This window comes from Lycium barbarum, chromosome 2, assembly GCF_019175385.1.
Source record: "Lycium barbarum isolate Lr01 chromosome 2, ASM1917538v2, whole genome shotgun sequence".
NCBI lineage: Eukaryota > Viridiplantae > Streptophyta > Magnoliopsida > Solanales > Solanaceae > Lycium > Lycium barbarum.
Window position 1 is genome coordinate 68,409,430 of NC_083338.1, and position 72,089 is coordinate 68,481,518.

The window sequence follows — 72,089 nt, forward strand, 5'->3', positions numbered from 1 at the left end:
TTGATGGCCCTAAATGGCCCTTATGCTTATGTTTGCACTTTCGACCGGCGATGCCTATTCCGCCGCTCAGTTTGTATTTGATATGGCATTTTGATTTGTGCGACCGCTTAAGACATATTTGATAAAGATTCAGTTTGATATGACTTTTATGAATTTTTGGAACATGCTCGGATTTGGTAAATGAATATGCGGTTTGGTCTGGGTACCTAGATAGGGTGCCAGTCGCGGCCCACGGGGCTGGGTAGTGACAAGTTCTCAGGTATCGAAGTAGACTATGTGTCTCGGATGTTGCAGGATTACACCGTCAGATTTTAGAAGAAGCTCATTACTACTGTTATTCTGTTCATCCAGGAGCAACAAAGATGTACCATGATCTCACGTTCATGTATTGGTGGGACAGAATGAAGAAGGATATAGCAGAGTTTGTAGCTCAGTATCCACATTATCAACAAGTGAAAATTGAGCATCAAAAGCCAGGAGGATTGTTGCAAGCTATGGAAATTCGAATTTGAAAATGGGAAGTGATTAATATGGATTTTATTGTAGGATTGCCTCGTTCTCGGTGTAAGTATGACTCCATATGGACAATTGTTGACAGACTTACGAAGTCAGCTCATTTTCTACTAGTCAAAACTACATACTCAGCAGAAGATTATGCAAAGTTGTATCTTCAAGAGATGGTGCGACTTCATGGTGTCCTAGTATCCATTATCACAGATAGAGGAGCACAATTTACAACAAATTTTTGGAAGTCATTTCAAGAAGGTTTGGGAACTCAAGTGAGACTCAGCACAGCATTCCATCCACAGACTGGTGGACAAGCTGAACGCATTATTCAGATCTTGGAAGATATGTTGCGGGCATGTGTATTAGACTTCGGAGGTAATTGGGATGATCATTTCCCACTTATTGAATTTGCATATAACAACAATTATCATTCCAGTATCCAGATGGCCCCTTATGAGGCTCTATACAGGAAAAAGTACAGATTTCTAATTGGATGGTTTGAGGTAGGAGAGACACACCTAATAGGCCTAAAACTAATCTAGCAAGCAGTAGAAAAAATCAACCTTATCCGAGACCCGTTGTTGACAGCCCAGAGTCGCCAGAAATCTTATGCGGACAACCATCGATGAAACTTGGAGTTCCAAGTTAACGATTGGGTATTCTTGAAAGTGTCGCCGATGAAAGGTGTGATGAGATTAGGCAAGAAAGGAAAGCTTATTCCCCGGTATATTGGACCTTACAAGATTGTGCGCAAGGTAGACCAAGTGGCTTATGAATTAGATCTACCTTCGGATTTGGAGTCAGTCCAGCCGGTTTTCCATATGTCGATGCTTCGTAAGTGTATTGGGGATCCTTCCAGAATCGTGCCTGTAGATGATGTCCAAGTTACTGAGAAATTGTCTTATGAAGAAGTACCCATTGCCATACTAGATAGGCAAGTACGGAGACTCAGAACCAAAGACATAGCCTCAGTTAAGGTACAGTAGAGAAACAATAATAGAGAAGAAATGACTTGGGATGCGTAAGAAGATATGAAGTCCAGATATCTGCATTTATTTCCACCCCCAAAAGAGGCTCGAGCAGAGATGCCATTGTTCCCAGGTATATAATGCTTTCTTTGATGTTTTCTTGGTCGTGTGTGGCCATAACTGTTGATGATGTTGTTGTAGCCCCATGAGGCGATATATTTTGGGTAGCTGTGACAAAATGGTAATGCCATATTAGAGGGGAAACTCTGGCAAATATTTTGTAGAATCCCCGAGAGCCTAACATTCGAGGATGAATGTTCCTAAGGGGGGAGAATGTTACATCTCAGAAATTTCGAGTTGTTGCGCTGTAAATAGACTAACTCAAGGTTAAGGTGAAAATGAAATCCTTATGTAGTTAGGGAGAGTATTTTATAGCTTCAAAGTGCGTATTACATGATTTTGAAGTCACAAGAATTGGTGGAACTAAGTTCGTTGAAGGAAGGGGAATGTAAGTTGTGTTTAGGAAGGTGTCGCATCAATAGAGCTAATGTTTAGTTAGAAATGTCTTAAGAAGGAGCTATAGGGCTCCTTATATGGTTAATGAAGTGTTACATAAGTGCCAAGAAGGATCCGCAAGGATTGGAAGTCAAACGAATCAGCGAGAGCAAGTTCGGAAAAATTGGGTTGTATGACCACCTATACGGTCCGTATAACCCTTCCAAAGATGGGTTATCCTATGGTTGGATTCTATGGGCCATTTATGTGCACCGTATAAGTTATACGGACCGTATAAATGGCAGTATAATCGGGTCGGGTCAGTTTTTTCTCTTTTCATATATAGATGACCCTTGTTGTTAGTTTTCATTTCCCACATTTCTCCAACTCTTGAAAGCTCTAGAACATTATCATATTAACTCAAACCCAAGAGAAATCAAGGATTAAATAGCAAGAAATAATAAAACCAAGTGTGGGGAGATTCACTAGGGTTTGTAGAATTCAAGACTTCCTTTGGTATTGAAGCTGGAGTTTCATTCAAGTGGAATACATCAATCCAAAGTTCATCCTTATGTGATAAGAGGTGAATTTTACATCTATTTCATGTTATTAAGATTATTTGGTTGTTGAGTAACTTGTATGAGGGAAGAAAGTAGAAGATAAATCTCAAATATGAATTTAATGATATTTTTAAGTGGTGAATTAACTTGAGTCATGATCCTTAGTATGCTATAAGTATAATATTGTTGTGGGTGGTACTAATGATGTTGAGGAAGTATTTTATGTGAGTGAACATGGTGTTGTGTTGTAGCTATTGTTATGAATGGCCTTAAAAAGGAGTTTTGAGGATTGAACAATGTTTAACTTGAAAGAAGTGTCACGACCCAACCTGAGGGCCATGACGGGTACCCGGAGCAAGCCTACCGAGCTCCAACTATCATGCTTTCTTCCATCTATCTCAGTGGACCACATATCTAACTCTCAATTATCACAACCTGAACGGATGTAAATTCTCCAAATGAAACTCATTTACACGATAATCATCAGCTTTATCTCATAAACATATATATATATATAAGCCGACAAGGCTACAAAAATGATATGCATCAGTAAGGTTATGAAACTTCTAACTATCCACACATGTCTACGAGCCTCTATCTAGAGTCCTGGAAATCATAAGGACGTGACATGAATATTAACGTGATCAAAGCATAATGAATAACATAAGATAAAAGAGCATATATACTTCATAATACCTCTTGATAGATCCCCCATGCTTACTTACCCATTTTCTTTCTAGAAGAAGCATTGCATAGTTCACATACGTATTTATACAACACTATACCCGGCCATATAGGCTCGGTATTATCCGTACCCGACCATAGTAAGGTTGGGTCACATCCATACCCGGCCATAGCGAGGCTCGGTGACATCCATACCCAACTGCAATGGTATGCATGTACTAGATATCGTACCCGGCCATATAAGCTCGGTATTAGTCACATCATATCCGTACCCGGCCATCACAAGGCTCAGCAATATCATACACATTATATTCGTACCTGTTACACCTCGAAAAATTCTCCGTACTTGTATGATGAGTGGAATAATGAAGAGTCTGAGTGAATGATGTTTTATTAAGTCGGGAATGGCTAATTAAGAATTTTTTGAAATAAGAAAGTCGCGAAAAAATTTTCAGCCCAGTGGTCGTATATGGCACTATACGGCCCGTAAAGTGATTTACGGACCGTATAGTGCAATCCTCCTCAAGCTTGTCAGAAATCCCAACTTTCTGTAAATGTTGAATATGGTTAAATACGACCCAGTTTACGGCCCGTAAACTGGTTTACGGACCGTAAACAAGGTCGTAAACTGCCATGTTCCTCAGCCAAAACTTTCTGTCTTTGAAATGATTAAAAACGACCATGGAGGACGGACTGTAAACCACAATACGGTCCGTAAACTGCAATTTACGACCACTGTTCATCCCGACAAGAATTCATTAAAGACCAGATTTTGAATTATTAAAAGAGAACTTAAGCCTCAATTCACGTAATTTACTTCCACACAACTCAAGAGACTTCTAGAATTCTCCAAATATTTCCTCCACAAGAATTCAAGAGAATCAAAGGAGATATCAAGATTATTGTTATGTCCCGTGTTTTCGCATAATTGGAAATCTTGTAAATAATTAAGACTTGTATGTTATAAGGAAATATTTTGATTTTAGTTAATATGTTGATGTCATTCATGGAAGTGTTGGTGCAAAGACGTCGGGGAAGTCCAAGGGCAAAATTTGGAATTTCGGAAATTAGTTTCGGGAATTACAAAACGAGATTTTTACGAATTGGGCCAAGAAAAATTGAATAAAAATTTGAAGCCCAAGTTGAGGGGCGGCCGGCCATAGGCCTTGGCCCAAGCCCCATTTTAAATGGTCATGTGATGAGCATGTGACAATAATAAGGGGGGCAATATTATATGTTCATCTATATCCTTAGATTGTTCAAGAAAAAGAAAATCAAACCTTTGAGCTCAAGAAAAGGGGTCTCGGCCGAACCCTATAGGAAGAGAGAAATGTTTTTTCCAAGCCTTGTTTCCAATCTTAAAATCTTGTTCTTCTCATATTTGTAGTGAGTTCAAGGCGCTCTCCGACGTGATAAAATTAGTTTGGTGAAAGAGCGACGCTTGCGGCAAATCGGAATTTCAAGAAAAGGTAAGGATTTTGCCATTTTTGTGCTATGAAACTTGTAGGAATGTTATAGTGATTATAGTTGCATGAAGATTATGGGATTGTGGTGTGTATGTGCATGGCGTGTGTGTGTGTGAAGGGTGTGGTTGGCCGTGAGCCATGTTGGTGTGGAAGGGAGGTGAATTTGATTTTGTTTAGTTGTTAATTGTGTCGTTGTGGCATTTATGGCGTAAATGAATGTTTAACGAGTTGAATTGACATTGGAAAATGGTTGCGGGTTCTTATGGGAATCTATATGATTTTTGTATATTCTTATATAATTGTGAAAGTAAGACTTTAAATGTGGATTATGGTTGTTGTTAATGAATTTGGAATGAAACAATGCGAGTTAGTATGTTCGTCGTAGTTGTTGACGTTTCGGATGGAATATGGAAAGTGACGAATCATTCGAACTTGTGTATATTGCTCGGAATATTATTGGGATGTGTTTGAATAACCTTCAATGAGTAAATGAATACAATAATGTGGACATTAGTTTGGTATTGTGAAGTTTGAACGAAAGTTGTCGATTTATATAGAAAGGAAGAATATTGACGTTAGAGTGATTTTGTTATGACTTATGACGTTTGTGATATTGTGGGCTGTTGTGTTGATGTATATTGAGCCGAGCTAAGTCTCGGGGGTGTTATATATATAGGGGAAGTGCTGCCAAAATTTCGGTAGACAAAAATGAAGTTAAGTGAATTCTTAAGCCTTACAATCCTTAATTGGTAACTTTGACCATTTGCAGATTCTGAGCAAAACGGGACTTGAGTTTTGGGCGAGCGTAAGACGTATATAAGGTATGTAAGGCTACCCTATTCCTTCTTTTGGCATGTCTTAAGTATCCTAGGTTGATACCGGAGCCCCGAGGGAAATTCTGTTCCTTGAAATCCGAATTTGAAATCGAGCACTATTCATTCAATTGAATTGAACCTTAAAGTCCTTCTTTTGCTTGCAAAGTAATTAAATGTCCGAAACTTATGCAAATGTAATCAAATCGCTTCGGATCTTCCATGTATGATTCCATAGACCCTAAATGTTCGTGATTCATGTTCGTCACCTCGACTTGACCCGCGGTGGCCCGCTTGCATTGAGACTTCCTTGTTGACTCTATTATTCTCATTTTTGTATAATGTCAGCAAAACACTTTTGTTTATGAATTTGGCTATCATAGAATAATGTTTTGACTGCCACAGTATTCTAGATTATATTTTGAACCATAAATACTATGTTGGAAATATTTTGTTAAACGAACCCCGTATTGACTAACTATTCGAACTAGTTGATTAATGAATTAGCATATGATATTATCAAGTTTCAAAAGATGTTTTGACTTATAAATTGCATTGTTTGCTCACGACTCCGCTCGTGCCCTTATTATGACTTCGTTCACCGGTTCCCGGGCCGGTTATGATTCATGCGCACTATGATAAATTCGGCCGTATGCTGTGTTACGGTTCCCGAGACCTCGCCATAGGGTCGGGTTCCATTTGGTGTTATGCTGTGATATGGCTGGTGATATGTTATGATGATATGTGTGCTCGGGGATGTACGGAGATTTGAACCTTCTGGTGTTATGTTGTGTGTGGCACCAGTGTCGGAGTGATGACCACGTTCCTGAGCTTTGCATGATTTTGTTTGCATTATGTATATATGATTTTGATATAGATTCTGATATACTGTTCAGTATTCCCCCTTTTGTATCCTGTTTACTTTCAGTTGTGGCTCATATTTCTGTACTCTATGCTTTACATACTCAGTACATCTTTCGTACTGACCCCCTTTCTTCGGGGGCTGCGTTTCATGCCCGCAGGTACAGACACAGGTGATCCACCACTGTAGGCTACACTTTCTGCTATTTCGGAGTACTCCCTTTTGATCCGGAGTCCACTTTTGGTACATATATCTTTTGTTATGTATATATTTCTGTATATCTGACTATTTGGGTACGGCGGGGCCCTGTCCCGTCATATGATTCTGTCGGTCTATTTAGAGGTCTGTGGCCATGTTTATGGGTTGGGTCTTTCTGTTTGGATGTGTGTATATGATGTGTTTGGGCGATCCCATTCGCCGCGGCGGTCGGTCCGCATATGTTTACATGTTGCCTTGTTGGCCGGTGTGGCCTTTGTTGGTATTTTTTGTGCGCAGGGTTATTTTGGATAGTCTGTAAAACAAAGGAAACTCTGCCGAAATTTTTCTGTAAATTATCTAAATTTGGAATATAGCCTTGTCGGCTTCTGCTATATACTTGAATGCTTTTGATAGATGGGTTTGGGTGCCCAGATCGGGCGCTAGTCACGGCCTATGGGGTTGGGTCGTGACAAAAGTGGTATCAGAGCGGTTTGTCCTCGGAATGTCTACAGGCCGTGTCTCGTAGAGTCTTGTTTATCGGTGTGTTGTGCACCACATCTATAAACAGGAGGCTACAGGGCATTTAGGGTGTTACTTTTCTTTGGAATCTTAGATCGTGCGTTAGAGCCGTGCTATTAGGATGATTTTGATCTGATTCGTTATTGTGTTTGCAGTGATGCCTCCGAAGAAGGCAACGGCGGTTTAGAAGGGCAAGGCAGGGATGGTAGGGACTAGTCAGGCACAGCGAGTTACCCGGGCTCGTGTTTATGATTTGCCCGAGGTTTTGCCCCTTTCAGAGGGATCCGCTACACCACCGGCGGAGCCTGGAGCAGGTCCATCAGCAGCTCCAGGGGCCCGAGTACCCGCACCCGAGCCTCCAGCTCCTCAGCCAGGGGCGGAGGACAGGACACTGAGAGAGGCTGTGCAGTTATTCACCACTCTGGTAGCGGGACAGGCTCGCAGACGCGGGCGAAGAGATGATGATGATGACGATAGGCGTGACAGCCTGAGAGTTCGAGAGTTCCTATCGTGTGGCCCTCCAGAGTTTTTCGGGTCTAAGCCCGACGAGGACCCCCATGACTTTATTCGGGGGATGCGGCGCTCACTAGACTTGGTCAGGGCTTCAGAGACTGAGTCTGTTGAGTTGGCTTCGCATAGACTACGGGATGTTGCTGCTCACTGGTATGAGTCCTGAGAGCTATCCAGGGGTGAAGGTGCTACCCCAGCTACTTGGGACGAGTTCGTGACTGCTTTCACTCACCACTTTTTGCCCCCAGAGTTACGGCGGGCGCGGGTTGACCGATTTTTGCATCTGCAGCAGAGGGGTCGGAGCGTCCGTGAGTATAATATGGAGTTTGATTCTTTGGCCCGGTATGCACCTGCCATAGTAGCAGATATGGCCGATCGGATGCACAGATACGTGATGGGGTTAGACCGCTATTTGATTGATGGCTGTATGGCGGTGGCATTGCAGGCAGACATGGATATTGCCCGACTACAGGCTTATGCCCTGGGTATGGAGGACCGACATAAAGCTGATTATTCTAGCAGAGATCTTGACAGGAGGCCGCCCAAGAGGGCCAGATCCGCAGGTTATTCTGGAGATTCTCGAGGCGGACAGCCTCAGCAGCAGCAGTCAGGCAGACATCCTCCTCCGTCAGGCCGGGGTACACAGCTAGCTGGTAGGAGATTTGACAGTGCAGGACAGTCTGGGGCCGGTCAGAGCTCCAGAGCATCAGGGTCACAGATAGCTAGAGGTCCCAGCCAGCCCAGACCACCCAGGCCCCGTTGTTCCCATTGCGGGAAATCGCACCCGGGAGAGTGTTATCGACTTACTGGAGCCTGTTTCATGCGGTGGTCAGGGCCATCTTATGCGAGATTGTCCGTTGGCGAGCGGTTCTGGTAGTGTAGCTCAGCCGACGGGATCAGCCGTTGGTTCATCATCTGCTCCATCAGTTGCACGCCCTGCGGGGCGAGGTATGCCTGCACCGGCAGGACGCGGTCGAGGTCGTGGCAGTGCTTCAGGTTCTAGCGGTCCCTCGAACCGCATATATGCATTAGCCAGTCGCCAGGACCAGGAGGCTTCGCCGAATGTCGTCACAGGTATATTACTGGTTTTCTCCAGATCTGTATACGCACTGATTGATCCTGGTTCTACCTTATCATATATTTCCCCGCTCGTTGCTAGTAAAATTGGGATAGTGTCTGATCCTATAGAGCCATTTGAGGTCGCTACACCGATCGGGGATTGTATTATAGCGAGGCAGGTATATAGGGATTGTTCTGTGACTATATGTGATCGCTGCACTAAAGCTGATTTGATAGAATTAGATATGCTGGAATTCGATGTCATTATGGGTATGAACTGGTTAGCTTCCTGTTATGCTAATGTTGACTGCCAGAAAAAGGTAGTCCGTTTTCAGTTTCCAGGGGAACCAGTTATAGAGTGGTTCGGGTCTACAGCATCGCCGAGGGGTAAGTTTATTTCGTATCTCAAGGCTAAGAAGATGATTCAGAAAGGTTATATTTATCATTTGGTTCGTGTGCACGACACTACAACCGAGACACCTACTCTTCAGTCTGTTCCGGTTGTTAGTGAGTTCCCAGATGTGTTTCCAGATGAGCTTCCGGGTCTTCCGCCTGAACGGGAGATAGATTTCACTATAGACTTGTTGCCGGATACGCAGCCTATATCTATTCCTCCGTACAGAATGGCACCGGCTGAATTGAAGGAGTTGAAAGAGCAGCTGAAAGACTTGTTGGATAAAGGCTTTATCAGACCCAGTACATCACCTTGGGGAGCGCCGGTATTATTTGTAAGAAAGAAAGACGGGTCACTGCGCATGTGTATCGATTACCGGCAATTAAATAAGGTGACTATAAAGAATAAATATCCCCTCCCCCGGATTGATGATTTGTTTGATCAGTTGCAGGGTGCTAAATATTTTTCAAAGGTGGATCTGCGCTCAGGTTATCATCAGGTGCGAGTGCGAGAATCTGATATCCCAAAGACTGCTTTCAGGACCCGGTACGGGCATTATGAATTCAGAGTTATGTCTTTCGGGTTGACAAATGCTCCAGCAGTATTTATGGATCTGATGAATCGGGTATTTCGGCCTTTCCTCGACATGTTCGTGATTGTGTTTATCGATGATATTTTGATTTATTCACGATCAGCAGAGGAGCATTCAGATCATTTGAGGACGGTACTTGGCACTCTCTGTCAACAGAAACTATATGCTAAATTTTCCAAATGTGAATTCTGGTTAACTTCTGTGGCTTTCTTGGGACATATTGTCGGAGCAGACGGTATTCGGGTCGATACGCAGAAAATTGAAGCTGTACAGAATTGGCCCTGGCCTACTACACCGACAGAGGTGCGCAGTTTTCTGGGGTTAGCCGGATATTATCGCAGGTTCGCGGAAAATTTTTCTTCTATTGCAGCACCACTGACGAAGCTTACTCAGAAAGCAGCGAAATTTCAGTGGACCGATGCCTGCGAGCGCAGCTTTCAGATGTTGAAAGAAAAATTAATTACAGCTCCAGTTTTAGCTCTTCCAGAAGGATCAGACGGGTATGTTGTCTATTGTGATGCCTCTGGTATTGGGATAGGTTGTGTATTGATGCAGCACGGTCGAGCCATAGCCTATGTTTCCCGGCAGCTCAGACCGCACGAGAAGAATTATCCCACTCATGATCTTGAGTTGGCCGTGGTGATTCACGCTTTGAAGATTTGGCGGCATTATTTATATGGGGTCCATGTTGATATTTATACGGACCATAAGAGTCTCCAGTATATTTTTAAACAGAAAGAACTAAATTTGCGGCAGAGAAGATGGCTTGAGTTATTGAAAGACTATGACGTTGATATTCTGTACCATCCTGGGAAAGCCAATGTGATAGCGAATGCACTTAGCCGCAAGTCCATGGGCAGTTTAGCTGATGTACCATCTGATAAGAAAGACTTGGTTCGTGAAATTCTTCAGTTGGCCAGCCTTGGAGTTCGTTTGGCGGATTCTGTAGATTCTGGGATTTCTGTTCATGCAGTTGCTGAATCATCTATTATAGCAGAGGTAAAGCAGCGTCAGTTTGAAGATCCTATCCTGGTTCAGTACAGAGATGTGGCCCTTAATAAAGACAAGACTCCGTTTGAAATTTCACCTGAAGGGGTATTATTATATGAAGGCAGATTCTGTGTTCCGGATGTTGCAGGCTTACGGCGACAAATCATGGGCGAGGCGCATAATGCACGGTATTCTGTTCATCCTGGTTCCACTAAAATGTATCATGATCTCAGAAGTTTGTATTGGTGGGACGGTATGAAGAAAGATATTGCAGAGTTTGTTAGTCAGTGCCCGAATTGTCAGCAGATTAAAATTGAACACCAGATGCCCGGTGGGTTATTACAGGAGATGGAAATTCCAGCCTGGAAATGGGAGATGATTAATATGGATTTCGTTGTTGGGTTACCGCGCACTCCACGCAGGTATGATTCTATTGGGGTTATTGTTGACAGATTGACGAAATCAGCCCATTTTCTTCCGGTCCGGACTACTTATTCGGCTGAGGACTATGCTAGATTGTACATCAGGGAGATAGTCAGACTTCACGGGGTCCCTGTATCTATTATTACTGACCGAGGTGCCCAGTTCACGGCAAATTTCTGGAGGTCATTTCAGGAGGGATTAGGGACTCAGGTGAGTCTCAGTATAGCTTTTCATCCTCAGTCCGACGGGCAGGCTGAGCGCACTATTCAGACGCTGGAAGATATGTTGCGGGCCTGCGTTATTGATTTCAGAGGCAGCTGGGATGATCATTTACCGCTTATTAAATTTGCCTATAATAACAGTTATCACTCCAACATTCAGATGGCACCATACGAAGCCCTCTATGGTAGAAAATGCAGATCTCCTATTGGTTGGTTCGACCTGGGCGAAACTAAATTAATCGGGCCAGATGTGATCCAGGAAGCAGTGGATAAGGTAAAACTTATTCGGGAGCGATTATTGGCTGCACAAAGTCGACAGAAAGCATATGCAGACAGACCACGTCGACCATTAGAGTTCCAGATTGGCGACTGGGTATTTCTGAAGGTGTCGCCTATGAAGGGTGTTATGAGATTCGGTAAAAAGGGTAAGTTAAGCCCGCGGTATATAGGGCCATATCAGATCGTTCGGAAGATAGGCGAGGTCGCCTATGAGCTGGACTTACCATCCGATTTGGAGGCAGTACACCCGGTATTTCATATGTCTATGCTGCGAAAATGTATTGGTGATCCTTCCAGGATATTCCCAGTGGATGATATTCAGGTACCGGAGCACTTGTCTTATGAAGAGCAGCCTATAACTATTTTGGACCAACAGGTACGGAGACTGCGTACTACGGAAGTGCCTTTTGGAAATTAGTTTCGGGAATTACAAAACGAGATTTTTACGAATTGGGCTAAGAAAAATTGAATAAAAGTTTGAAGCCCAAGTTGAGGGGTGGCCGGCCATAGGCCTTCGCCCAAGCCCCATTTTAAATGGTCATGTGATGAGCATGTGACAATAATAAGGGGGGCAATATTATATGTTCATCTATATCCTTAGATTGTTCAAGAAAAATAAAATCAAACCTTTGAGCTCAAGAAAAAGGGGTCTCGACCGAACCCTATAGGAAGAGAGAATTTTTTTTCCAAGCCTTGTTTCCAATCATAAAATCTTGTTCTTCTCATATTTGTAGTGAGTTCAAGGCGCTCTCCGACGTGATACAATTAGTTTGGTGAAAGAGCGACGCTTGTGGAAAATCGGAATTTCAAGAAAAGGTAAGGATTTTGCCATTTTTGTGCTATGAAACTTGTAGGAATGTTATAGTGATTATAGTTGCATGAAGATTATGGGATTGTGGTGTGTATGTGCATGGCGTGTGTGTTTGTGAAAGTTGTGGTTGGCCGTGAGCCATGTTTGTGTGGAAGGCAGGTGAATTTGATTTTGTTTAGTTGTTAATTGCGTCGTTGTGGCATTTATGGCGTAAATGAATGTTTAACGAGTTGAATTGACATTGGAAAATGGTTGCGGGTTCTTATGGGAATCTATATGATTTTTGTATATTCTTATATAATTGTGAAAGTAAGACTTTAAATGTGGATTATGGTTGTTGTTAATGAATTTGGAATGAAACAATGCGAGTTAGTATGTTCGTCGTAGTTGTTGACGTTTCGGATGGAATATGGAAAGTGACGAATCATTCGAACTTGTGTATATTGCTCGGAATATTATTGGGATGTGTTTGAATAACCTTCAATGAGTAAATGAATACAATAATGTGGACATTAGTTTGGTATTGTGAAGTTTGAACGAAAGTTGTCGATTTATATAGAAAGGAAGAATATTGACTTTAGAGTGATTTTGTTATGACTTATGACGTTTGTGATATTGTGGGCTGTTGTGTTGATGTATATTGAGCCGAGCTAAGTCTCGGGGGTGTTATATATATAGGGGAAGTGCTGCCGAAATTTCGGTAGACAAAAATGAAGGTAAGTGAATTCTTAAGCCTTACAATCCTTAATTGGTAACTTTGACCATTTGCAGATTCTGAGCAAAATGGGACTTGAGTTTTGGGCGAGCGTAAGACGTATATAAGGTATGTAAGGCTACCCTATTCCTACTTTTGGCATGTCTTAAGTATCCTAGGTTGATACCGGAGCCCCGGGGGCAATTCTGTTCCTTGAAATCCGAATTTGAAATCGAGCACTATTCATTCAATTGAATTGAACCTTAAAGTCCTTCTTTTGCTTGCAAAGTAATTAAATGTCCGAAACTTATGCAAATGTAATCAAATCGCTTCGGATCTTCCATGTATGATTCCATAGACCCTAAATGTTTGTGATTCATGTTCGTCACCTCGACTTGACCCGCGGTGGCCCGCTAGCATCGAGACTTCCTTGTTGACTCTATTATTCTCATTTTTGTATAATGTCAGCAAAACACTTTTGTTTATGAATTTGGCTATCATAGAATAATGTTTTGACTGCCACAGTATTCTAGATTATACTTTGAACCATAAATACTATGTTGGAAATATTTTGTTAAAGGAACCCTGTATTGACTAACTATTCGAACTAGTTGATTAATGAATTAGCATATGATATTATCAAGTTTCAAAAGATGTTTTGACTTATAAATTGCATTGTTTGCTCACGACTCCGCTCGTGCCCTTATTATGACTTCGTTCACCGGTTCCCGGGCCGGTTATGATTCGTGCGCACTATGATAAATTCGGCCGTATGCTGTATTACGGTTCCCGAGACCTCGCCATAGGGCCGGGTTCCATTTGGTGTTATGCTGTGATATGGCTGGTGATATGTTTTGATGATATGTGTGCTCGGGGATGTACGGAGATTTGAACCTTCTGGTGTTATGTTGTGTGTGGCACCAGTGTCGGAGTGGTGACCACGTTCCTGAGCTTTGCATGATTTTGTTTGCATTATGTATATATGATTTTGATATAGATTCTGATATACTGTTCAGTATTCCCCCTTTTGTATCCTGTTTACTTTCAGTTGTGGCTCATATTTCTGTACTCTATGCTTTACATACTCAGTACATCTTTCGTACTGACCCCCTTTCTTCGGGGGCTGCGATTCATGCCCGCAGGTACAGAAACAGGTGATCCACCACTGTAGGCTCCACTTTCTGCTATTTCGGAGTACTCCCTTTTGATCCGGAGTCCACTTTTGGTAGATACATCTTTTGTTATGTATATATTTCTGTATATCTGACTATTTGGGTACGGCGGGGCCCTGTCCCGTCATATGATTCTGTCGGTCTGTTTAGAGGTCTGTGGACATGTTTATGGGTTGGGTCTTTCTGTTCGAATGTATGTATATGATGTGTTTGGGCGATCCCATTCGCCGCGGCGGCCGGTCCGCATATGTTTACATGTTGCCTTGTTGTCCGGTGTGGCCTTTGTTGGTATTTTTTGTGCGCAGGGTTATTTTGGATAGTCTGTAAAACAAAGGAAACTCTGTCGAAATTTTTCTGGAAATTATCTAAATTTGGAATATAGCCTTGTCGGCTTCTGCTATATACTTGAATGATTTTGATAGATGGGTTTGGGTGCCCAGATCGGGCGCTAGTCACGGCCTACGGGGTTGGGTCGTGACAAGTATCAACACCAAATTCATAAAAATAAGTGTAAGAACACATCAAAGGATCTTCTAAGTCAAGAAATTCCCAAGAAGGTGGAACTAGGGTTTTGGCTAATTGAAGTATTTCCACTTAAGGATTGTTCAACCATCATCCAAGGTAATTTTCATGATTATTCCATGTTGTTTGAAGTATTGGAAAGTTTAGACACTTGAAATGTAGAAGAACATAGAAATGGGTCATTATTGAGTGAATAGTGACATAAATGAATGATAGTGGAATTGAACAATGAATATTGAAGTGTTGTGAGTACTAATACGTTATAAATGATGTTTATATCATGAAACAAGCATTAAATGCATGAAAACGCAAGGATGATCTAGAAGTAGAAATAAGGGAAAATTGGAGGAAAATGGTGGATTTTGCCAAATGTATGTAACTGACGATTGTCGATTATGATATTGCAAGTAATATTATGAATGTTGGGAGTTAATATAAAACATGAGAAAAGTGGTAGGAGAGAAGGAAGCGTTGTCCGACTCCTCCTAGAATTAGCGACGCGTTCTTATAGTTAGTTTACTAATGTTGATACGAATTCTCTTATGAAGGTAACGACGTGAGATCGACGGAGAACAAGTAAGCGATATCTTAGCTAAACGACCAAGGTATGTGAGGCTAGTCCTTCCTTCTAATGGCATGAATCTTTTAGCTTGAATCCCTATTCCTTTCATGAATTCTTACATTATAAGAAGTTAAAAGCTTATGCCTATGAATGCCTATATGAGATAAGTTATACGATATGATGACACTAGAATGATGATGATGAAATTACTTGCCTACACTCACCTTATGTACTAGTCCTTCCAAGGTGAAGCGGAGTGTCCATGATGGTTACATAATGTAATCGGGGGATCACGACCTTACGTCACCCCGATAGAGTAAAGTTGATCATGAGTCTTATATACGCATGATGATAAGATAAGTATTTTATGATAAGCATATTACTATGAGAATTTACATTGAGCATGTCATGAGCATTTCACACCGGGCCTAGTTGGCCGGGCAGACACCGCTTCGGCGGGCGGCGATACGGATACACCACGACCTACGGGCGTGGGCAGACACCACTAGTGGGCGGCATGAGATGGTACCCCGGACGCGGGAGGCCTGGACGCGGGCTAATATTATTGATTATCACACCGTTCCGACATGGACGGGCAGCTTGCATGTGATGCATACATGTTATGATGATGAGTATGAGTAAGACAGCATGGATTACTTCATTTATGATTATCAGTCAGATCCAGATGTCTCATGTTAATGTTATCCTCATATTATTGATGTTTCTTTCATTATGTATGCCTCTCATACTCGGTACAATATTCGTACTGACGTCCTTTCTTCGGACGCTGTGTTCATGCCCACAGGTAGACAGGGAGGAGAGCTTGGCCCAGGTCCTCAGTAGCTGTCAGCTGATAGATAGCACTCCATTGTTCGGAGGTGCTTATGGCTATTCTTTTGATGTACATTCATATATGCATATTTTGGGCATGACGGAGTCTTGTTCTGTCTATGTATTCATTATGTTAGTAGAGGCTCGTAGATGCGCAGTGTGGGTTAGATAGTCTCACAAGATGTTTTCATATGTATGTATATTATTTTGATGGCGGAGAGGCAAATGTATATAAAGTATTTATGTTTTGATTAAATATGATTTTCCTACAATTGGTATGTAAAATCGATAAAAGAGTATTAAATGAGCAAGATAAGTAATAGAGTGAGCGGTGCTTGGTAACTAGCTCCGGGTACCCGTCGCGGCCCCTAGCTAGGTCGTGACAGTACCCCGGACTCAGCCCACAGGTTCAGCAGCGGGTTCTTCGTCAGCTCGTCCGACCGCACAGACTCCTTAGACTACAGCAGGCAGAGGCAGGGGTAGAGGGGGAACATCCACTTCAGGTGTTGTTCAGCCCCGTGTGTATGCTTTAGCTAGGCGACAGGATCTTGAGTCTTCCCCAGATGTTGTCACAGGTACCTTGACTATATTTTCCCGTGACGTATATGCTCTGATTGATCTGGGTTCTACCTTCTCATATATTACTCCGTATATCGCTGATTATGTTGGGGTGAGACCCGAGCCAATTAAACCTTTTGAGGTATTCACTCCGGTTGGTGATCCCGTAATAGCGAGACAAGTATACAAGAACTGTGTAGTCATTTTATGTAATCGTCAGACAAGGGCTGATTTGATTGAACTTGAGATGATAGATTTTGACGTAATTATGGGTATGGACTGGTTGGCATCGTGCTATGCTAATGTTTTTGCCGGACAAAAGTAGTTCGATTCCAATTTCCGGGAGAGCCCGTACTTGAGTGGAAGGGTAATACAGCTTCCCCAAAGGGTAGGTTTATTTCCTACCTTAAGGCGAGAAAGATGATAGCCAAGGGTTATATTTGTCATATAGTTCGGGTTCATGACACGGAAGCGGCAGTGCCAACTTTCCAGTCTGTCCCGGTAGTGAATGAATTCCCAGATGTGTTTCCCGACGAGTTGCCAGGCCTTCCTCCAGAAAGGGAGATTGATTTCGCCATCGATGTGTTACCAGACACCAAGCCCATCTCTATTCCTCCATATCTAATGGCTCTAGCAGAACTGAAAGAGCTAAAAGCACAGCTAAAAGATTTACTTGAGAAGGGGTTTATAAGGCCTAGTTCCTCGCCATGGGGAGCACCAGTCTTGTTCGTAAGGAAGAAAGACGGATCGCTACGAATGTACATCGACAACAGGCAGTTGAAAAAAGTGACGGTGAAGAACAGATATCCCCTTCCTAGAATTGACGACTTGTTCGATCAGTTGCAAGGTGCTAAATGGTTCTCCAAGATAGATCTGAGATCAGGTTATCATCAGGTGAGAATTAGGGAAGTAGATATTCCCAGACTGCCTCCAGGACAAGATATGGTCACTACGAGTTTCGAGTAATGTCATTCGGGTTGACAAATGCCCCGGCAGTGTTCATGAATTTAATGAATAATGTGTTCAGGCCGTTCTTGGACCTTTTTGTGATAGTGTTCATCGACGATATTTTGGTATATTCTCGCATAGAATCAGAACATGCAGATCATCTAAGAATTGTTCTTGGCGTTCTTCGAGATCGGGAATTGTATGCAAAGTTTTCGAAGTGCGAGTTTTGGCTTAATTCTGTTGCATTCCTGGGTCATGTTATTTCAGATGATGGCATCCGAGTCGACACTCAGGAAATAGAAGCTGTGAAGACTTGGCCAAGGCCTACGACGCCCACGGAAGTTCGTAGTTTCCTTGGGTTAGCAGAATATTATAGAAGATTCGTAGAGGGCTTCTCATCTATTTCAGCCCCATTGACAAAGTTAACCCAAAAGTCGGCTAACTTTCAGTGGAGTGATGCCTGTGAGCGTAGCTTCCAAGAGCTGAAAAACAGGTTGACCTCAACGCCAGTGCTAACACTTCCAGAAGGATCAGATGGCTATGTCGTATATTGTGATGCTTCCGGCGTGGGAATAGGATGTGTGTTGATGCAGCATGGGAAAGTCATTGCATATGCCTCGAGACAGTTGCGGAAACATGAACAGAATTATCCCACTCATGATCTTGAGCTAGCTGCGGTCATTCATGCATTGAAAATGTGGAGACACTATTTATATGGTTTGCACGTGGACATCTATACGGATCACAAAATCCTTCAATATATTTTCAAACAGAAGGAGTTGAACCTGCGGCAAAGGAGATGGTTAGAATTACTGAAGGATTATGATGTGAACATTCTATATCATCCAGGGAAGGCGAATGTAGTAGCAGATGCACTTAGCCGCCGATCGATGGGTAGTTTATGTGGAGTTCCTTCGGAAAAGCGAGAAATGGTTCGTGAGGTCCATCGGTTAGCAAGTCTCGGCGTACGGCCAATTGATTCAGGAGATGCAAGTATTAGCATCAATGACCCCACAGTTTCATCATTGAATCTAGAAGTGAAGGGACGGCAATATGAAGATCCTCAGTTAAGCCACTATCGAGATCTATCTCAGGAAAAGGAAACGTCTCCATTCGAAGTTTCCATATAAGGGGTTCTTAGATATCGAAGCCGGCTATGTGTACCGAATGTGGCAAACTTGCGCCAACGGATTTTAGAGGAAGCACATTATTCCCGGTATTCTATTTATCCAGGTGCAACCAATATGTACCACGATCTGAAATTGATATATTGGTGGGATGGCATGAAGCGAGACATAGCAGAATTTGTAGCACAGTGCCCAAATTGCCAGCAAGTGAAGGCCGAGCATCAAAAGCCAGGAGGGTTATTGCAAGCAATGGAAATTCCTACGTGGAAATGGGAAGAAATTAACATGGATTTTGTGGTAGGATTACCCCGTACGCGAGGGAAGTATGATTATATATGGGCGATCGTGGATAGACTCACGAAAGTAGCTCATTTTCTTCCCGTTAGAACCACATATTCAGCGGAAGATTATGCTAAATTGTATCTCAAGGAGATTGTACGACTTCACGGTATTCCTTTGGCCATTATCACAGACAGAGGGGCACAGTTCACAGCCAAGTTCTTGAAGTCCTTTCAAGAAGGTCTAGGTACCAAAGTTATGCTCAGCACGGCGTTCCATCCGCAGACTGACGGACAAGCCGAGCGCACCATTCAGACCTTAGAGGATATGCTACGAGCATGTGTGCTGGACTTTGGTGGTAGTTGGGATGAGCATTTGCCTCTTATTGAATTTTCCTATAATAACAACTATCATTCCAGTATTCAAATGGCCCCGTATGAAGCCTTATATGGAAGAAAATGCAGATCTCCAATTGGATGGGTTGAAACCGGAGAAGTACAATTGATAGGCCCCGACTTGATCCAACAAGCATTTGAAAAGGTTAAAGTGATTCGAGACCGACTGTTAACAGCCCAAAGTCGCCAAAAGTCTTATGCAGATAATCGCTGACGAGACTTGGAATTTCAAGTGGGCAATTGGGTGTTCCTGAAGGTATCGCCGATGAAGGGAGTGATGAGATTTGGCAAGAAGGGAAAAGCTAAGTCCCAGATATATCGGACCCTACCAAATCATTCGCAATGTGGGTCGAGTAGCCTATAAATTGGACTTGCCTTCAGAGCTCGAATCCGTGCATCCAGTATTCCATGTTTCGATGCTCCGCAAGTGTATTGGAGACCCAACAAGAATAGTTCCGGTTGATGATGTGCAAGTAACAGAGAAGCTAACATACGAGGAAATGCCCATTGCCATTTTGGATAGACAAGTACGAAGACTTCGGAATAAAGAGGTTGCTTCAGTCAAAGTTCTATGGCGGAATAATAATCGAGAAGAAATGACTTGGGAAGCGGAGGAGAAGATGAAATCTATGTACCCCCATTTGTTCCAATCCCCAGAAGAGATTCAAGATGAGACGTCGATGGTGTAAGGTATGTATGTTTTAATTTTATGTTTTTGGTCGTGTGTGGCCATAAATGTGTTGATATTGTGATATATCCCTGTGAGGTGAAGCTATTGTGGGTTGTTGTAATGGAAAGGTAGTGTCCAAATTACAAAGGAAACTCTGGCAAAAATTTTCCAGGATCCCCGAGTGTCGAACATTTGAGGACGAATGTTACACCTCGGAAATTTCTCCGTACTTGTATGATGAGTGGAATGATGAAGAGTTTGAGTGAATGATGTTTTATTAAGTCGGGAATGGCTAATTAAGAATTTTTGGAAATAAGAAAGTCGCGAAAAAAATTTCAGCCCAGTGGTCGTATATGGCACTATACGGCCCGTAAAGTGATTTACGGACCGTATAGTGCAATCGTCCTCCAGCTTGTCAGAAATCCCAACTTTCTGTAAATGTTGAATATGGTTAAATACGACCCAGTTTACGGCCCGTAAACCAGGTCGTAAACTGTCATGCTCCTCAGCCAAAACTTTCTGTCTTTGAAATGATTAAAAACGACCATGGAGGACGGACCGTAAACTGCAATTTACGACCACTATTCATCCCGACAAGAATTCATTAAAGACCAGATTTTGAATTATTAAAAGAGAACTTAAGCCTCAATTCACGTCATTTCCTTCCACACAACTCAAGAGACTTCTAGAGTTCTCCAAATATTTCCTCCACAAGAATTCAAGAGAATCAAAGGAGATATCAAGATTATCAACACCAAATTCATAAAAATAAGTGTAAGAACACAACAAAGGATCTTCTAAGTCAAGAAATTCCCAAGAAGGTGGAACTAGGGTTTTGGCTAATTGAAGTATTTCCACTTAAGGATTGTTCAACCATCATCCAAGGTAAGTTTCATGATTATTCCATGTTGTTTGAAGTATTGGAAAGCTTAGACACTTGAAATGTAGAAGAACATAGAAATGGGTCATTATTGAGTGTGACATAAATGAATGATAGTGGAATTGAACTATGAATATTGAAGTGTTGTCAGTACTAATACGTTATAAATGATGTTTATATCATGAAACAAGCATTAAATGCATGAAAACGCAAGGATGAGCTAGAAGTAGAAATAAGGGAAAATTAGAGGAAAATGGTGGATTTTGCCAAATGTACGTAAATGACAATTGTCGATTATGATATTGCGAGTAATATTATGAATGTTGGGAGTTAATATAAAACATGAGAAAAGTGGTAGGAGCGAAGGAAGCGTTGTCCAACTCCTCCTAGAATTAGCGACGCGTTCTTATAGTTAGTTTACTAATGTTGATACGAATTCTCTTATGAAGGTAACGATGTGAGATCGACGGAGAACAAGTGAGCGATATCTTAGCTAAACGACCAAGGTATGTGAGGCTAGTCCTTCCTTCTAATGGCATGAATCTTTTAGCTTGAATCCCTATTCCTTTCATGAATTCTTACATTCTAAGAAGTTAAAAGCTTATGCCTATGAATGCCTATATGAGATAAGCTATACGATATGATGACACTAGAATGATGATGATGATATTCCTTGCCTACACTCACCTTATTTACTAGTCCTTCCAAGGTGAGGCGGAGTGTCCATGATGGTTACATAATGTAATCGGGGGATCACGACCTTACGTCATCCCGATAGAGTAAAGTTGATCATGAGTCTTATATACGCATGATGATAAGATAAGTATTTTATGATAAGCATATACTATGAGAATTTACATTGAGCATGTCATGAGCATTTCACACCGGGCCTAGTTGGCCGGGCAGACACCGCTTCGGCGGGCGGCGATACGGATACACCACGACCTACGGGCGTGGGCAGACACCACTAGTGGGCGGCATGAGATGGTACCCCGGACGCGGGAGGCCTGGACGCGGGCTAATATTATTGATTATCACACCGTTCCGACATGGACGGGCAGCTTGCATGTGGTGCATACATGTTATTATGATGAGTATGAGTAAGACAGCATGGATTACTTCATTTATGATTATCAGTCAGATCCAGATGTCTCATGTTAATGTTATCCTCATATTATTGATGTTTCTTTCATTATGTATGCCTCTCATACTCGGTACAATATTCGTATTGACGTCCTTTCTTCGGACGCTGTGTTCATGCCCACAGGTAGACAGGGAGGAGAGCTTGGCCCAGGTCCTCAGTAGCTGTCAGCTGATAGATAGCACTCCATTGTTCGGAGGTGCTTATGGCTATTCTTTTGATGTACATTCATATATGCATATTTGGGGCATGACGGAGTCTTGTTCCGTCTATGTATTCATTATGTTAGTAGAGGCTCGTAGATGCGCAGTGTGGGTTAGATGGTCTCACAAGATGTTTTCATATGTATGTATATTATTTTGATGGCCGAGAGGCAAATGTATATAAGGTATTTATGTTTTGATTAAATATGATTTTCCTACAATTGGTATGTAAAATCGATAAAAGAGTATTAAATGAGCAAGATAAGTAATAGAGTGAGTGGTGCTTGGTAACTAGCTCCGGGTACCCGTCGCGGCCCCTAGCTGGGTCGTGACAATACCCGGCCATAACAAGGCTCAGTATACTCTATTATCATCACTATCATCAATACAGAGATCTTTTACTTATCCCATCTAGGAAGTCTTGAAAGTCATACGTTTTAGCGTTTCTAGGAATAGGATATTTCAGACATCTTAAATGATTTCGCAATTAGGGAGTTATACCTTTATCTCACCTTGATGGAATAATTACATGAGATGAGACCAATTGTCATGAATGGAGTCAAGAATCATCTAGTACGCTCAATATAATCGTGAAAATATCTAGAACTTTAGACTTTGGTACCACCAAACATGAAATGATCATAAGAGTGTTGAGGATGGTGGAAACATTCTGTCTTGAAATAAGATCAATATTCATATAATAGCATCAAACCATAAACTTTGGGATCTCTAGAATGGGATCATCATCATAGGAAACATCTATCCTTAGCGTCATAAGAACGTTGAGAATCATGAACTTCTAGCTCTTTGGGGAATAAGGATGATATGGATAGCATATATGGAAACATAACATAGGAATCATGCCTTTTGGAAGAAAGGGTTAGCCTTACATACCTTAACGTCTTCTTAATGACTAAACGTTTTCCTTCAAAGCTTGCAAATTCTACATTCAAGAGGATTCGTAACAACATTAGTCTTGAAATCATGCTTAAGTTCAAACTAGAGCAACTAAAAAGCTAACGGAAAACAACTCCCAAAAACCATTACCAACATGCATAATATCATTATCAAGGAATTATATTCAATTTCATCCAAAATCCTCTTTTCAAATTCATCCATAGTCATCTTCTTCGCCTCAACATCCATGGCTTCTCTACTTTAGATTTCCTCCTCAATAAGAATTACTAAACCTTTATATCACTTAGAAATATGAGTAGGATGAAGTACATACCTTAAAATAGAGGAACTTCACTTCACTCAACTCCCTCTTCAAGACCAACTTCACCACAACTTTAAAAGGAAACAAGGATCATCACCTTCCATGGATTTACCATAAGATTTGATGTTGATTCTCTCTTTGGATGGTGTAGAGGGGTGTGGAGTGATTGATAACTTTCAAGAACTCCTTGAAAGACTCTAGAGAGGTGGTAAAATAAGTGTGGAATGTTGGGAATGAGGTTGGGCTCGTTAAGGATTTAAAAAGGTGGCAAAATCACCCCCGAACCTAATGTGCGAAGAGAATGCGGCCTTGCACACTCAGTGTGTGTCTGAAATCTCTTCCTCCGCCCACATATGATGTTGGGAAGTGAACACAGCACACTGCCCCTGCATCTCCCGGTTTCGCGAAATAGCATTCTCTTTGATTCGTTTGACCTCCAATCCTTATGGAACCTTCTTGGGACCTGTATAAAACTTCATTAACTATCCATGGGGCTCTATATATCTTCCTCAAGGTGATGCTAAGCAACACATAGCTCAAATGATACGAAATTTCCGAAAACATGACTCAACCTTAACTTTCTCCGACAAACTTACTTCCTTTGCCTCAAATGGCTTTGGAATCTTAAGGCATACTCTTATAATTTTCAAATATCCTTCTTAAACTTATAGGGACTTCATGTACACCCTATACTTACGTTAGTCTATTCATGATGCGAATAACACGAAATTTCCCAGGTGTAACATTCCTCCCCCCTTAAGAACATTCGTCCTCGAATGTTAAACTCTTAAGAATTCTGCTGAAATTTCGCCAGAGTTTCCCCTGTAACTGTACCACTATCATCCTGTCACAACAGCCCAAAATATACAATGCTTCAACACAATAACAATATTGGCCACACACGACCAAGAAATCATTAAAGAAAGCATTACATACTTGAGGACAATGGTGTCTCTGTCTGAACATCTTCTCCGGGAGTGGAATTAATTGTGGATATCTAAACTTCATCTCTTCCCCAACTTCCTAAGTCATCTCTTTTACCTTCACGTTCTTTCATAATACCTTCATCAAGCTTACATCTATAGCTCTTAATTCACCAACTTGAAGCTATTTGGGAGGTCCGTAGGAACTTCCTATACGATAACTGTTCTGTAATTCGAATTTAATCACTTGTTACAACTATGGGGAATTATCAATACAATTGCGGAGCATGAATGTGTAAAAGTCCAAATATGCGGATTTCCATTATGAGGATAAGTCTATTGAGCTTTCTAAATCATTCTGCATATATTCTTATAAAGTCTCTTAATAATTCTCATAAATCTCTTCGAAATGAAACTTTGACCTTTCCACAGTTGATATTATCCCATTCTTACAAAGCCACATACAATTAGCCAAGTATGTAAATTCCAAGCCACCCTAACAGGTCTTTCCAACTTCCGTAAAGATTTAGCATACCTTTTCGCAGTATACCTTCGGGGATTTAAAAATGGGTTCTATCCGCTTATCTATTTCAAAGTGGAGGGCTTTACTGGGATGACCTATATTCTTCCGGTCCCTTTGAATATATTGGTCTTCAGGCGCCAGTAAAGAGCTAAGTATCTTAACAGGACAATTTCAGAGATAGTTTATATGATCCCTTACAATTGTAACATCCATTTCAGTTCCAGATCCATCCTTATTCTAATTAATGCCACGAGACTGTCTCATACGAATTTACTCCTTATTATCATCCTTAACACCACCTCTAACCTTTATTCCCTCACTTAGATTCATCTTACTCTATTTACTTACCACACCGCTTTAATTCATTGGCATCTTGAATTTTCTATGTCTGAAATTCTCATATCATCCATAAGCTTTATCTCCTAGGTAATCATACAAATTCATTCTTTTTCATCGTAGGTTGCTATTGTCAAATACTCGCATGCTTCCAATTAGTTTGTTCTCATTTCGATTTTTCTCTATTGCTAACTCCGCATTCTTCCCTTAACAAAGACATTACTATATCCTAACTCTTCAAGGGCATCCCTATACAGTGCTTTCCCAACCACTAGTTGACATTGGAACTCCGCATACGTACAACTAGCTCGCGGCGGCTATTTCATTTAACCTCTCATCTTAGTCCCTTATCTACTTCGAGTGCCATCTTACTCAATCCTTCTTTACTTTTTCATTACTGGCCTTCATATTACACCCTCCTCCTATTACTCGTTTTCCCATTTCATCTCTGTAATAGTATCTAGTACAAAATTCTATTCTTCAAAAATCTATTCGATTGCTAATATTCCTTATAAACGCTCATTCTTTAAGCAGGTCTCTTTTAGACTACAACTTCGTCTCGTCAATGGAGGCCATATTCTATATCAATCTACGACTTTCTAACTCATTTTCCATCATACAATTAATTCCTCTATAACATTCTCTCATTCCCTTCATTAACTATAAGCCCTGTACTACTAACTCAATAATCTGCGATGGTAAACTTCTAAAATACCTGTGATGCACTCATGTCTCATATATTCTTATACTCGTATCTTTATAAAACATATTGACAATATAGTCTATACCATAAGAAATCCCTTATCAATAACTAACTTATTCGGTGACGTACATCATGCTCGTATTATTATTATCTTATCGGTAGTACCTTAGAAGTTATCTCATCGAAACTGCAAGTGATAGATCAATACTATCTTCGATGGCATATAAACATTATTATCACAACATATCGTTTTCTTCCCCCACCGTTCTCTGATTGTAATCCCCATTTGACCCACCGTCTAACCACAATTCCGCTCTAATAAGACTCTTTTCTTCTGCCTAACATAATTGTTGGGACTTTACAACTTATCGTCATTACATAGCATAAAACCTCTCAAAATCATACTTGCTTAATTTTAACACTTCATCAAAACGATAATATACCTGCGACAACATCGGGTGAAAACTACAAGTCATGTCGACTAGTCAATGTGTAAATACGGTTCTGAGGACTGTTCAAGATAGTCGCTCCCCTGCTACCTCTACCATGACCTGCTGATGTCTGAGTGTCTTGTCCCGGAGGGCTCACCGATGACGACAATCTAGCTGCCGATCCAGTAGGCTGCACCATACTTCATCTGCCTAGAAATAGACACTCACGCATAATATGGCCTGGCTGACGACAGGCATAGCAAACACCCGAACCCAAGTGGCATGGTCCAAAGTGTGGATTACCACATTCTTTAAGCGGTCTCATCTGACTGGATTTACTCCTATACTAGGAGTTCGAAACTCTAGAGCTTTGACCCGGTCCGGAATAATTAGGGCGATCAAATCTCTAGCCTACAAATCGGGGAGGTGCAGTGGTCTGTGAATGGCCTGTGTGTCTAGGATACCGCTGCCTCTGACTTGCTCTAAGCTCGCTAACAAGAGTCGAGGATCGGGCCCTCTTGCTATAATCCCCATCATACTGGCGCTCCTTCTCCCGCTGTTGCTGCTGCTCTTCTAAATTCTGGGCATGGGCCTGGATGCGAGAGATATCCATACCATCCTGAAGTGAAGCTGTCATGCACTTATCCATCAGGTGTGGCCCTAAACCACTCACAAACCGGTACACGCGGTCCCCCATGTCGGCTACCATGGCTGGAGCATACCTAGCCAATGAATTAAGAGGCTATACTCTCGAGTGCTCATATTTCCTTGTCTGAGATTCAAGAACTTGTCAGCTCTGGCCCATCAAACCTCTGGCGGCAAATAATGTCGGAGGAAAGCGCATACAAACTCTTGCCATACCGGGGGAGGTGCATTTACCCCTCTAGAAGATATCAAATTGTTATATCAATGACCCGCAGCATCCCGTAATCTATAGGAGGCCAGCTCTAACGATTCCACATCAGAAGCATGCATTATCCGCAATGTTCCCAGCATCTCATCTGCAAAACTCTGCAGGTCCTCCTCTGGTTTTGAGCCAAAGAATTCTGAAGGGTTCAAACTAATAAAGTCACGGGCTCTAGCACTGACAGTCCTATCAACATGATCCATACCCTGCCACTGAGCCTGAGCGGCGAATAACTGAGTCAACAAATGGATGGCCTCTCTCATCTCCTGACCTGAGGCATCTAGTGGAGGAACTGCGGGTGTTGGAGCTAGAGCTGAGGCTCCTTCCTGCTCCTCTGATGTGAGCGGTGAGAGAGAGGACCGAGATGGAACCTCATTAAGGGACTCACCCTCCTCTATATCTATATCTGTCTTACCCTTCTGGGCAGCTTTATCTTTCCTCTTCACATGCATCGCTGAAAATATAACTCACGGTTAGGAAAAGGAAATTCTTATATCATGGCTCTATCGCATGATCTATGATGAGAAAGAAAGGTCAATCTTTCCTAAATGCCCCGCAGCCTCCTGTTTATAGGTGTGTCGTGCTTCACACCTATAAACAAGACTCTACTGGACACGACTCGTAGACACACCCTAGGACAAACTGCTCTGATGCCACTTTTGTCACGACCCAACCTGAGGGCCATGACGGGTACCCGGAGCTAGCCTACCAAACACCAACTATCATGCTTTTCTCCATCTATCTTGGTGGACCACATATCTAACTCTAAATTATCACAACCTGAACGGATATAAATTCTCCAAATGAAACTCATTTACACGATAATCATCAACTTCATCTCATAAACATATATATATATATATACAAGCCTACAAGGCTACAAAAATAATATGCATTAGAAAGGTCATGAAACTTCTAACTATCCACACATGTCTACGAGCCTCTATTTGGAAAACTAAAAATCATAAGGACGGGACAAGACCCTGCCATACCCCAAAATATCCACAAAAAAAGGATTCCAACAAAATACAGCTCTGAAATAAGTGGAGTGCTTCTTAATCTCCGCTGATGAAGCTTCTAAGGATCAGACCCGTCCCCCTGTCTACTTGTGGGAATGAATGCAGCGTCCATAAAAGAAAAGACGTCAGTACGAATAATGTACTGAGTATGTAAGGCATCAATAGTAACATGATAAAAGCATAATGAATAACATAAGATAAAAGAGCATATATACTTCATAATACCTCTTGATACATCCCCCATGCTTACTTACCCATTTTCTTTCTAGAAGAAGCATTGCATAGTTCACATACGTATTTATACAACACTGTACCCGACCATATAGGCTCGGTATTATCCGTACCCGACTATAGTAAGGTTCGGTCATATCCGTACCCGGATATAGCGAGGCTCGGTGACATCCGTACCCAACTGCAGTGGTATGCGTGCACTAGATATCGTACCCGGCCATATAAGCTCGGTATTAGTCACATCATATCCGTACCCGGCCATCACAAGGCTCAGCAATATCATACACATTATAGTCGTACCCGGCCATAACAAGGATCGGTATACTCTATCATAATCACTATCATCACTACGGAGATCTTTTATTGATACCATCTTGAAAGTCATGAAAGTCATAAGTTCTAGCGTTTCTAGGAATAGGATATTTCAGACATCTTTAATGATTTCGCAATAAGGGAGTTATGCCTTTATCTCACCTTGATGGAACAATTACATGAGATGACACCAATTGTCATGAATGGAGTCAAGAATCATCTAGTACGCTCAATCCTATCGTGAAAATATCTAGAACTTTAGGCTTTGGTACCACCGAACATGAAATGATCATTAGTGTCTTGAGGATGGTGGAATCATGAATATCTTGAAATAAGCTCAATAGTCAAATAATAGCATCAAACCACAAATTTTGGGATCTCTAGAATGGGATCATCATCATAGGAAACATCTATCCTTAGCATCATAAGAATGTTGAGAATCATGAACTTCTCGCTCTTTAGGGAATAAGGATGATATGGATAGCATATATGGAAACATAACATAGGAATCATACCTTTTGGAAGAAATGGTTAGCCTTACATACCTTCACGTCTTCTTAGTGATAACCGTTTTCCTCCAAAGCTTGCAAACTCTACATTCAAGAGGATTCGTAACAACATTAGTCATGAAAGCACGCTTAAGTTCAAACTAGAGCAACTAAAAAGCTAACGGAATTTGGGCAGCACTTCCCCTATTTCATCAACTTCTACTATATGGAAAAAAAACCCCAAACACCATTAACAACATCCATAATATCATTATCAAGGAATTACATTCAATTTCATCAAAAATCCTTTTTTCAAATTCATCCATAGTCATCTTCTTCGCCTCAACATCCATGGATTCTCTACTTTAGATTTCCTCCTCAATAAGCGTTACTAACCTTTATATCACTTAGACATATGAGTAGTGTTATAGCCCGCATATTGTACGTTTGGAAATTTCAAAGTCGACGTGGGAAATAAAGGGCAAGATTATTTCTTAAGAAATCATTTTCATGTACGGGTTGTTATGAGTATTATTTATGACTATTATTAGTATGAAAATGGTGTAGAAAGTTAAGGGCAAAATGGTAATATTGAGAAAAGTCGTGGGGCAAAACGGTAATTTCACGAAAATGTCATGAAAGTTCTTGAAAGGGGGCCATTTGGCCGTGTGTCACATGTGTGTGGCATAAGTCCACATTTTTACTTAATGGGGGGGGGGGGGGGGGGCTAAAGTTGCAAAGAAGAAAAATTTAGTCTTCTTAATTTCAAGAAAACTCTAGAGAATTGAGGAAAATAAGGGCATGTGACACCATGTGCCCCTTGTAAATATAAATATAACCAAGTCTTGAAAATAAAGACCAAAATCACCACATTATAACTCTAGAAATTTCAAGAGAAAGAGAGGAAGTGAGAGAAGCAACCATTCGGCCATAGGGGCTGGCCGAATTGGTCCTTGGGGATGCAATGGAGAATATTTCTTGGGGATGCAATGGAGGACATCATCTGAGCACTTTGTACATTCTGTGATCCGTCTGATATGCGACATAAGTAAGTATGATTTGTGTCTGGAAGAAAAGGATAATAAGTGTCTGATATTCTGGATAAGGTATTTGTACGTTGTTTTATTTGTTTCAGTCATGGTTCCGTTTTCTGTACTCATGTCTTACATACTCAGTACATACTCCGTACTGACCCCCTGTTCTTCGGGGGCTGCGTTTCATGCCGCGCAGGTACCCACAGAGGAATAGATCAGGTTAGCTGAAGATGATCTAGTGGATTGGCGGCTCCATTTCCTCCAGGAGTGCTGCCGAGTCAGAGTATGTATGCTGTGATGTCTGGTAAGTATTAGAGACTTTGCAGACAGCGTTGTGGGTAATGGTTGTCAGTCTGTAAGCGGCTCCACCAGCCGATACGTCATTTTGTGTCATGTAGTAAATTCTATATGATTACAGATTTTTGTTTAATCGTGAACGGTAAGAGAAAAGAAATTATTGTTTAATATGTATTCTACTCGTATTTGATTTTCTGGATCCTAAGGAATTAGGTGTGTAATCAGAGTCTGCGGGTTCGCTCGGCTCCGTATGTGAGGTCGGGTGCCCATCACACCCTAATAAGGTTAGGGTGTGACAAAGTGGAATCAGAGCAGGTCGGTCTAAGGGTTGTCTGCAAAGTCGTGTTCGGTAGAGTCCTGTTTATGGGTGTGAAGCCGGCCACATTTATAAACAGGAGGCTGCGGGGCATCTAGGGATTGTTGACCTTCTTTCTGTCATTAGATCGTGCGATAGAGCCAAGTCATAGGAAATAAGATTTCTTATACTAATCATGAATTCCGCAAGACGCCTAGTATCGACGGAAGGAAGCGAGTGATGACATCGCAAGCCACAAAGGTAAGTCGGGATATTTGTTCTGTTACTCGGAACTGGGAGTTCAAGATGGCTGGAATATGTCATATAGCCGTATGTTCTGTGAGGTATTGTAGATATTTGCTATGCACAGACCTTATATAATAGGAATGGTAGAGGAGATTCTACTAGAATTGATACGTTTAACAGAAGAAAACATGGGAAGGAAATGTCGCAGACAGATAATAAATAGGATGTGTTGTTCTAGAGGACCTATGGGTCTGGCGTGGCGATGAAGGTGCGATCACCACTATCGGAAATCTGGAAGTCCAGGATAGGAAGTAGCCATACACACAGGCGGAAGGTGAACATTGGAAATCAAGAAGGGCAAAATAGTAATTATAAAAGAAAGGACGTGATACGAAAACGTTCTGGAATCTGTAAGACTACGACTTGCTCCAGAACACGTAATAAAAGTCATGTGAGGAAGCGGACGCGAAAATACCAGCATTAAGGCACCGGATTCCAGCAAAGTTTCGAGGTTAAGCGTGCTTAAGTGGGAGCAATTCTAGGATGGGTGACCCCCTGGGAAGTATGCAAGAATTCTATATATCCGGACAGGAGAGACAAATGAGTAGTTAGAGTAACCTAAGGAGAACTATAGTATATGGGATGGTTGAAGACCATAGGAAGTCGCGCAGGACGAGGCAGACTAGCTCGGTAAAGAGACAGGAAATGCATCATAGCTCTGGAATTAGGCTAGGCGTGAACATTGTTTGGAAGTAAGTTGTGGGCTAGTTGATAGTAAAAATATATATATGTATAAAGGTATAGCGTGTCCCATATATGATTGTATCGGTGGGCATGTGAGTTCCAGCAACCGAAGTTACGGTATAAAAGGCGTTAATAGAGTAAAAGAATCGAAGCCCGAGTGATAGCGAGAGCAAATGGTACAAGTGCGGCGAGTGAGCTGTTATTATTTTACTATAGGATGAGGTTGGAAATTCTAGTATAACGATACTCGGAAAGGAAAGAGAGTGAGTAAATGAAAGATAGAAAGCTTAAATATTGGAAAAGGTGAAAGTTAAGAAAACCTTAGTGGGTGAAACCCCCGCAAGAAATTGATGGTAAAAGTATGAGACCATTAGGATGAAAATTCAAGTAGGCATGTGAGAGGAGATAGAGTGAGGAAAAAGGAAACAAGGAGAAATGTGGGGAGGTTGAGAGTTGATTTCAACAAGTAGGTCTAAGAGAATGGTGACCTGGGGTAGAGGAATGTGAAGAAAGAGAAGGAATGCTCAGGATGGTGATGGTGTTAAGGTGAAAGATCTGTAAAAGGACAAGTATGTAGCTATAGTAATATGCTTAGAGGTTAAGAAAGTAACGGGACGCTTAAGAAATACGGACGCACAGCTACAACACGAACACGCAATTAAGAAAGAATTACGAACAAGAGAGCTAAGCAAGTGAAAGGTATGGAAATGTGGACAAATGAGGACCTAGACGGGAAGTAAAAGAAAAGCTTAAGATAAGAAATTTTCGATATGTTAGGCACAAACTAGAAAAGAAGGTGAGGGATAAAGGTATAAGCGAAGACTTCATAAAGGACTATGAGTATATAAGGAACCCCTTAAAGGGGGGGGGAGGCCATATTAGGTTTACAAGAAATAACGATGAACGAAATGAGCACCAACACATGAGGTCAAAGACAAGTATGCCTGTATCGAAAGGTATGAGAGGAAAGATTAAAGAGAAGTGTGGTAAGGATCTAAAGATGTGCCTTTTGGTCATGAAACAGTAACAGAAAAGAGATGACCTGAGAAAGACAGGGATAAAATGTCGGCCCAGTAGATTAGAAAACCCATGACACAGAATAAGGACCCATACGAGGACGGAAAGGCTCGACTATATGGAATGGGCATGGAGAAACGGGAAACTATAAAAGAAACCCCATCCCGAAGTGTTACAAGACCCTATAAGGTCAGTTGAACATTCGAGGACGAATGTTCTAAAGGGTGGGAGGATGTTATAGCCCGCATATTGTACGTTTGGAAATTTCAAAGTCGATGTGGGAAATAAAGGGCAAGATTATTTCTTAAGAAATCTTTTTCATGTACGGGTTGTTATGAGTATTATTTATGACTATTATTAGTATGAAAATAGTGTAGAAAGTTAAGGGCAAAATGGTAATATTGAGAAACGTCGTGGGGCAAAACGGTAATTTCACGAAAATGTCATGAAAGTTCTTGAAAGGGGCCATTTGGCCGTGTGTCACATGTGTGTGGCATAAGTCCACATTTTTACTTATTGGGGGGGGGGGGGGGGGGCTAAAGTTGCAAAGAAGAAAAATTTTGTCTTCTTAATTTCAAGAAAACTCTAGAGAATTGAGGAAAATTTGAGAAAGAAAATAAGGGCATGTGACACCATGTGCCCCTTGTATATATAAATATAACCAAGTCTTGAAAATAAAGACCAAAATCACCACATTATAACTCTAGAAATTTCAAGAGAAAGAGAGGAAGTGAGAGAAGCAACCATTCGGCCATAGGGGCTGGCCGAATTGGTCCTTGGGGATGAAATGGAGAAAATTTCTTTCTCCTTGTCTCTCTACTAATTATAAGGTCCTCTTCGATGTGGAGTAGTTGTTAGAGCAAGAAAAACATCCGTTTGCGTAATTGGGGAGCTAGCCGTTGGAGAAGTTGCTTGGAAGAGGTAAGACTCAATCTTGATTTTTATATGATGTGTGTGGCTTGTGGATGATTGTGGAATGTGGAAGTGAATGAAGTTCTTGAAAATATGGTGTTATGTGTGTTGGCCGAATGCATGGGTGTGTGTAGAAAGATGAAATGATTTTTTTTACTTAGTAGTTTGATTATTGTTGTGTGCAAAGTAGAGAAATGGATGAAGTATATGGAAGTGTGTGTGTTTGATGTGTGGCCGTGAAATATATATATATATATATATAGTGTATGGCCGTGTATATTGTGTATTATGTTGAAATGATGGGTGAATGTTATTTAATGATATGGTTATTATATGGAAAAGGGTGAGTGAAATTTCATGTAGCATGTGCTTGTTGTTGTAATGTGTAGAGATGGATGAAATTGTATGAAAAATGTGTAAGAAGTCATTGTGGTCGAAAATGGTGTTGTTTGGTAGGTTAAGGTAAATTGATGTAGTTTGATATTCTAGCTGTCGCCGTTATAAATTATGTGATATTGAATGAAGGGTGTCGTCGAAATTAATGTATACGAATGATAAGTAAATGTATGGTAGGGATTGACGTTGAAGGTTTCGGATGAAATAGTATTGTTGTTGATTTGGCCGGGTTAAAATCCCGGATTGATGTTGTTGATTTGGGGCCGAGCCATATTCTCGGGGTTGGTATATTTACAGGGGAGGTGCTGCCGAAATTCCGGCAGAATATAAGTGAATGTGTTTGAAAGGTTAAGGCAAGTATGTGATAATGAATCTAGCGAATGGATGAGTTCTTTTGAATGAAGACTAACAAGTTGCACAAATGAGCGTAGCCAGTTGGTCGCGGCACAGGTATGTAAGGCTTACCCTTTTTTTCTTTTGGCATGTCTTAGAACCATGTAGGGTATGACACTGATGTGTACCTTGGGTTATTCCATTCTGTGATTCTGAGTCTGTTTGTGATCTGTATGTCCTCCCTAAGGTAGGTAACTAATAATCTGGATAGGTGAATCCTGACTTAAGCAATCTGACAGCCGTATCCTGATATAAGTATGTTGGTCTGAACATTTTGACATAACTATCCTGATAAGAGTATTTGGTATAAGTGTTCTAATAGGAGAGATTATGCGACAAGTAATTTGAAACATGTATTCTGATTGAGTAAAAGCGATTTAAGTACTTTGATAGAAATGTTCTGATAAAAGTAATTTGACATAAGTATTCTGTAATAAGTAATCTGTTATGGACATTCTGAGAATACGTTTGATTAATCTATTGAGTCTGAGTTATGTGCATTTGGTTTCTCACTATTCTGCTCGTGCATATGTTATGACTCCCTTCACCGAGTCCCGGGCCGGTATGTATCGTGCGGATGGTTCGTCGAGTCCTTTGTTGAGGGCCGGGTTCCATATATGAATTCCGAAGTATGATGTGTCCGGTTCCGGGGTACTGTGTTACATGTCCGTCCCCGGTTACCGAGAATATATTACGAAGTATGATGTGTCCGGGCTCGGGGTGCTGTGTTATCTGTCCGCCCCCGGGTACCGTGGTTATGTTATGATGTGTGACGGAGATCGGAGAAAATCTTCTGGAATATGATGTGTTGTGGCGCCAAAGGCAGGAGTGGCAACCACATTCCTATGTTGTCGTGCGCATTCCTTGGCATCGTTCACCGATTCCTCGGTGTATTATTTGTCCCCGAGGTTAACGTATGCATGATGTGATGTGTCCGGTTTCCCGGCGTGGTACATGTCCCCGGGGTTACCGCGTATATGATATGATATCCGATTCTGATATGCATGACTTGTGTTTGGAGAGTAGGCATTCCGACATTCCGTATGTTCTGTATTCCGTCTACTATAGGACATCATCTGAGCACTTTGTACATTCTGTGATCCGTCTGATATGCGACATAAGTAAGTATGATTTGTGTCTGGAAGAAAAGGATAATAAGTGTCTGATATTCTGGATTAGGTATTTGTACGTTGTTTTATTTGTTTCAGTCATGGTTCCGTTTTCTGTACTCATGCCTTACATACTCAGTACATACTCCGTACTGACCCCCTGTACTTCGGCGGCTGCGTTTCATGCCGCGCAGGTACCCACAGAGGAATAGATGAGGTTAGCTGAAGATGATCCAGTGGATTGGCGGCTCCATTTCCTCCAGGAGTGCTGCCGAGTCAGAGTATGTATGCTGTGATGTCTGGTAAGTATTAGAGACTTTGCAGACAGCGTTGTGGGTAATGGTTGTCAGTCTGTAAGCGGCTCCACCAGCTGATACGTTATTTTGTGTCATGTAGTAAATTCCATATGATTACAGATTTATGTTTAATCGTGAACGGTAAGAGAAAAAAAAATTACTGTTTAATATGTATTTTACTCATATTTGATTTTCTGGATCCTAAGGAATTAGGTGTGTAATCAGAGTCTGCGGGTTCGCTCGGCTCCGTATGTGAGGTCGGGTGCCCATCACACCCTAATAAGGTTAGGGTGTGACAAGTAGGATGAATTATATACCTTAAAATAAAGGAACTTCACTTCACTCAACTCCCTCTTCAAGACCAACTTCACCACAACTTCAAATGGAAACAAGGATCATCACCTTCCATGGATTTACCTTGAGATTTGATGTTGATTCTCTCTTTGGATGGTGTAGAGGGGTGTGGAGTGATTGAGAACCTTCAAGAACTCTTTGGAAGGCTCTATAGAGGTGGAAAAATAAGTGTGGTGAGTTGGGAATGAGGTTGGGGTCGTTTGGGATTTAAAAAGGTGGCAAAATCACCCCCGACCCTAATGCGCGAAGAGTATGCGGCCTTGCACACTCAGTGTGCGGCTGCACACTCAGTGTGCGGCTGCACACTCTTCCTCCGCCAAAAAATTATGTTGGGAAGTGAACTCACCCAAAATGGGGGGTTGGCGACCAGTGTGCAGCTCAGCACACTCAGTGTGCGACCGCACACTGCCCCTGCATCTCCCAGTTTCACGAAATCGCGTTCTCTTTGATTCGTTTGACCTCCAATCCTTATGGAACCTTCTTGGGACTTGTATAAAACTTCATTAACCATCCATGGGGATCTATATCTCTTCCTCAAGGTTATTCTAAGTAATGCATAGCTCAAATGATACGAAAGTTTCCAAAATATGGCTCATCCTTAACTTTCTCCGACAAACTTACTTCCTTTGCCTCAAATGCCTTTGGAATCTTAAGGTATACTCTTAAAATTTTCAAATATCCTTATTAAACTTATAGGGACTTCATGTAAACCCTATACTTACGTTAGTCTATTCATGATGCGAATAACACGAAATTTCCAAGGTGTAACAAGAAGCCTCTTGATTATGATATTATGGATGCTACTATTGATCTTTGGGAGTCATCTATTATATGGAGAAAGTCAATGAAACAAAGGAAATACTGCCCAAATTCTGTTAGCTCTTAGTTGCCTTAGTTTAAACTTAATTATGCTTTTAATGACCTAACTTTAGTACGGATTCTCTTGAATGTAGAGTCGCGAGCTTGAGAGGAGAACATTTAGTCGTTAAGGAGATGTGAAGGTATGTTAAGACTAGTCCCTTTTTTTCAAAGGCATGATTCCTATGTTATGATTCTAGCCATATTTTCCATAACTTCCTTATACCCAAAAGTTAGAAGTTCATGATTCTTAAAAGCTTCTTATGATACCAAAGATGAGATGTTTTCTATGATGAACATGATGATGATGATTTTAATGCTAGAAATTCCAAAGCTTATGGATGTAAAGCTATTATGAGATGGTTGAGCTTATTCTATGATTTTTCTTGATTTCACTCATTGTTATAATCTCACCTTATGTTACTTGTTCTTTCGAGGTGAGATGTAGTGATGATGATTGCTCCATAAGATAATCGGAGGTTACCGAACTTACGTCACTCCGATATGACTTTAATTGGGCTCTCATGCATGCTTATTTTATGTATGATTATACCGGGCCTAGTTGGCCGGGCTGACACCCCTACGGTGGGCGTAGTGGGCAGATTATGGATAATGATAATAACACCGTGCCTTCATGGCATGGGCAGACACCACTAGTGGGCGGCATGAGATGGTTACCCCAGACGCGGGAGGCCCGGACGCGGGCTAGTGATGATTACACCGTACCTATATAGTCGGGCAGTTTATATATATATATAAACTAGGCCCGGTATAAGTTATGATGTTGTTTTAAGAGTAAAAGTTAGCATGCATGGTTTCGCCTTAAGAGGCAGTCAGTTGCAGGTTATCTCTTTATCTCATGTTTCTTTATTTCTTTATTATGTTATTATTCATGCCTTACATGCTCAGTACATTGTTCGTACTCACGTCCTTTCTTTTGTGGATGCTGGGTTCATGCCCGCAGGTGGATAGGGAGAGAGTCCAGATCCCTAGGAGCTTTATCAGCAGATATACAGGAGCATTCCACTACTCCGGAGTTGCAGTTTATTGGTACATTCTTTTGTGTGCATATTTGGGGCATTGCGGGGTCCTGTCCCGTCCTTATGATTTTCAGTACTCCAGTTAGAGGCTCGTAGACATATGTGGATAGTAGATGTTTCATGACCTTATTAGTGTATATTATGTATATCATTTTGTAGCCTTGCGGGCTTTTTCATATATATATATATATATATATATATATGTTGAGGTGGAATCGAAGATTGCTTCATAATGAGTTTTATTTTGTGAATGGCATTTATTCAGGTCGAGTTATCTGATAAGTAGAAAAGTTATCCACTGAAATAGGTTGGGAGAAGTATGACAAGTGGTGCTCGGTAGGCTAGCTCCGGGTACCCGTCATGACCCTCTGGTTGGGTCGTGACACGTATAGCATGAATGAATCTATGAATAGAACAACTGAACAAGGCAGCAAAGGGAGAAAAGATGAGGAGATCCACTACAAGAAAAATGGGTATTAGCGACCAGAACAATGGTCCCTAAAAGTCAGTTTCTGCTCCTTAATAGTCAATGACGACCAGAAAAATCTGGTTGTCACCGGTCCCTATAGGCTCCGCCGCTAAAGGTCAATAACGACGAGTTTTTCTTCTGGTCGTTAAAAGATTTTAGCATCCGGCAAAACTCCGGTCCCTAAAGTACATTTATGGACCATATATCTGGTCCCTAACCATGTATCAATTTGTGCTAAGAATCATCTGGACGAAAAAATAACTAGTCCTTAAAGGTTTTAAGGACGAGCCTAGCTGGTCTTAAAGATCTATATTCCATTTTCATCAACAAATTCATGCTCTTCCCTGTGATATTCTTAAAATACTTAATGCAAATTTCAACATAGAAAATTGAATCCCTATAAACAAAACCAACAGTATTTTATTGCTTTCATATATAAAATTTGCAATACATTACAAAAAGGTCTTCAGATCACACCAATAGGAATGTATAGTCATGAGATGCAAATCTCAATATGTTTACACAATCCCTTACCAAATGAAAAAGTTATTTGCCTAACGTTCCAAGAAAAATAAATCAGTTTGTCAACTTGTATCAAGTCTTCAAAACTGCATCTTGAGTTATAAACTTGAGCCTTCAAACTTGTAAAAATAATACAAAATACATTTTCCTTAGAAAAACTATAGCAATGGAGTACAAAGTATTTCACCTAAAAACATGTTCAAATTCATTAAGTGTAAGCAAATACGTGTACTAGTAAGTTAAAAGGTCAAAGAATGAAGGTAAACAACAAGTAGACATAAACCAGATTCTTTCGTAAGTTAATCCTGAAAAGAACATCAAGTACATCAAGTATGGATATAGCATGTTAAGCCTCTATAATTGAAGTTAAATGCTTCTTCTCTTCCTCCGAATTCAAAAGATGTGCGATTCTAGAGCTCTTAATAGATCTTCTTTCAATAATTTAAACACAATCAACCACAAAAAAGAGCAACATCACAAGTATATGGATGTCATAGTAAGATCTTCAAACCAAGAATCTGTGAATAATAAACTAACCTAAAAGAGAACATACTCAAGTACATGGATCATAGTAAGGCTAGGATCATTTTTCATATTCCTTCTATATTGATTTAATCACTAACTAATATATGTGAGATTTCATTAATGCATAGACACAACTCAGTTCAAAAGAGATATTATACTTTTTGTGGTAGTTCAAGGAAATACCTAGTCATTTTCTCCCTCAATACTGCAACCACTATTGTTAATTTATCAAACAATCTTTATTTTCCTATTAAACCTATTAGAATAAAGAAGCTAACTAAAAATACGCCATAAATCAGATATAAAGTTGAGGAAGTTCTTAAACGGAGATCCAACAAAAGACTAGAAATGATAATCATAGCTCAACATTTTCTTCAAATAAAAAGAAACTGAAGAACTAGTGATGGAAATTTACTTTTCTGATCAAGTAAAAGGAATATGGGTAAGATAATAAAAACGTATTATTTAATGTCTAAAGTTAACTTAGTTAACTGTGGAAAGGCTCTTGGTAGTACTATAGCTTTGAATACATAGCACATTTATATTTAGGACTCAATATTAGACAAGATCATGGCAAACCAACATTAAGAAAACCTCAAATCTATTGGTCTGATTAATACATAGTTCGAAGACATGATTGTTAGATTCAATTATTTTAAGCAGACAACAGTAAGAAAAAAACTAAAGCTCGGCCTATTATATCAGCAATGCAGTTGTCCGCCTATGCAGTTTTCACAAATCGGATAAGAACTAATGAACCGAGAGATGAAAGCAATTTTTTCAGAACAGTTTAATACACGCTTATGTAAAATAGTAAGGTTATAAATTTAGCATGATTTGTGTTTTTTTATCACTTGAACATTCAATGGTAGGTTCAAACACAAATAAGGCCAAAGCTACTACATAGCTTCTAAATGTATGAGATATCCTAACAAATATGGCAAGTTTTGTATTCAGTTTTATCGAATAAAATAAAATGAATAGAAATGCAGTATTTCCTATCAATTGCGTCAAAGTCCATTTATAAATATTTTTACTTTTGAATGTATTAGGGATCACACCTTTAAGTTCTTCTTACTCATGATTAGGATGTACTTCTTAAGTTTGATGTTATATATCGTTTTGAACGTTCAGAGAGTTCTATGTTTGGCTCTTTCTCCCTACATGTGAATTCATAAAAAATCTCGATGTCAAACAGACCATTTTCTATAGAAACAGTGATCTGAATTTTGTTAACTTTGGGATACCATTGGTAGAAACCATGTTTTTTTAACATGTCGACATACAACAAACTGCTAAATGAACGATAATACATCAACGAATCGTGGTCTAAATCGAGCCCTTTCCATAAAATAGTAGTTCATTATAAGCCATCTACATGTTAATTTTAGTGAAATTTCTGGCAGGTTAGATTCTAATTTGTACTATTCAAGCACTCATACATTCATTTCTGTAATTAAAATGAAATAAAAGAGGGGACGGGTGCTGACCTTTTCCGCGCAGCGAACTAGGGCTTTTGAGTCGTCGAGTCTTGAACTCTGCTACTAACTCCCTCCGGATAGACGTATCAAATCTCAAATCTTCAAAACCATCAAAAGGTCTAAAATAAACTTTCTTTATAAAATTCTGATAGAAAAAGTGATCAAATAATGTTTTTGTTAATCTTTCTAATAGTAATTTTACCAATCACCTTTCAAATCTATCAAGTATAATGTATTTTCTTTCAGATTTGGAACATCAATGATAAATTGGCTGCAAGATACAAGAAATAACAAATTAGACTGGCAAACTCGCACTCTATTTAAACTGGATGGAAACTGAATTATGATTTGAGTAAGTCTTTATAAAATGATCCATTAAACACTAAAAACCACGATGTTTACATTTAGCATGATTTAGACCACAATAGATCTTGATTCAGCCTACTTATTTAATATTAAGATCAAGTATTTAAAGCAAGGAAGAATTATGATCACAAACCTTCAAATGAACTACAACTTTGTCGTTATCAGTGAAGACACCCGTCAACTCCACAATGTAATCAGCTCCAATCTGTGCCCATGAAATCTCCTCTGGGTTCCTAATATTCAGTCAAATACAAGAACATAAAACAAGACTAATTCCTCGAGAATGATCAAGTCATTGAATTCAATATGCTTAGTAATTGTTTCTTGTGCGTAGATCTGTGACCTTTTCCTATTCGATCTCAACACAATTTCTTTTTTGAGATTTCTAGGGGGTTGGGTAAGCACACAACATGGAAAAACATAGTTAGAGTAACTTATTAAATCATGTTTTACTCATCCAATGCAGATCCACCTGAGTTTCCTATATACCTTTTAAAAAAGAGTTGAATCATGTTTTACAAATTCAATTTTATTCTCTTGCAAATACCCTCTAAAAATGTAGTGCATCCTACATATATGATGCATTGATCTTTTAGATGGTTAGATTGAATAAAATATGAAGGAATATAAATATCACAAAAGACACCAAGTTAATTTAGGTACATACTCTAAGGGGTCAACCCGAAACTTCTTCTCCACAGGCAATGTTCAGAATTACTAAATGGCAAGGTCAACAATGAGCTAGTCTATTCCTAGCACTTAACATGCAACAAGCTATAGCACCTGCATTTTAGAGATATATGCAATCAAATTCGTTCGAATAAAAAAGAACTGGATCCTTTTCATTCTCAAACCTTTTCTTTCTTTATTTACTTGCTATCTGAAAAGAAGCTCAAGAATATTTAGTCACTGCTAGATGAGGAGAAAGCCTTACAACATAGACCATAGTTGAGTTGTGACCTCGCTTCTAGCTAGAATAAGATGGTTCTTTCGATAGTTGTGAGTCGTGCCAGCAGATCATGCAATACAACATATTTGCTATTCTATTCGGACTAATTTTATTAGTAGTTAAGAAAAAGAACTAGACATACAACAAACGCGAACATACATGACCAAAGGAAAAAGCAAGGTGAAACTAATAATTCTAACAGAATGTAGCACCACTGAAATTGCCTTCAAAACAGTAATACATTTCTATGGATGAAGCTAGAATAATTGTTAGAACAAGGCAACGGGTACATCTAAGATGTGAAAGTGAACATGTTGTTTCAAAGTGAGTATCATAAGTAGATAGAAAGAATATCTCGACCAACCCAAACATACGCCTCACAATTAGAGCAAATTATAGTACAATTTTTTTTAAAAAAAATAAGCAACTCATAGATGAAATAAATGAACATGAGAAGTTTTAAATCATATTCATCAACATTGGGGATACCTTGCTTTTATGTACAAAATTATCAGTACATATACACCAAACATAGACAATAGCATGTTTGGTGATACATCAATTCTTCTTGCATGAGCAGAAACATCCATAGTAGCTTGTGCATATGATTGGAGTGACGACGCACCATTTGTGTAAACATGAGGTGAATTGCCATTAATAGTCTGGTGCATGTTCTCAGGATTTCCATTAGGCCCAGCATGCTCTGTTGCTTGAAGTGTTGAGTTCTGTGGCACTATCAATATGTGATAGCACAAAATTACTTTCTTTTCCTTATCAGTATTTAAGAATGAAATCGTACAAAAAGCAATATAACAGGTATACAACTGCATAAGATGTGTTTAATTTCAGAGTTGTAATGTACACTCCTTTCACCCTGAATCTAGACAAAATAAAAAGGGAAAATTAAATATAAATACCATGCTTATCTCACGTTTGACATGCATCTAGCAACTAAAGAAAACAAGACAAAAGGAATACCGTGTATTCATCTCAAGATTCTGCTGCTACAGCTTGAAGAAATCAAACCAGGAAGAGAAAATAGGAAACTTTTCTTTGTTCAGCTAACACTAGACTGGAGTTTGTCTTCTGGAAACAAGAGAAGTAAACATGACGTTTTCAACCAAGCACCATATTGAACTCTCACTAGATTGTCTTTTAAACTTCAGAAGAGATTAATAATGCCTGAATGAACTATAACAATGCCTGAATGAACTATTCTTCAGAGAACAACTAGATGATGAACAAATTTCCAAATAGACTTCCTCATCTCTAGACGGTTTCTTTACAATCCCTAATCGAAGTGTGGAACTTGATGATAGGCTATTCCCTACCTTTGCACTTAGCCATATATCCCAGAAGAGTTATCACAACTGAAATTTACTGTAACTGAGAATTTAATCTGCTTTATGATGTTTATCAAAAAAATCTACCTTTGATTTAGTGTAATGCTTGTCAAATAGAGGTAGAAACATACCCAAATATTCATGGTTAATACCAAATACACCAGTACATGTGATGGGGTTCTCTTATTTTTTTCTTTCCATTTTTCCCCATTGGAGGGGGGAGACAGATGTAGTACCAGATAAAGTGTCGAAACACAATATCTAGTCATGGATTTAGCCACATGTGAGCTTAAATGGTTAAACCATATTTGTCTACAATCGGAATGTCAAAGAGATGATTAGCAAAACTGATTGGTAAATATTAAGCCGCAATAATTATTGCTTCATATCTTGTGTATCACAAAAGAAGCACGTAATAGTAGATTGCCATTTTATTAGTAAGCCAGGATGTACTGCCAGTAGCTTCATCCTTCAAATGACCAACTAATATATATCCTCACAAATCATGTCGTGACTCCGAAATAAATCACACCAGCGACAAAGTAGGAGCAAATGATATATAAGCTGCATCTTGAGGGGATTGTCTGAAATATTTGAAAGTATATATTAATTAAAAGCTCAGATCAGTTTTTTTTTCTTATAACCAAGTAATCTCCTATGAGTTAGTTCCCCCAACCTCTGTTGGTTCACAGGTTTGGAATTTGCGGGAGTATGGGTCCTCCCTTCTACCATGCTCCCGATTAAATACTAGGCTCCTTATGTGGCAGCGTTCGAACACGTGACGTGTGCCTTATGTTTACCCCGAATTTAGATAATCAATTAAATTTATGAGTGAGGTATAGGATATGTGATTGAGCTTTAATCTATTTGGTTGAAAAAAGATATATATGGATATGCTATGAACAAGTGAATAATGATCGATGGTTTGCACTAAATATATGTATTTAATAATATATGAATATTGTTTAATTGAACAAAGCTAAAGAAGAACACACTAAATCCGGACCAAAATCAGAGAATGAGAGAGGAAGATTTTATATATTTTGCAATTACAATGGTCTAGAACTGAAGAAGTCAACCCTTGAAAGTAGGGTAATGCCTCCTATTTATAGTTTTGCCTCATGGGCCTCATACAACATAAAACCCTTTTGGATAAAGAAAAACCCTAAAAGGATAAGATTGGATCGCACGGTCTGACACTCGTACGACAGGCAGTACTATGTGACAGAACGGTCTTGACGCGTGACAATTGTGTAACGGATCACCCGGACCAACGGCCACGAATAATCGGGCCAACGGCCACGACTAACCGGACCAACGGCCACGATCAACTCGGCTATGGAGAAACCGGACCAAATGATTTCCTTCGCTTTCTTCGAATCAAGCACTTCTCCGGTCTGAAAGAAAGTCTTCATGCTCGTGCTTGTTTCTCTCTTCCCTCGATCTCTGGTCTCACCGGTCTAACATATGTCCGATTTTTACCGTATACAGATAGTCCCCACACTTTTCGGACCGTAGTTTTATCGGAGTAATGGGAAGTAGATGAATCAAAAAACCTGTGGTTCCACATGCTCGTTATTATCTTTTCATTTTGGCGGGAACAGTTGCATCACGTCCCTCTGTCATCAGCCACGTGTCTCATTCCGGATGGTCAGCTCTGACAACCGCTGTAACGCACGTCGTTTTAAGTCACTTCTCATTAATTATGCGACATGGCATTCTCCGGTTGGCTGGGATTTGAAACCGCCTCGATCCCTATATCTATATAATGCCCTTCACCTCTTCATTCTTCCATTTTGCATCTTGCATTTCACTTCTCTATTTTATTTCTTCACTTCATCACTTCTAATCATCCTTCATCTCTTATTTCTTGCTGATTCGTTGCTTATATTGCGTAAGAAGAAACCAGCTCCACCAACTTCTTTAGTTGTTTTTGTTTAGAAAGTGTTGCTTTTTTTTCTTCCTACTCTTACCATTTTGAAATTTTTCTTGACTGCTCCCTTACTCTATTTTCTAACTTCTTTTTGGAATTCGCCAAATCTCCATAGCTTCCAAATGTCTGCTAACACCGAAACCACCTCCCATGATGTTCCCTCGGTTTCTTCTCAAGGAACCGAGCCAACTTCTCAGCCCAAGGGAAAAATCGCATTTTAGCCCACTGCTTTGGGCATTGTACCGTCCAAACCCAACTATAACAAGGATTTCAAGGTTGAAAAATCTTCTCTGGTTTCCGATAAAGGGTTTGATGTAAGATGGTACCCCTCGTCCATTACCGAGGACAAACTCGATCTAGTTCGGCCTGATTGCGGATGGGATAACCGTCCGGTACAAGTTTTTACCCTCGGACTTGATGAATCAATCACCGACCATCGGGAGGGCTTCTTATACGTTTACACCTACCCTTTCACACTCAAGCTCGACCCCTGGAGAGACCCGGTTATTCTAGATATGTGCCGGACTTACAATGTAACCCTGGCCCAGATTGGTCCGATTGTCTAGAGGACCGTGGCCTGCCTCTGGCTGTTGGCCAATGACTTAAAAAAGGAGTTCAGGCTGGCTCACTTCATCCGGTTATACTCCACGAGGTTGTTCCGGGGAGGTGTAATAAAGCTCGCTAAGCGAAGCCGAAACCCAATCTTCTCGAAGATGGACGAAGATAGAGACCGGGGTTGGCTGGAGCGTTACGTCTGGGTGAGGACCGTGGACATTATTCCGGCCAACTACATGCCCTTCCCGGAGAGGTGGAATGATAATCGTAAGTCATTTCTTTAAATAGTTGCTTTTGAATGCTTTGTCAAATACTAATCCTTTCACATTCACACTATTTGTCCCCTTCTTTATACCAACCGTGGCGTGGATACCTGCGGCTGTCCGGAACATCAACAAATGGGTTAGTGCTCTTCTTAGCCAGCACACCCACGAAGCACAGACATGGGGACTCCAATCGCGTGGCCGATGGGTCGCTCACATTCACGGTAAAACTTTATTTCTATCGGTATTCATTGCATTTTCTACCTTTCCCTTTCGTAACATCTTCGGCATTTAGGTTTACCCAAGGGCTCGGTGAACCCAAGATCGGAGCCAGCGGCCGAACCCGCTGCGTCGGCACCTGAGTTCGATTCAGCGGGTACCTCCCGTATCATTGCTGCCGCTAACAAGAGGAAAAAGCCCTCTGACAAAGGGCAGAAACGGAAGAAGAGGGCGAGGAGCGTCGTTCGGACTCTAAGAGATGAAATAGATCCCGAGTTCCTCGTTCGAAGGATCGGTGTGACTCCTCCCATTGCTTCTATTCCAGAGGAGGGTACCACAGCCGGGGAAGGACCGTCAGCTCCGGCCTTGCACACAGGTGGGGAAGAAATTCATTACCCGACTCCTCTAAGGTCGATTGAATTTATCGATATTTCAGGGGATGGTTCATCCAAGGAAACCCCCCTGCAAAGGATCAGAAGGTCCGACCGTGCACCCGAGACCGATCTAAGGGCTGAGTCGGTCCCCGAGACCGAAGTTCTAGTGGATGTGGGCCCACTTCCCGGCTATGAGACCACCGCACCTTCTGAGATCCCTGCCTCTACCGAGGCTGCTGAGGCCAGTCCAAGTACTCCAACTCCAACTTCAAGGTCGGATAACTTTGACGACATATTCCCCAACACTCCTCCTGCTACCGGCGAAGCTGCGGGTTTTGGACATCTCCCGATCCCTCGAGCCACGAGGGCAGCTAGCCGGACCACCGAGACTGGAGATAGGGATAGCCTGGTGCGTGTCTTCTCGTCCCCAAGTGTGGAACCTAGGAGGACCAGATCGGCGGTAATCACCGTCCCCGAGGACTGTAACTTCTTGTCTTGCCCGGTGAAAGTAGCAAGCTACCTGAGGCCGCTCGTCTCGGACTCGGACAAACGGAAGATGAACAGAGTCCCCTGGCAGTGTCTTATTAACGAGGGCATGCACGCAGGCAATCGAGTAAGTTCATCAGCCATCCTTGCATAATTCATTGAGAATTTTAATTTCTCGTTTATCCGAGTTTTAACTAGTTTCTTTTGCAGAGTGTGGTGCTTGTTAACGAGGCCTTCGTCTGCGCTCAGCAAGAAGTTGACGATCTCAAGGGCCAGCTGGATGCCCAAGGTCAAGAAACGGAGAAGTTCCAGCGCCTTTTGCGGGTGAAGCAGGATGAATTGAACCGAGCAGTTACTCTTTCCAACCTTCAACACGAACTCGACACGGCGAAGGCTTAAACCTTCGATTAAAAAATGAGTTGGCCGAGATGGTCAAGAAGAATCGGCTTCTTGAAGCGGACAAGGTCGGCCTTAGCCAGGACAACACTCTTTTTTTCTCAAGGTTTGGTGAGCTCGAAGCCACGATCTCTCAACTCCGAGGGGAGCTTGACTTGGTCAAGTCCGATGTCGTGAGCATGGCCGAAAGGCATCAGTTGCTTGAATCCGAGAGTGCCAAGTACAAGGAGCGGATGAGGGTGTTTGAGCAAAAGGTAGAGGACAGGGCCCGGATATGTGATGAGCTGAAAACCGAACTCGAGGAGACGACCGAGGCTAATGATCTTCTCAAAGCCGAGCTCGAGTCGGCCACTCAAATCCAAAGGGTCTTCGATGAAGAGCGGGATGAACTGGTGGCAAAGCTAGCCCAGGCTAAGGCCGATTTGGCAGAAGTCCTTTGGAGTGTGGAGGCTACCGAGGCTCATACTATGATTGCGGTGGAGTATGAACGGTGGAAGTCTCGGAGGGTCACCCTTGAGCAAGCCGGGCATGGCTTTGCGGATCTTCCGGCCTGATACTCGAAGCTAAAAGGGTTGAGGAAGAAGCTAAGAGAGCCCTCGATACTGACTTCGAAGATTCCGAGCGGACAGTGTCCGAACACTCCGGATCCAGCCATACCGGATAGACCAGGGCATGTAGTTAGCCTTTATTTTGTTTTTACCCTTTTTGGCTTGATTTTTGTTTTCCGACCTCGTAGGGGTCTCCGGTGTAAAAACCTTATATAAATGGAACATGCATTTTTCCTGATTTTCTTTATTTCTTTTGCTTGAGTGCTTATGACTTTTTCCCCAATTGCCGGTCCATTTTTAGGACAAGCAAAAACTCGGAGTCATTATTTTGGACTGCCTAAGTATTGGCTTTTCTCTTCGTCCTGTACGTTTTGTCCGCGAATTTGATCGAGTGGTTTGCTCGTGGGACTTATCTAATGCTTTGTGAATTCAGACGTCTCCGAATCACGTTAGGCATTTTCTAGGGCCGGTATTTTTTGGCTATTCACTTGTCATAGATTAGATTCGAACACCTGAATCCCAGCCTTAGCAAATTTTGATGTAGCGGTCCCCATTCGAGGGTGTTTAGAGATTTTGACTCAGTTCATTATGACCTTGTTGCCTTTGTCGAATTTCGACCGTAATGCCCGAAATAGGGTATATGAATGAAGCGATGCCAAAATACGGCGATGATCACTAGGGTAGGGTGTTTTAACAAGAAGACATCCGAAATACAGTAATCCGAACTTTTTGATAATATTTGTATTGCAAGTATTTGTACGTACATGATATGAGATTTTTTTCCGTTTCCTTCTGCTTTTGCCGCAGCAAATACTAAATGGACACGATTCATTCTGATCGTTTGGTCCTTACATCGTCCGGTCTTGGTTTTGCCGTAGAAAAAACTAAGTGGACACGATTCATTCTGATCGTTTGGTCCTTGCATCGGAACCTAATACAGAAGGTCCGGTTTTGGTTTGTTGAGCTCCTCCGTGTTCGATTAACTGGGATAAACCTCGATGTGGGTATAGTAGCCCCCTAGTGCTTATCCGAGTTGTAAGATGGGGTAAGCACTATCAAGTCCCCACTCGTAGGGTGTGGCCCCAAGTTTTCGTGTGTTTGTCCTTGTCTTTGTCAAGTAACACGTTGTACTTTTTTCCTCATTAAAAACCTTGTCGGAAAACCCATTTTGGGACAAAACTGTACTTAGGAAAAGAGTGCAACACGTGTTTTCAGACCTAGATTCTAACTTTATCCGGTACTTGACTTCCTGCAAAAAAGAAAAGGGTTAATAGAAAAACACGAGGTGTCCATACCTTTAGCAGTAGTATCTCTTCAAATGATCCACATTCCAGTTATTGTGCAACCGTTGCCCGTCCATGGATTCCAGCTGATACGATTCTTTGCCCGTTACCTCGGTTATCTTGTACGGTCCTTCCCAGTTCGGACCCAGTTTTCTTTCGTTGGGATTCTTGGTGTTCAAGGTAACTTTCCGAAGCACCAAGTCCCCAACCTGGAAATATCGAAAATTGGCCCTCCGATTGTAGTATATTTCCATTCTCTGCTTCTGAGCTGCAATACGGACCAACGCGTTTTTGCAAAGTTCATCCGTGAGATCGAGTTTTACGGCCATGGCCTCCTCGTTTGACTTCTCGGTGGTGTACCTGAACCGGAGACTCGGTTCACCAACTTCTATGCGAATGAGGGCTTCGGCCCCGTAGACCAATGAGAAAGGTGTTTCTCTCGTGCTTGATTTCGATGTGGTTCTGTAAGCCCACAATACTTCCGGTAGTACTTCCCTCCAGTGATGCTTTGACGCTTCAAGTCTTTTCCTCAGATTTTGAATTATTATTTTATTCGTGGATTCCGCCTGTCCGTTCGTACACGGGTGATATGGAGTTGACACGATTTTCTTGATCTTCAACCCTTCGAGGAAATCATTGACTTTGCCACTCACGAACTGAGGACCATTATCACAAGTTATCTCGGCAGGGATGCCGAAACGACAAATAATGTGGTCCCATATGAAGTCAATGACTTCTTTCTCTCTAATTTTTTCGAAGGCCTGCGCTTCAACCCATTTGGAGAAATAGTCAGTCATAAACAGAATAAAACGGGCTTTACCTGGGCTTTACCCTACTTCATGAAAGGCCAAGGCGACACCACCGAATGCAGCAACTCCCCGGGCTGATGAATCATCGAGGCATGTCTTTGACGTCCGTCACATTTCCGGACAAAATTCTTTGAATCTTCCTCCATCCGGTTCCAGCAGTAACCGACTCTGACAATTTTTCGGACCAAGGCTTCAGCACCGGAGTGGTTGCCGCAGGTCCCCTCGTGCACTTCTCTCATCACATACTCCGTTTCTCCGGGACCCAAACACTTGGCCAGGGGTCCGAAGAAGGACCGTCGATACAATTGGCAGTCTACCAAGCAGAAACGCGCAACTTTTGTCCTTAGTGACCGTGATTCTTTTTGGTCACTCGGGAGCTTTCCGTCCTGCAAGTAGTTGACGTACTTATTGTGCCAATCCCATGTTAAACCCATTGTGTTTATTTCGGCATGCCCGTTTTCTATCGTTAAATTCATCAAGTGCACCGTAGTCCCGAGGTTGATTTCTTCCCCTTCGATCGAAGATCCCAAATTGGCCAATGCATCGGCTTCGCTGTTCCGCTCCCTCGGTACATGCTGCATGGTCGATTCTTTAAACCGGTGTAGTATCACTTGGATTTTTTCCAGATACATTTGCATCTGTTCTTCCTTGACCTCGAAGACGCCGTTCACCTGGTTGACGACTAAGAGAGAATCACACTTTGCCTCGATTATTTTGGCCCCCATACTCCGGGTTAATTCCAAACCTGCAATTATAGTCTCATACTCGGCTTCATTGTTAGTTAATTTAACAGTTCTAATGGATTGTCGAACGGCATCCCCGGTGGGGGTTCTAAGGACGATTCCTAGCCCGGAACCTTCGAGGTTCAAGGCTCCGTCCGTGTGTAGCGTCCAAATACCCGAAGCTTTCCCCGAGGTTAGCAGAAGTTCTTTCTCAACCTCGGGGACTACATCCGGGGTGAAGTCCGCCACTCAACTGGGACTTGATGGCCGTCCGAGGCTTGTATTCGATATCATATCCACTAATCTCTACGGCCTATTTAGTAAGTCTACCCGATAATTCCGGTTTATGCATGATGTTCTTAGGGGGTAAGTAGTCACTACACATATCGGATGGCATTGAAAGTAAGGCTTGAGCTTTCTAGAAGCGCTTACCAATGCCAATGACAACTTTTCCAAGTAGGGATAACAGGTCTCTGCATCCCCTAAAGTTCGACTCACATAGTATATGGGGAATTGCGTACCTGATTCTTCTCGGACCAAAACACCACTTATCGCTACCTCGGAGACGGCAAGGTAGAGAAAAAATTGCTCGTTCGCTTTTGGTGTGTGCAGTAGCGGCTGGCTTGACAAGTACCTTTTCAATTCTTGCAAAGCTCTTTGACACTCTGGTGTCCAAACGAAGTCGTTCTTCTTCCTTAGTAAGGAGAAAAAGCGGTGACTCTTATCCGAGGACCTCGATATGAAACGACTTAGCGCCGCTATCCTTCCGGTGAGCCTCTGCACTCCTTTGATGTTATTTACCACCTTAATATCCTCGATGGCTTTGATCTTATCCGGTTTTATTTCAATCCCCCGGTTTGACACCATGAAACCCAAAAATTTACCGGACCGGACACCGAAGGCACATTTTTCCAGTTTATGCTTCATGTTGTACTTGCGGAGTACATCGAAGGTTTCCTGCAAATGCTTTAAATGGTCCTCTGTTTCCAGGGACTTGACCACCATGTCGTCAATATAAACTTTTATTATTTTCCCTATTTGTTCTTCGAACATTCCATTAACTAGGCGTTGGTAAGTTGCACCGGCATTTTTTAATCCAAAAGGCATGACGTTGTAACAGTAAGTCCCATACTGGGTAATAAAGGATATTTTCTCTTGATCCTCCGGGTGCATCCGGATTTGGTTATACCCGGAGTAAGCATCGAGAAAACTTAACATCTCATGCCCGGTCGTCGCATCGATCATTCTATCGATGTGAGGCAACGGAAATGAATCCTTCGGGCATGCTTTATTTAGATCCTTATAATCAACGCACATTCGAAATTTATTACCTTTTTTCGGTACCACAACTACGTTAGCTAGCCGGTCCGGTTACTTTACCTCCCGGATAGAGCCTATTTTTAAAAGCTTCGTTACCTTATCCTTTACGAAGGCGTGTTTCGCCTCTGCCATGGGCCTTCTCTTCTGCTTCACCGGGGGAAACCTCCCGTCTAAGCTAAGCTTGTGAGTTGTTACTTCCGGTGGCACACCTGTCATATCTATATGGGACCATACGAAACAATCGGTATTAGCTCGAAAAAATTTAATTAACTTGTTCCTGAGCTCCGACGTTAACCCCGTGCCCAGGTATACCTTTCTGTCCGGTAGACATTCGGACAAGGTAATTTTCTCCAACTCCTCTATTGTTGACTTGGGCGCATCCGAGTCATCCGGCATGACGAATGATCTGGGTGCACCGAAATCATCCTCTTCATATCCCGGGATCCAACCCCGTGTGCTTTATTTTCTATTTGGTGTCTTTTCTCACGGTTGACTCTTCTTCCTTTTAATCCGATTTTTTGGGCTGAGGTGTCGCTTCCTCAACCGCAAACATCTCCCTTGCAGCGGGCTGTTCACCTCGGATGTTTTTATCCCCTCCAGGGTCAGGAATTTCAGCAGCTGATGTAATGTCGACAGCACGGCCCTCATGCTATGTATCCAAGGTCTACCTAGCAATGCATTATACTTCATATCTCCTTCGATTACATAGAACACCGTTTGATAGAAAGTGCCATCAATGTTAACCGGCAAAGAGATCCCCCCCCCCTTCGTGGTTTCGCTCGCCATGTTGAACCCGCTGAGCACCCGGGCTACCGGTACGATCTGATCGAGTAGCCTTAGCTATTCGACCACTCTCCACCGAATGATGTTGGACGAGCTACCTGGGTCAATCAAAATACGTTTAACCTGTGTTTTAAAAATAAGTATAAAGATTACAAATTCATCATTGTGCGGTTGAATGATGCCTTTTGCATCCTCGTTGCTGAAAGAGATGGAACCCTCGGGTAGGTAATCCCGGCTGCGCTTCTCACGCATAATAGAAACCTTCGTACGTTTCATCACCGACCCTCGTGGGGTATCGATACCCCCGATTATCATGCTCACGCACAATAGAAACCTTCGTCCGTTTCATCATCGGCCCTCATAGGGTATCGGTACCCCCGATTATCATGTTGATTATATGCTGAGGTTCTACCGGTTCGGCCCGTTTAAGAGTCTCCCTTTCCTTGTAGTGACCTTTGGCTCGCTCACTTAGCAATTCTCGGAGATGGCCATTCTTCAGTAACCGAGCCACCTCCTCTCTTAGCTGGCGACAATCCTCAATTCTGTGTCCATGGGTTCCATGATATTCATACATCACACTCGGGTCCCATTGCCTCGGGTCTGACCTTAGTGGTCTCGGCCATCTTACATCTGCGATACGGCCAATAGCCGAGACGAGGTCCGAAGTGTTGACGTTGAAGTTGTACTCCGATATCCTCAGCAAGTCTTTGTTGCTGGCTGAGCTTCCGACATCGCTCCTGAATGAGAGACCTCGATTGTTCGACAGGCGCTCGGCCCGTTTATCACCCCGCCTGGAGAAATGGCTCGGGCCAACCCTTGATTTTTCCGACCTGAAGCTTGGCTTTTCCGAATGAGAGTGTCACGACCCAACCCCGTAGGCCGTGACTAGTGTCCGAATTGGACACTCATATCACCTGTTAACTATAATCTTTTATAACCAGCATATTATGAACTTATTTGTATAAAAAAAACAGGATGTTATTCTAAAGCTGTCACAATTCTGTATGTCGTAGGCACCTGTCTCCTGAGGAGTTACAATCTTCAACCACAACATATATATATTTACGCAAGCCGACAAGGCTGCCACTACAGGCAACATCCCAAACATATATATATATGCAAGCCGACAAGGCTGCCATTACGAATGGGTACGCCCCAAACATAAGTCATATTTATACAACGCAACAACAACGATATACAGACCCACACATGTGTCCACAGACCTCTAAGAGTAATGACAGTATCATATGACGGGACAGGGCCCCGCCGTACCCCGAATAAACACATACATATACAACAAAAGGGAGTTATACCACAAGCTAGGATCCGGAACAAAGGAGCACTTCAAAGTAGCTGAATAGATATCCTAGGCTGGTGGATCTCCGAAACGAGCGTCTGTACCTGCGGGCATGAACGCAGCCCCCCGAAGAAAAGGGGGTCAGTACGGAATATGTACTGAGCATGTAAAGCATGAAATATAGTAATAGACTCATACTGAAACATTGTGTGTAGGACCCAACGCAACAAACAGAATTTCATAAAACTTGCCTTTGAACATATTTCATCTGTATCGTTCTCATATCAATATCAATATAGAGTTTTGTAACCAAGGCTGAATAATCATTCTGTATATAACATATATAACGTGTCCCAGCCCTTTAGTGAAGGACTCGGTAATTATAATCATAGCATCATAACATAAACATATACGTGTCCCGGCCCTCTAGTGAGGGACTCGGTAATAAGGAATATATGCCCTCCTGGCCGCCATCTCCATATCATCATGTCATCATATCATCATATCATCATCATATCATTATATCATCATATCATCATATATATATAACGTGTCCCGGCCCTCTAGTGAGGGGCTCGGTGAGTAATATAGTAAATATGCGCACGAAAACGTGTCCTGGCCCGGGACTCAGTGAAGGATATAGCGGTAAGCACGAGCAGAATAATAAGCAACCACATATATGCAATTAATCTTTTGAGACTCAATGGATAAGTAACTAACCAGCTCTAAAGTGTCAGGATAATGATCATATTCAGTTCTTTTTAAATCTCATACATGTTATAGCAAGGAACGTTTCAGATTTCATGTACATGTATCACTTTTGATAGTCAAGTATGCCTTTAATTATGCAATTCTTTAAAAGTAGGAACTTTTATACATCATTCATTAGTCAATCATACAGTAGGCTCGTGACCATAACATTACGGAATGAATAGAATCATAAGTCATGCTTGGAACTAGAGAGTAGAATTTACCCCAAGGTTCATATCATTTCTTACTTACGTCTAGGACATGGCAAAAGAAAGAAGGAATAGGCTTTACATACCTTTAGCGTTTAGTCGTATTATAACTTGTACTTGCTGCCCAATAGTACTTATCCTATATCAAGATATCAAAAGCTACAATTAGTCTACGAGGGAATTCAATATGTATTTTAACGTTAACAATCCCCTTCCAACATTTAGACGACGTTTCGTTCACATTCAAACCAACTAGTACTACAAGCTAATATTGTTAGTCATTCTTTCATGTATCAATCCGAACTTGTTTAAACATGACTTAAGGGAACTTTGGACAGTCCGTACATCATTTAAAACAGGCCCTTATCCACGGCCAAACAGCACACACAACATTACCATTTTCGCTTCGCAATTTTCCAACTTCAACTACAACGACAACAACACGTTTACAACATTACTTATACGATTATTGGAACTGTTTTAGCATCATATTACTCTTACAACATCCCACAAACCATTTCAGTTTCAACTTGAATCATTAAGCTTCACTTTCACTATACGTTCATAACAATAATCAACATTCAAAACGCACAACTCTACTCCTATCATCAAAACAGTCCACAGTTTGGACTGTTTTCCCCCTTCAACATGATTCATTTCTTTAACACCTCAATTCACATATTCACTATGCATACAATACACCACAATGTCCATAACAACAACAATCAAAACATGACACAAAACAGTCCATAAATTCCTCTAAACAAGTCCCCTACACGGCTTCAACACAACTACAACAACTTCATGATTTTCATCCAATTATCCATACTACAACACATTCAATTCATTCCCAATACATGTACAAGGAGATTAAGCATCATTTCACCTAAGCCTACATCACACGGCCCACTTCAACTTTAAGAAAAATAGTCCAATACCAACATGCAACATCATGAACATTAAATTCACCACAAAACATATGAAAAGGGATCAACTTCTTACCTTATCACCCAATGCTTCAATCGGCTAAGTCTTCAAATCCATTTCTTGAAATTTAACACTTGTTCTTGCTATACCAATGAATGCTACACGTTATTATACATCTATAAGGGAGTTAAATTGCTTGAAAAACTGATTTTTGGATCAACTTTGGGGCACCTCTCTCTCGGCCAGCTCTAGCCGAGAGACCCTCTCTCTCTATCTCTATATTTCTTGCTTTGTGAATGTTGAAATGAGTTGTTTAGTGATGTATGAATCATAATTTTGCCTTATATATTCCTTCCATGAATTGGACATGTGTCCCACTCAAAGTTTTGGGTAAAAAACCATTGACCACATCACTAACCTACACGGCCAACTATGGCTTATAATAATGGACTGATTTTTGTTTCCCAATCCCACTTAATAATCCAATCATGGTTAATTAAATCCTAATTTTTCCATTAATGCTTCTATACCAAACGAAATTTGTAGGTAACTTGTGACTTGAAGCGAAACTGGAAGTTAAAGTCTCTACTTCGTATCTTAAAATAGTCTTGTCTTTAACTTGTCGCGTTTAGTGTAAAACGTCCCAATGTATGAAAATATGGGGTATAACAGAGAGTATGGCCGATACCTTTCCCTCAATGGTCTGGACTCCGGTTCGTAATTCTTTCGCGATCTCTCCGAGCTTTTGTTGATATTTACGGGCCCCGGGGGAAGCTCGAGTTGGTCATCCTCTACCCGAATCTTTGACTCGTATCGGTTATGGACATCCGCCCAGGTCACAGCCTCGTATTCCAGCAAGTTTTCCTTTAGTTTGAATGAGGCCGTCAAGCTCCGAGGATTGAGCCTTTTGGTGAAAGCTTGTGCATCCCATTCCTCTGGAACCAGAGGGAGCTCCTTTCGTTCCCTTTGGAATCGGTTGACAAATTCACGCAATAACTCGTCATCCCTTTGGGCTATACGGAAAATATCTGCCTTACGGGCTTGCACCTTTTTGGCACCGGCATGAGCTTTATGAACGCATCGGCGAGCATTTTGAAAGAAGTGATTGAATGCTCAGGAAGATGATCGTACCAAGTCAATGCTTCATTTGACAGAGTTTCCCCGAACTTTTTCAGCAATACGGATTCAATTTCATCCTCTTCCACATCATTGCCTTTTATAGCGTAGGTGTATGAAGTCACGTGTTCCTGAGGGTCCGTTGTGCCATTATATTTCTGGATATCCGGCATCTTGAACCTCTTCGAGATTAATTTCAGAGCCGCACTCGAAGGACAAGGCCTCTGAATGTACCTCTTCGAATCTGGTCCTTTCAAATTAGGCGGAGCCCCCGGGATTTGGTCCACCCGAGAGTTATATGTTTCCACCCTCTTTTCGGTCGAGTCTACCCGCTTCGCCAATGTTTCGAGCATCCTCATAACTTCGATGGATGAACCAGCTCCGGACCCATTTCTTTCAACCATCCGCATCTCGTCCCTTCTGTGTTCAGCAACACCTTTCGTCCTCTCCGGGGTCGTTTTATCACTTTTGTTTTACAACTGGGCTATTGCGATTCCTTGTTCGGCAATTGCTGCTCTCTGTTCCTGCAACATTTCAAAAATTAAACGTAAGTCAATATTATCTTCCGGGGTATCCGGTACTTTCCGGCCTTGTGTCCGGGACAAAGTAATTGAATTGTGAGTATTTAAAGGATCAGTGGCCGACGGGGCGGTATTCTCCTGATTCACGGTGTTTTGCCGGTTGAGGACCTCCCTCAAATTAATGGGGTTCAGGTCAGTGGGATTTACTGGTAATCCTCGTGGCCCACTGTCTTCATTTTCGGCCACAATCTCGTTGTTGTTAACGTGGCCAGATTGTCCACTGTTAGCCATTTGGTCCGTTTTCACAGAGACGAACAAGTCTCTTCGATTCTGACGGTTAATATAGAAACCAAGATCAAAGACCACTATTATCCTAGCCCCACGGTGGGCGCCAAACTGTTTACCCCGAATTTAGGTAATCAATTAAATTTATGAGTGAGGTATAGGATATGTGGTTGATCTTTAATCTATTTGGTTGAAAAACGATATATATGGATATGCTATGAACAAGTGAATAATAATCGATGGTTTGCACTAAATATATGTATTTAATAAGATATGAATATTGTTTAATTGAAAAAAGCTAAAGAAGAACACACTAAATCCGGACCAAAATCAAAGAATGAGAGGGGGAGATTTTATATATTTTGCAATTACAATGGTCTAGAACTGAAGAAGCTAACCCTTGAAAGTAGGGTAATGCCCCCTATTTATAGTTTTGCCTCATGGAAATCGTGTAGCGGATCACCCGGACCAACGGCCACGAACAATAGGGCCAATGGCCACGACTAACTGGACCAACGGCCACGATCAACTCGGCTATGGAGAAACCGGGCCAAACGATTTCCTTCGCTTTCTTCGAATCAAGCACTTCTCCGATCCGAAAGAAAGTCTTCATGCTCGTGCTTGTTTCTCGCTTCCCTCGATCTCTGGTCTTACCGGTCTAACATATGTTCGATTTTTGCCGTATACACCTTATCCATACATGTGTGTGTCCTTACTACTGAACCAGAGCCATCCGGGCTAGATTAGGAAAATAGTTCGTGTATTAATTAAAACGATTTCAGCTCGTAATATTTTTTTTCGAATTTTGGAGCAAGTAAATGTTAGTTCACCAGTTTTTAATATTTGAATTTTAGAAATGAATCCAATGGCATCAAATTAAGGTATTTTAAGATTATATGAACCAAAATTGTGAAATCCTAGAAATGTACATTACAAGTAAACCCACAAATCCAAAGATCAGAGATGTTTTCATAATAGGTTGAGAATGTATTCAGGTGATTCAAGGATCTATCAACTCATTAATTTCCCGATGGGAAACTTTGGATACAAGTTTCTATAAAGGAAGATTTTGAGACTATAACGTGGTGATTTGGAGAAAGCTAAAACTTCATTTATTGATTCCTCCATTTCTCTCAAATTTTACTCAATTTCACATTTCAAGATCCAGAAACTAATTTTACCATATTCACCAAGACATCCGCCTTAAGAGGAATCCAGATGTACAGGTTATCTCTCTTATCTGATGTTATTTTCCATATCTTTATTATGTTGTTATTCATGCTTTACATACTCAGTATGTTATTCGTACTGACGTCCTTTTGCTTGTGGACGCTGCGTTCATACCCGCAGATAGGCAGGGAGACGGATCAAATCCCTAGGTGCTTCATCAGCGGTTACACAGGAACGCTCCATTTGCTTCGGAGCTGTAGTCTATGGTATTATTATTTTGTGTACATATTTGGGCTCAGCGGGGTCCTTTCCCGTCTTTATGATGTTATGTACTCCTTGTAGAGGCTCGTAGACATATGGGTATAGTAGATGTTCCATAGCCTTACCTTTTCATATTTTTGTATATCATTTTTTCCAGCCTTGTTGGCTTGTACATATGGGCATAGTTGATGTGTTTATATAGACGTGCATATGTTCGATTGAACTGGTGTCTTTTCTGTTTGTGGTAATTATGAGTTAGCCATGTGGCTCACCTAGATATGATTACGAGAGGTATGCTAAGAGGTGCTCGGTAGGTTAGCTCCGGGTGCCCGTCATGGCCCTCCGGTGGCGTCGTGGCAATATGAGTCTTGGATTAAGAAATACACAATTAGAGGTCTTCTTATTGACTGCCCATTAGCAGTTTGGAAGGATTATTTGCTGCTTTTTCAGAGTAGAAGTGGATGTTTGATGTCCTATAATCTAAATTCCTGTGAAGTCAAGGAGTTCGAATTTCATGGTTATCCTAAAAGTCTCAGAGTTATAGTTTACAAGGATACTTGACTTCAATTCCAAGAGAAAGCGAGCATGCTACACCAGTTCATAAATTTTAGAGGAGGTATAATCATCAACTTTGACTTGATAATTAACACCAAATGTATTCGAACTTATCTTCATCCTGAAGATTTTAACACTTTCTTTTGGTAAGATGGTTGTTCACTAATTATGTTATTTTAGTTATAGCAAGCAGTTATCCTTGAACATGCTATTAGTTTATTATACAACTTTAGCAATATCCATTTAAATAGGGCTTTTTTTTTTCAATTCTTTCTTACGAGTGGGTAATTCTATTTTTTTCTTCTTTTTTTCCTTATCTGTGATGCAATGTATAGTTTGAATTGACTAGCTTTATCTTCATTGGATATATTTTTAATATATCTCCAGGTTTTTTTATTTCTTCAAATTCCATTTTAGAGTTATGACACTAGGATTCAGGTATTAATGCTCCAAATTTATTCAACTAAACAATAGTTTTAGGCATGGTTAATATACCTTTATTATAGGGAAAAAAAACTCTCTAACTTAGCTATGAAATTTCGATCTCCAAAAATAATTGTCACCACTCAAAACCGGAGGCCATAACCATGTCGCAAGACACTAGCCCATGCTTACCAAAACCATTAATCGAGAAAAAAGATAAGTCCAATCATAACTAATATAAATAATAAATCTCATCATGAAGAGAACGAACAAAAAGTAAAATAAGTAACCCCAAATACGACAATACTATCAAGGAGCATCTAAGTATATCTGAGTACAACTGTGAGGTACATCCTCAAAAAATAAGGAAAACAACATGTCACGACTCAACCAGAGGGCCATGACGGGCACCCGGAGCTAACACAGCGAGCACCTCTAAACATGCATCTCATAATCATTTCTGGGTGGACCATAAAAATAACTCATGGATATCATAATCTGTAAGGACATATATAACAACATAACGGCACATCTCTATATAATATTCAAAGATTAGGCCTATCATCACCAACCGACATGGCTACTAATATGTTATACAACGATATGAACCGGTAGGGTTATGAAACGTCTAACTGTACACATATGTCTACGAGCCTCTACATAGAACACAAGTAACCATGAAGACCGATACCAATAGACTGCAGCTCCAAAGTAAGTGGAGTGCTCTTGAGAATCCGTTGATAAAGCACCTACGGTTTAGATCCGTCTACCTGTCTACCTACGGGCATGAACGCATCGTCCACGAGAAGGGATGTCAGTACGAACAGTGTACTGAATATGTAAGGCATGAATAATAACATAATAAGAAATATAGAACATAACAGGAGATAAAGATAACCTGTACATCTGATTGCCTCATAAGGCGAAAACCATGCATGCTTAGCTTTCAAAGAAAACATTTCTCATATACATATATAACATAATAGTGCTGCAGAACGTGCAACCCGATCCATAAATATATTATATTGCAGCGGAACGGGCATCCCGATCCATTTACCCATATATCCCGCGTCCGGGCATCCCGCATCCGGGACGATAGCATAGTATACCAGCTGATCAGGTGGTTATGCATATATAATGCCTCACCTTTCCCCATATCCCTATATATATATATATATATAAGTAGCATGCATGAGAGCCCAAATAAAAGCTAAGACAGTATCGGAGTGACGTAAGGTCGGTAACCTCCGATTTATATTATGGAGCAATTATCATCGCTATATCTCACCTCGAGGGAACAATTATTATAAGGGGAGAATAATAACAATGAATAAAATCGAGAAAATCATGAAATAAGCTCAATAATCTCATAATAGCATTAAAATCATAAGCTTTGGAATTTCTAGAATTAAATCATCATCATCATGTTCATTATAGAAAACATCTCATCTTTAGGATCAGAAGCTTTTAAGAATGATGAACTTCTAACTTTTGGAAGTAACAAGGTTATGGAAATATATATGGAATCATAACATAGGAATCATGCCTTTTTGAAAGAAAGGGACTAGCCTTAACATACCTTTTCGGTCTCCTTAACTACCTAATGCTTGTCTTCCCAAGCTCGTATATCTACATTCAAGAAAATTTATACTATTGTTAGGCTGGTCGTCGTATGCTTATCTTAAGCCTTCAAATTAAACCCCTTTAGAATCTACCGAAATTCAGACAGCATCTCCCCTCTGTCTTTTACTCCCTCCAATCTTCAAAACAACTCCCAAAGCACAATAAAACATTAACAATTCCATAATCAAAAGATTACATTCAAACTATATTCAATTCAATCCCAAAACTTCTTTTCATAATCAATCCATGACAACAACTTCATGCAACCCCTTATACACTCATATACGACAATTCCTTAACATCATTATTATCCGTCATAACAAGATTATTCTCAAAACATACTAATAATTATTACTCAAGTTAATTCACAACTCAAGATCATCAACTGCATATTTGAACTTTTCCTCCAATTTCCTTCTTCTCAAATCTTAACGTAATTACCAAACAAACTCATAATCATGGAACTAATATGAAATCTTACCTCAAAATTCAAGAACACTTCAATTCCATGGTTTCTCAACCTTAAAAATACTTACCTCAACATCTTCAAGATGAGGAGACAAGTGTAGACCACACTTGGAAACCCTTAACCACTTTAATCGTCACTTTGATCCTTGGTTTGGGCTTGGAACATGTTGGAATATGTTTAGACAAAATTCTAGGACTTCCTAGGACTTGAGGATATGTTAAAAATGACCCAATATTTTCATATAGACTTGTAGGAATATATGTGCATGTTGTAGAAGTTGGAAGAAGGTTCTATAGGATTTGGGATATGTTTAGAGAGGTTTGGAGATTGGATGAATGTTGTGGGAGATTCTAGAGAGGTGTGGAGGTGAGAGATGGTGAGAAATTGATGAAAAATGATGAGTTAGATGACTTAAGGTGTATATATAACAGTCCAATTCGGTTTTGGGCTAATAGGCCGAAATTATTGGGCCTTTTTAAGTGGTTTCTAGAATTTCCGCGTAGGTTCGCGGGCTTCCAACTGTTCCACCTCGGAAAAATTTCCCGTTGATGCACAGTGGATGGGCTAACGAAGAGCAAGAAGTGTATGATATTTCAATAAGTAAATAATGACATTTGATGACCCTAAGTAAGATTTTAAAGACATCCGATGTTAGACAAGAATGTTGCCAAGAGAAGGCAAGGCATACGATAGGTATCGGACGAGAATTATGAGTAACAAGTTGATGACCGCTTAATGAGGTTTTGGAGAAGAGTTATAACGTCCCTTAGATTGTTAATAAAGTGTTGAACAAGTGTTAAGAAGATCCCATAAGGATTGGAGATCAAACGAAGTAGCGAGAACAAGTTCAGTGGACTGATGGGTTATATAGCTCATTATATGGACCGTATAATATTATACGGACTGTATAATGGACCGCAGAACCATCACAGTGAAGATCACTCACTGGTGGGATTATACGGTCAGTTATGCGGACCGTATAAATTTATACGGCCCGTATAATGGTCACAGAGACGAGTGAATGAAAGGTCCATTTCACGGTCACTTATACGGACCGTATAAGTGTCCGTATAATATCCAGTCAGATCAGATTTTTGGGTTATTAAAAAGGGGACCAAGTTCATTATTTCATTTCCACATTTCACTCCTTCTCTCTAGGACTCTCTAGAACATTTCTCGCACACAAATTCAAGAGATATTAGTGATCATTTACATCAAGCTAAGTGAATCAAGTGTAAGAAACCCATTAAATGTTCATCCAAAGCAAGAAATCCAAGTGAAGGTGAAACTAGGGTTTTTCTCAAGTGAAGTGTTTGCACCCAAGGTTCATTCCTACACTATCTAAGGTAAGTTTTATGACATTTCCTTGTTGTTTAAGGTACTTGATAGTTGAAACACTTGGATTATATGAGGAAATAGAAAATGGGTCATGAATGTGGGAATAGTGTCAATTTTGAGTAAATGTTTGGATTGAGTTATGACTCTTGATACATTATGACTATAATCATGTTATAAATGACATTGAGAACGTGGAATAGACTTTGTATACGAATGAACAAAATTGTGTGATATGACCATGAATATGGATGAATTGGGGTGAAATGAGAAGTAAGGATAATGTAGGTGAATAAAGGCTATTGTGAATATTATTTGTTATATCCCGTGTTTTGCGCATTCGGAAAATTTTGAAATAATTTTGACTTGTATGAAATAAGGTCATAATTGACTTATTTAACATATGAGTTGTTCATGAAGAATATTAGTGTGGAAGTGTTGAGGAAGACTAGGGGCAAAATTGGAATTTTGGAAATTAGTTTCGGGAATTACAACACAAGATTCATAACCAATTGGGCTAAAAAAAATGAAAATCAAGGCCCAATAGAGAGGGGTGGCCGGCCATATATGGCCCAAGCCCACAAAATTAATAAATTCTCCATGTGCTAAAATTTGATAAAAGGGGCCATATATTTATCAACGTATCCATAGAAGTTTCAAGAAACAAAGAAGGGGAAAAACTGTTATGTCCCGTGTTTTCGTGTAATTGGAAATTGAGAAATAATTTCGACTTGTGTGTTATAGGGACATAACTTGATTTTGGTGAATATGGCTATGTTGGTTATGGAATTCTTAATGTTGAGACATTGGGGAAGGCCGAGTGTAAATTTAGAATTTCGGAAATTAGTGTCGGGAATTACAAAACGGGACGTTTAGTGGATTGGGCCAAGAAAAATGCAACACAAAAATTGAGGCCCAAATCATTGAAGTGGCCGGCCAAGAGGCAAACCCAAGCCCACTTTTAAAGAGTCATGTGCTATGCACATGACTCCTATTTGGATATATATCATGCTAACCTTAGTAGATATCAAGAACAAATCACAAAAATTCTAGAACACCCAAAAAAAGGCATTCGGCCGTGTAGAAAATAGGGGAAAAAGAAATAATTCCCAAGCCTTGTGTTTGATCCAAAAATCTTGATTTTCACATAGTTGTAAATTACTCAAGACACTCTCCGACGTGATACAAGTAGTTTGGAGAAAGAGCGACGTTTGCGACAAGTCGGAAATTCAAGAAAAAGGTAAGATTTTTATGTTTTAATGTTATGAAATGGATGTATATGTGTTAGTGATTGGATTAGTGTGAAGATTGTGGGATGAAGTTGTGTTTGTGCATGGTGTGTGTGTGGAAAAAAGGGTGTGTTTGGCCGTGAGTTCCATGTGGTGCAAGCCATAAGAATTTTATCTTGTTTAGTTTGAATAATGTGTTGTTGTGATCTTTATGTCGTAAAGGATCGATTAAAGAATTGAGTTGGTGCTAGAAAATAATTTCGGACGTTATCGGAAAGCGTATACCTTTGGTATATTTGTGTATATCATAGTATATTTATGACACTAAAGACCTTAAATAAGATTTATGGTTGATGATAACGAATTTGGAATGAAACGACGCAAGTTAGAACGTTCGTCGTAACTTTTGGTGTTTTGAATGAAAATTGGAAAGTAGTGAACTTTGGGGATGTTTGTATGTGATTTGGAACTTGTATGTAGTGTGTTTGAATAATTGGGAATGAGTGAATGAATGGACTAATGTGGAAATAGATTTGGAATTTTGAAGTTGAGTCAAGAATTTGCCAACTTATGTATTAAAGTGAAATTTTGAAGTTAATGTAGTATGATTGTGGTTTGTATGGTTTTATGATGTTTGGGCTGTTGTTGTCGTTGTATTTTGAGCCGAGCTAAGTCTCGGGGGTGTTAGATTTATAGGGGAGGTGCTGCCGAAATTTCGGTAGCCAAATATAGCCCAAAGACTAAAATGTTAATTCTCATGAATAGTAACTGGTAAAAGTGACCATTTGCAGTTTCTGGACGAAACGGGAATTGCGATTTGAGGAGCGTAAGGCGCCAACCAGGTATGTAAAGCCTACCTATCATTCTTTTGGCATGTCCTAGACATACTAGGTTAAGATCGGCCCCTCAGGAATAACCCTGCTCTTGGAAATCGAAGTTCAAGTTCGAGCACTATTCATTCAGCGCGATTGAACCCTTTTTGTCGCATTTGGTTAAAAGAATGTTCGTACCTCCATAACTTGTGTTGTTGTGTCCGAAACTCCTCGAAACTTCCGTAGATGGCTCTATGGAGCCGAAAGTCTGTGATTTGTGTCCGCCGCCTCAATTTGACCCGAGGTGGGCCCGCGAGCCCCGAGGCTCCCCTTATTCAGTTTGTTTGGTCCGTTTGTGTCCGTTATAATCTGCGACTGTCTGCTTATGACCCAAGGATGTGTTTGAAACTTCTTATGCCATTAACGTACGTTCTGTACTTTGAATGATGTGAGATTTTCGGAAAGCGACTTCTGAACAGTTTTTCTTGCGAATTTGACAGTTTGGAACTTCGTAACTTTTATACGCATACTTTGATCAATCTGATTCCTACTCCGAGCCGTCTGGCGTCAGTTTATACCTACATGTAAACTATATGTTAAGTCCGACAAATTATTTTTGATATGCATATGGTTTCTGCACTACTCTGTTCGTGCTGTCTGCTATGACTTCGTTCGTCGGTACCCGGGCCGACTTTGTGATCGTGCGCGCTATAATATATTCAGGAGTTATGATGTGTTACGGTTTCCGAGGCCTCGCCATAGGGCCGGTTACCGTTTATGGAGTTATGATGTGATATGGCATTTGATATGTTCTGATGATATGATGTGTGTGTGATATGATGTGTCTGGAGACTGTACGGAGATTTGAAACCTTCTGGAGTTATGATGTGTTGTGGCACCAGCGTCGGGGGGGTGACCACGTTCCTAAACCCTATCCATGATTTGATTTGCATACGTACGTTTGCCTTCCGCACAGGTTTGCTTTGTTACGTTGACGTTGTGTTTGTTCTTTCTGACTCCAGCTGTGTTTGTGATTTCTGTACCTTCTGCTTTACATACTCAGTACTTCTCCCGTACTGACCCCCGTTTCTTTGGGGGCTGTGTTTCATGCCCGCAGGTACAGAAGCTCGTTTGGGTGGTCCTCCAGTTTAGGCTACTCATTCTGCTGTGTTGGAGAGCTCCCCTTGATCCGGAGCCTACTTTTGGTACATATCTTCTGTTGTATGTGTGTGTTCAGTACATTTGTGGATGTGTGGGTACGGCGGGGCCCTGTCCCGTCATATGTTCATATGTTCTGCTTTGTTTAGAGGCCTGTAGTCAGATTTGTGGGTCGTGGGTCCGGTGTGTTTGCATGTGAGTCTGTTTTGCATTCTTAAGCGGCCCGTACGCTGCTATGGCCAAGTCGGCCTCTGAGTTTGTATGTATGTGTATGTACTTGGGGGCGATGTGCATTCCGCCACCCTTCTGATGTGTGTGTGTGAAATTTGGCGATGTATATTCCGCCTCCTTTCTGATTTGTGATTTGTCTGATCTGTACGGGCGACTGCTTAGGATAAGTGTTCGGTAGATATCTGATTACGATGTTGAGTTCGAATAACGTACGTTGAGTTTGGACGAGGCTGATTACGATGGTTTGGGTGTGAGTTCGTTTGGGGTGTCCCAGAAGGGCACCAGTCGCGGCCCACGGGGCTGGGTCGTGACAAAAACAAAACAAAGAAGAGCAAAGTGAAGGCCATTCGGCCATGAGCTTGGAAATTTAGCTCCTTGAAATATTGCTTCTAAAATTATTTTCTTGTGGTATTCCTACTAATTCAAGGACCCTCTACAACGTGGTATAATTGTTTCGGAAGATAAGTCATCCGTTTCATCGTTTCCGCACTTTGGTCAAGTGAAGAAGTTGAAGAGAAAAGGTAAGAATTAATCCCTTTTAATTATGTTATGAAGGCTTGTTTATGTTGCAGTATGTAGAAATGGGTAGAATTTATAGAAATATGGAAGTTTGCATGGTGGGTGTGTATGTGTGCATGTGGCCGAAAATGAGGTAATGGAGGGGGAAGATTAAAATTCTATTTGTTATGTTAATTGTGTTGTAATGGCCTTGTGGAGTAAATGGAAGAATGTTAGCCAAAAATTTGTAAGAAAAGTAGTTGTTAAGTGTTGTAGGAAGATTGGTGGATTTATGGGAAATTTATATAATTATGAAAATGAATTGTTAAGGTGCAAATTATGATTGTTGTTAATGAAATTGGGAGATGAAAATGCGTTACGAATATTTATGTTGAAGATTAGAGGTTTCGGATGAATTATGGTTTTGGGGAAATTTTTGTATATTTTGTAAATATTTTGTATAATGACATGGAATACTTCCGGATTGTGTTGGAATGATTTTGATTAGGAAATGAATATGGAAATGTTGATATTAGCTTGGAATTGTGAAGTTGGAATGAAAGTTGTTGCACTATGTGGAAAAGAAGACTATTTATGTTATAGTGTGTTTTGTGATGATTGTTGATGTTGTTGGTATTGTTGTGTTGTTGTTGTTGATATTCTGGGCCGAGATGATTCTCGGGGATGTTGAATTTATAGGGGAAATGCTGCCGAAATTTCGGTAGACAAATATAGACTTAAGTTTGAAGTCTTAAAAGCTTGTAACTCATATTTGGTAACTATGACCAATTGTAGATTTTGGAGGAGTTGAGTTTGGGCGAGCGTAAGACGCAAGTAAGGTATGTAAAGTTATCCCTTTCCTTCTCTTGGCATGTCCTAGGTATACTAGGTTTGGATTTGAGCCTCGGGGGTTATTCTGTTCATAGAAATCCGAGTTTGATTTTGGGTACTATTCATTCAATGTAATTGAACTATAATCCTTATGTTTTGTTGGAAAACTGTTCAAACATGCATAACTTGCACAAACGTGATCGAATCGCTTTGAAACTTTCATGGATGACTCCATAGAGTCTAACATTTGTAAATTTCGTACGCCACCTCGACTTTACCCGAGGTGGGCCCACTAGTCCCGAGACTTCCTTCATTTGTCTTACTTGATCTATTTTTGTATGATATAAAAAGGGGACTTTTGCCTATGAATTTAAGGCTCCGTTTGATTTGCTCCATAAGTTATTTGAGAGCTCCTTAATGTGAATGATACTAAATTCTCAGAAAATGGCTTATGAGGTATTTTTTGAAAGTTTTGTAAATCTAAAGGCTCATATCTTTTGTATACTAATTCCGACGGACTCGATACTTACTTTGAGCTTTCTGATCTACATATATATATATATGTATATGTATTTATTTGTCGAGTCTTGGAATTTAATTGTGTATATGCATATGGTTTCCGCACTACTCTGCTCGTGCCTATTACTATGATATCGTTCGCCGGTTCCCGGGCCGGTTTTGTGATCATGCGTATTATGACATATTCGGCAGTATGATGTGTTACGATTCCCGAGACCTCACCATAGGGTCGGGTACCGTTTATGGAGTTATGCTGTGATATGGCTTATGATATGCTTTGATGATATGATATGTTGTGATGATATGTTGTGTTCGGGGTTGTACGGAGATTTGAAACCTTCTGGAGTATGCTGTGTTGTGTCACCAGCGTCGGAGTGGTGACCACGTTTCTGACGCTTATGCATTATTTTCTATTTGCATTATGTACATGTGCCTTCAGTACAAATTTTGATATATTGATCCGGTATTCTCTCTCTGTACCCTTCACTTCAGTTATGGTTTGGATTTATGTACTTTGTGCTTTACATACTCAGTACATCTTTCGTACTGACCCCCTTTCTTCGGGGGCTGCGTTTCATGCCCGCAGGTACAGAGGTTCGTGATCTGTCAGTGTAGGCCACACATTCTGCTGTTACAGAGTGCTCCTTTTGATCCGGAGCCCATATATTGGTACATACCTTTTGTGATGTATATGCTTCTGTATATTTGATTATTTGGGGTATGGCGGGGCCCTGTCCCGCCATATGATTCCGTTATGGTTTGTAGAGGCCTGTAGTCATATATGTGGGTCATGGGTCATGTGTGTGTTCATTTGTCTATGATCTGCGTCTTAATGCGGTCCCGTTTGCTATTATGGCCCAAATGGCCTAATTTTCTGTACACGTATATGTATCCGGCGATGTATATTCCGCCAATCTATCAGATTTGGATGCGGCCAAATGTCACACCCTAATTCCGCTAGGGTGTGATGGGCACCCGACCCTTATCTAGGGCCGAGCGAACCCTCAGACTCTTACTGCACATAAAATCACGTCAAACTTTTCAAATCAAATGCGATGAAATACATCGTAAATTTTTTTCAGAAATATTCTTTCACGTAGCTTCCAAGCAGAACAAATCTATAATCATACAAAATTCAGTACATAACACCGACCGACATATCGGCTGACGGAGCCTCTTACAGACTGACAACCAATACCCACGACACTGTCTGCAAAGTCTCTAACATAATCCGGAAAGCATAACATACCAACTCTGACTCGGCAGCACTCCGGGAACAAATGGAGCTTGCCATCTGCACTGGAACATCTTCTATACTGTCTTCAACTCACCTGGGAGTACCTGCGCGGCATGAAACGCAGCCCCCGAAGAAAGGGGGTCAGTACGAAATATGTACTGAGTATGCAAAGCATGAAGTACAGAAAACGAAGTCATAACCGAAGTAAAATGTACAGAAGGTGAGCACAATAACCAGAATACCAAAGTGTTGCATTTGACGTACAAATCATACATAGGAGGTTCCGGAAGACAAATACGGCAATCAAAATGCAAAAATGCTTGCTTTCCTTTGAAAAACATTTCCGTCTCATACACGCAGAAAACCAGACACACAATTACCGCGACCAAAAGTCCAGCGGTCACTGTCACATAGTGCGGCATACCACGGTCAGGAGTCCAGCAGTCAATGTCGCACACACCGCGGTCAAGAATCCAGCGGTCAACATCACGAATGCGGCATACCGCGGTCAAGAATCCAGCGGCCAATGTCGCACACACCGCGGTCAAGAATCCAGCGGTCAACATCACAAATGCGGCATACCGCGATCAAGAATCCAGCGGTCAATGTCGCACACACCGCGGTCAAGAATCCAGCGGTCAATAACCAAATTTATTACTTTCCAAACATAAATCACATATGTCAGAATCAGGCATTACACATACATACAACGTGCCCCGGCCCTCGGTGAGGGACTCGGTGATTAGATTCATGTATGCCAAAATCGTATATCAGAAAAATACAGAAGGTAAGTAGCTTATCCAGAACATCAGAACACTTACTTTTCAATCACAAAGGATACATATCAAAGTCATGCAAAGGGCACAGGAACA